Here is a 72,089-nt window from a genome sequence, read left to right as displayed (position 1 = left end):
AGAAAAAAATCCCTTGGAGATATAAAAAAATTTTCAATATAAAATTTGTGGTCCAGAAACAACTGTAATTGGGCAATTGCATGCTTCAGTTGCCGTCATAAAACTGACCTCATGTTTCCATGCAGGAGTCGCTCACCAGGATGGGATTATCAACCACTATGAAATGATACAGCTTTCAAGTATTTTGTGATGGAAATAATCTTATACTAGATGGTATTTGGGATTCTTGGGAAATTTCTTCTTTTTTATTTTTTTACTTATTTTATTTATATTTTATTTAGTAAATATAAATTTCCAAAGTACAGTTAATGGATTACAATGGCTTCCCCCCAAGTAATTTCCCTCCCACTCACAACCCTCCCATCTCCCGCTCCCTCTCCCATTCCATTCACATCAAGATTCATTTTCAATTATCTTTATATACAGAAGATCGATTTAGTATATATTAAGTAAAGATTTCAGCAGTTTGCACCCACACAGAAACACAAAGTGTAAAATACTGTTTCAGTACTAGTTATAGCATTACTTCACATTGGACAACACACTAAGGACAGATCCCACATGAGAAGTAAGTACTCAGTGACTCCTGTTGTTGACTTAACAATTTGACACTCTTGTTTATGGCATCAGTAATCTCCCTAGGCTCTAGGCATGAGTTCCCAAGGCTATGGAAGCCTTTCGAGTTCATCAACTTCGATCTTATTCTGACAGGATCATAGTCAAAGTGGAAGTTCTCTCCTCCCTTCAGAGAAAGGTACCTCCTTCTTTGATGGCTCCATTCTTTCCACTGGGATCTCACTCACAGAGATCTTTCATTTAGGTCTTCTTTTTTTTTTTTGCCAGAGTGTCTTGGCTTTCCATGCCTAAAATACTCTCATGGGCTCTTCAGCCATATCCAAATGCCTTAAGGGCTGATTCTGAGGCCAAAGTGCTATTTAGGACATCTGCCATTCTATGAGTCTGCTGTGTATCCCGCTTCCCATGAGGGATCGTTCTCTCCCTTTTTGATTCTTTCAGTTAGTATTAGCAGACACTAGTCTTATTTGTATGATCCCTTTGACTCTTAGACCTATCAGTGTGATCAATTGTGAACTGAAATTGATCACTTGGACTAGTGAGATGGCATTCTTATGTGCCACCTTGATGGGATTGAATTGGGATCCCCTGGCACGATTCTAACTCTACCATTTGGGGCAAGTCTGATTGAGCATGTCCCAAATTGTACATCTCCTCCCTCTCTTATTCTCACTGTTATATTTAACAGGGATCACTTTTCAGTTAAAATTTAAGCACCTAAGAATAATTGTGTGTTAATTACAGAGTTCAACCAATAGTACTAGAACAAAACAAAGAAAAAATACGAAAATGGATAAAGTATTACATTGTACATCAACATTCAGGACAAGGGCCAATCAAGTCACTGTTTCTCATAGTGTCCATTTCACTTCAAGAGGTTTCCCCTTTGGTGCTCAGTTAGTTGTCACCAATCAGGGAAAACATATGATATTTGTTCCTTTGGGACTGGCTTAATTCACTCAGCATAATGTTTTCCAGATTCCTCCATCTTATTGTAAATGACCAGATTTCATTGTTTTTGACTGCTGTGTAGTATTCTATAGAGTACATGTCCCATAATTTCTTTATCTATTCTACTGTTGATGGGCATTTTGGTTGGTTCCAGGTCTTAGCTATGGTGAATTGAGCTGATATCAACATTAATGTGCAGACAGCTTTTTTGTTTGCCAATTTCATTTCCTTTGGGCAAATTCCAAGGAGTGGGATGACTGGGTTGTATGGTAGGGTTATCTTCAGGTTTCTGAGGAATCTCCAGACTGGCTTTCATAGTGGCTTCCATAGTGGTTAAGCCACTGTGGGAAATTTCTTTCTTCTTTACCATCATTGTTTCCTTTATTTTACAAGATATGCAGTAAAGTCCTGAGATTTGATTCTCATGAGTTATTACTCTATATTGACTAGAATGGTATAATCAAAGTTACAGATAGATTTGAGAGAGAATCTAGGGAAAATCAGTAGCTTCATATGATGACAATGAGGTAGTAAGATTATATATTTAATACATGAAACATTGGTGGTTTCTCAAAATGTTAGCATAGAGTTACCATAAGTTCTAACAATTCCACTCTTAAGTATATATGTATGACAGAAATGGAAACATCTACAAAAACAACAATATAAATGTTAAGCGAAGCATTATTTGCAGAAGCCAAAGTGGAAAAGGACCAAAGTGTCCATCAATACGTGAGTATACAAATGAAGCCATATTCATGTCAGCTATCAAAGGAGTATGTTAGAAAATGTATAAGTACTGAAAAATTATGCTTGATGAAAAAAGCCAGCTACAAAGATTTTATATCATATGATTCTCTTTATATGAAAGCTCAGAATAGATGAATCCATAGAGTAGGTAAACAGAATGTAGATGATATTACCAAGAGACAGGCATATTCAAATTGGGAAACAGACTGAGTATTGGGTGTGGAGTTTCTCTTCAGAGTGATAAAGCTGTTTTAGAATAATTTAGTGGTAATGGTTGCATGTTTTACAGCTGAAAAATGTTAATTATCATAAATTACCATTTAAGTTAAAGAACTAGAATCAGTACTTCTACTTGTGCTTTGTATTCACCTAGGGAGACAATGAAAGACACACTATTCTTCAATTATACGTGTGGTGTACCTGTCTGATACGGAGATTTCCTGGTCTGGTTAGTAAAATACACAGGCATAGTAATATGACCAAAAAAATAATTTCTTTTCAGCCACAAAGAAAGATGAATTTCTGTTTTTCTTTTTTTCTGACAATGTGGGTGGACTGGAGAACACTGAGTTAACTGACTCATGCCAAGAAAAGAAAGACAGAGGCTACATGGTCCCACTGATATGTGGAATCTTTTTTTTTTTTTTTGACAGGCAGAGTGGACAATGAGAGAGAGAGACAGAGAGAAAGGTCTTCCTTCTGCAGTTGGTTCACCCTCCAATGGCCACCACGGCCAGCGCACCACGTTGATCTGATGGCAGGAGCCAGGTACTTATCCTGGTCTCCCATGGGGTGCAGGGCCCAAGCACTTGGGCCATCCTCCACTGCACTCCCACGCCACAGCAGAGAGCTGGCCTGGAAGAGGGGCAACCAGGACAGAATCTGGAGCCCCGATCGGGACTAGAACCTGGTGTGCCGGTGCCACAAGGCGGAAGATTAGCTTAGTGAGCTGCAGCGCCGGCCGTGGAATCTTATATAGTTGATCTTAAAGAAGTGGAGAGTAAAATATTCTTCACCAGGAGCAGGGAAAGTTGGGCAGGTGGAAGTAGGAAGAGACTGGCCAAAGTGCAATGTCACCGTTAAATAGGAGGAATGACCATAGTTAACAATAATGAATCATTATATATTTCTAGGTAACTAAAAGAAAGAACTTTTAATGTTCACATCATCAAGGAATGACAAATATTTAAGATGGCATATAGTCCATCTTACCTAATTTGAGTTACCCTAATTTACCTAGCTACCCTAATTTGAGTACCCTAATTTTAGTACCACACAATCCATATCTCAAATAAAATATCACAATATGCTCTATAATTAAGTAAAATTATGTCAAAAATAAAAAGGAAATGCAAAAATAGAAAATACGTCTTTCAAAAATATAAAGATATGACATTTGTAGGCTGTAAGAATACATGTGAAAATGTTTATTTAGATCAATGAATGAATCATGAGATATTACAAACAGAACAAAAAGGAATCCAAAGAACACCTATAGAGATATTGATCAGGAATATTTAAGTACAAATGTAAATAGAGATAAAACTATTTTCACTGCAATATGAGAAAGGAGACAATTGACCCTATATTGGACAAGACATTGTGCATGCCTATCAGTGACCTAAAATATGTAAATGGTTGTAAAAGTCTTCAAAGAATTCCCAGGCCAAAATTAAATTACATAAAGTGATTTCCTCTTTGTGAGATAGGGCCTTCCATTGAGTCATATATTTTTACCTTAAAAATCAAGGAAAATGCAAAGTTTCTCAAAAGAGAGGGTTCATGAAGTTAACCATGCCCCTGTCATGAGCATGTCTAGGCCCAGGCCTGATCAGTAACAGTAACATCCTGAAGTCTTACAAAGCTTACTCAATGGCCAGTGAAAGTCTGACTGCAGGGATCCAGTGGGGAACTCAGAGAGTTTCTGAGGTTTTCAGGCCAGCTAGTGAATCACATAAAGCTCACCAAGTCCAACATCTTGAACAATAAGACATTGGAGTTCCTGTAGGAAGCAGATTTGCCCCCTCACTTCAAGAGCAGAATTTCTATTCCCTGAGAGCCATATGGTTCCTTCTGTGAGAAGTCCACTGTGTTCAGTACCTGAAATAATCCACCTCTGCTTTCCTTACTGACACTTTTTGTTACTCAACACCAATATCATGGAAGTGATAAGCTATAATGGTCACAAGGAAAGGATGATGCCATTCTAGAGCGTGTGGACAAGGCAGTGTACCACAGTCCTGAGATCCACAGCATCTAGAGGGATGTGTACCTCTCTTCAGACTATGAGATGTTGTGATCCAGGAAGAAATGCAGATTTCTTGTCCCAGGATCTCTTGTAAATCATCACAGTATTATCCAGCATCAAACGTCTCATGACAGTGGGAGTCCTAATCTGCTACCACCAGTAATGTCTTCAAAGAGCTTAATCCATGGATGTGGTTCAGACTCCTCTCAGTTCTCATCATTTTAGTTAGAGGTGTCTGTGACACACTGCATGGGAACTATTCCATAGGTGGCACCAGCATGGGGACTTCGAGTCTGTGATTCACACAAAAGCCAGTGCTCATAATGCAAGCACAGTCAACCCTGCGGTTGCCATTGACCAAGGTATAAAAGAAACATTTCTCATTGACACAGGGGAAGTCAAGGCATTTGTGAGGTTTGGGTCCCAAATAGCCTGTGGCTGTCCCTAAAATAGTAGTAGTACTTGCTGTGGACCTGAAGATCACAGCCAAACTGCCAAAATAGATCTAGGATAGGAAAAGTTTATAAGTCCAAAGGGAATGGCCATAGGGCTGCAGATGGAGAGGGTGGGATAGAGTCTGCCATTAAATTAAGGGGATTCAAGCATTCACAGGAAGATTCAGCAGGGATGAGAAAATAAGAAATCACACTCAAATTATATTAATGTTAATTTATTTCACTTGTGTCCAACCTCATTGCAAAATAATAATCGAGGCAAGGAATGTTATCCACTGCATTAGTTCATATGTAATGTACTTTGTTCTCTCTTTTGATTACTGGTAAGTTATATATATTTATAAAATTTGACCAAATAAAATCATTGAAAAATTACCCCACTAGTTGTCATCACATATTAATAAATTCACATATTTATAATAAATTGCATTGCAAATCATTTTCAATTTCACTTTTTTTAAAACTTTTATTCAGTAAATATAAATTTCCAAAGTACAGCTTATGGATTACAATGGTTTCCCCCCCATAACTTCCCTCCTTCCCGCAACCCTCCCATTTTCCACTCCCTGTCCTATTCCATTCACATCAAGATTCGTTTTCAATTCTCTTTATATACAAAAGATCAATTTAGTATGTATCAATTTAGTATATATTTCAACATTTTGCAACCACACAGAACATAAAGTGTATAATACTGTTTGAGTACCAGTTATAGCATTACTTCACATTGAACAACACATTAAGGACGGAGATCCTACATGGGGAGTAAGTGCACAGTGACTCCTGTTGTTGACTTAACAAATTGACACTCTTGTTTATGGCATCAGTAATCTCCCTAGGCTCTAGGCATGAGTTCCCAAGGCTATGGAAGCCTTTGAGTTCGTCAACTTTGATCTTATTCTGACAGGATCATAGTCAAAGTGGAAGTTCTCTCCTCCCTTCAGAAAAAGGTACCTCCTTCTTTGATGGCCCATTTTTTTTTACTGGGATCTCATTTTTTTTTTTTTTTTTTTTTTTGCCAGAGTGTCTTGGCTTTCCATGCCTAAAATACTCTCATGGGCTCTTCAGCCATATCCGAATGCCTTAAAGGCTGATTCTGAGGACAGAGTACTGTTTAGGACATCTGCCATTCTATGAATCTGCTGTGTATCCCGCTTCCCATGTTGGATCATTCTCTCCCTTTTCAATTCTATCAGTTAGTATTAGCAGACACTAGTCTTGTTTATGGAATCCCTTTGACTCTTAGACCTATCATTATGATCAATTATGAATGAAAACTGATCACGTGGGCTAGTGAGATGGCATTCTTATGTGCCACCTTGATGGGATTGTATTGGGATCCCCTGGCACGATTCTAACTCTACCATTTGGGGCAAGTCTGATTGAGCATGTCCCAAATTGTACATTTCCTCCCTCTCTTATTCTCACTCTTATATTTAACAGAGATCACTTTTCAGTAAAAATTTAAACACCTAAAAATAATTGTGTGTTAATTAGAGTTCAACCAATTGTATTAAGTAGAACAAAAAATACTAAATGGGATTAACTATTAAGTTGTATATATCAACAGTCAGGACAAGGGCCGATCAAGTCACTGTTTCTCATAGTGTCCATTTCACTTCAACAGGTTTCCTTTTTGGTGCTCAGTTATTTGTCACCGATCAGGGAGAACATATGATATTTGTCCCTCTGGGACTGGCTTAATTCACTCAGCATGATTATATTTGATCAAGGATCCAAAACTAATCTCTGGAGTAAGGACAGTCTATTCAATAAATGGTGCTGGGAAAACTGGATTTCCACTTACAAAAGCATGAAGCAAGACCCCTACCTTTCACCATATACAAAAATCCACTCAACATGGATTAAAGACCTAAATCTATGACCCAATACCGTCAAATTATTAGAGAACATTGGAGAAACCCTGCAAGATATAGGTACTGGAAAAAGCCCGGTGGCAAAGGCAGTCAAACCCAAAATTAACTATTGGGATTGCATCAAATTGAGAAGTTTCTGTACTGCAAAAGAAACAGTCAGGAGAGTGAAGAGACAACCGACAGAATGGGAAAACATATTTGCAAACGATGCAACAGATAAAGGGTTGATAACCAGAATCTACAAAGAAATCAAGGAACTCCACAACATCAAAACAAACAACCCACTCAAGAGATGGGCCAAGGACCTCAATAGACATTTTTCAAAAGAGGAAATCCAAATGGCCAACAGACACATGAAAAAATGTTCAGGATCACTAGCAATCAGGGAAATGCAAATCAAACCACAATGAGGTTTCACCTCACCGCAGTTAGAATGGCTCACCTACAGAAATCTACCAACAATAGATGCCGGAGAGGATGTGGGGAAAATGGGACACTAACCCACTGTTGGTGGGAATGCAAACTGGTTAAGCCACTATGGAAGTCAGTCTGGAGATTCCTCAGAAACCTGAATATAACCCTACCATACAACCCAGCCATCCCACTCCTTGGAATTTACCCAAAGGAAATGAAATTGGCAAACAAAAAAGCTGTCTGCACATTAATGTTGATTTCAGCTCAATTCACCATAGCTAAGACCTGGAACCAACTGAAATGCCCATCAACAGTAGAATAGATAAAGAAATTATGGGACATGTACTCTATAGAATACTATACAACAGTCAAAAATAATGAAATCTGGTCATTTGCAACAAAATGGAGGAATCTGGAACACATCACTTTTATTTTTTCAAAGATATGTGTTATCATTTACTGCAGAGTTTGAGTTACAGATAGACAGCAGGGAAGACAGATAGAAAGGTTTTCCACCTGCTGGTTCACTCCCCAAATGGCTGCAATGGATGGAGCTGGGACAATGCAAAGCCAGGAACTATGAGCTTCTTCTGGGTCTCCCACATGGGTGCAGGGAACCAAGAACTTAGGCCATCTTCTACTGCTTTCCCAGGCCATAGCAGAGAGCTAGATCAGAGGTGGAGCAGAGACTTAATCAACTATGTCACAGCGTCAACCCTTCAATTTCCATTTTAACTTGAATACATACGATATCTAGCAATCTTAGCTATATATGGTTATAAAAGATAGAATACAGATTTTTAGATGAAAGTATATTCTACATAAATCCTTCTATTAGTCATAAATTTGAAAAGTACGTACTTTCCTTGTGTACACATACATATACTGCATTCAATTACAAATCTGTGCTATCACATTTCTGAAAATATCAGTCTTCCCTTAGGAGAAGTATTTGAAGCTTTTGCATGTTCATCACGTGCTCATCACCATTCTCTGCTCTCCTTGATTTTCCATAGACAAGTTATAATAGTCTGGCTAGCTCAACTGAGTGACAAAACCATATGGTTCAACCTTGAGATCTCAGCTCATTACTCACCAAGCATGTGATTTTGAATATTCACTCATTTTCTTAAAGCAGAATTTTTTTCATTTTCAAGTTGCAGATAATAAATCTTGCTCCATCTTAAGATTTCTCAATAATTAGTTTCCTTGTGCCTATAAGCTGGTACTTAGTACAGTGTTTGGCTCAGTGGATGCTCTTTGTCAATAGTAACATGAATTTTCTTCTGGATACACTAGAGAATAGGGTAGGTTTTTCCAAAGTAAAATGAGGAGAGATCTTTGCACCATTCCTGGATTCTTGGATCATTGATTGACAATAAAATCACTCCTGCGGCCGGTGCCATGGCTCACTAGGCTAATCCTCTGCCTGCATCACTGGCACCCCGGGTTCTAGTCCCGGTTGGGGCACCGGATTCTGTTCCGGTTGCTCCTCTTCCAGTCCAGTTCTCTGCTGTGGCCCAGGAAGGCAGTGGAGGATGGCCCAATTGGTTGGGCCCTGCACCGGCATGGAAGATGAGGAGAAGCACCTGGCTTCTGGCTTCAGATCGGCGCAGTATGCCGTCCATAATGGCCATCTGGGGGATGAACCAATGGAAGGAAGACCTTTTTCTCTGTCTCTCTCTCTCGCTGTCTAACTCTGCCTGTCAAAAAAAAATCACTCCTGTGGAGTTTTGTGGACAGAAGACAATGAAATGGAGGAAGATAGAGCCAGCTCAGTGAACTACAAACCACACTGATTTCCTGCTTGCTCACCATCACCTGGTGACACACATACCCTCTGCTTCTTTCCACAGGCAGTCAAAGCAGAAAGATTTGTCCTGTCTTTGGTCTTCTTTCGTCAATTAAAAACAAATCTTAATGAAAAATGGAGTGAGAGAGGGAGTGGGAGATGGGATGTGAGATGGAGGAGGAGGGTGGAAATGGGGGGAGAAAACCCTATATCCCTAAAAGTTGTACATGTGAAATTTGTAATCTCTAAATAAAAACCTCCAAAAAATTTTTTAAAAAAGTTTGTGGAAAATTCACTTTATCTTTTAATTCCATTTTTCACAAACTTCTTGGAGTCCCCTTGTACATACAAATTATGAAATGATCAGGACAATCAAAGTAACTTACCTATCACCTTACATTTTTTTTTGGACAGGCAGAGTTAGGCAGTGAGAGAGACGGAGAGAAATGTCTTCCTTTTCTGTTGGTTCACCCCCCAAAAAGACCACTATGGCCGGCATGCTGCGCTGATCCAAAGCCAGGAGCCACGTGCTTCTCCTGGTCTCCCATGTGGGTGCAGGGCCCAAGAACTTGGGCCATCCTCCACCGCCTTCCTGGGCCACAGCAGAGAGCTGGCCTGGAAGTGGAGCAACCAGGACAGAATCCAGTGCCCCAACTGGGACTAGAACCCAGGGTGCCGGCGCCGCAGTCGGAGGAGTACTCCAGTGAGCTGCGGTGCCGGCCTCCTTACATAGTTTTTAAAAGAACGTAGGATACAAAAAAGCTGTGAGTATCTAATAGTTTATTTATATCATTACTGGCCTGTATATTAGGTATCAAGAAGTTGATTTATCTCCTAACTGCAAATATGTGTGGTTCAACTAACATCTTCCCATTTCTTTCACTCTCAGCCCCTGGCAACATCTATTCTATTCCATGATTAAGTTTGACTTTCTTAGATTCCACAAATAAGGGAAGACTGTGTGGTATTCGTCTTTCTGTGTCATATTTCAAGCAACCTAATGTCCACATTCATACTTTTGGATCCATGTTATGACAAAATCCCTGAATTTCTCTTAATGTTGAATGTGATTCCATGCATATATCTGTTTTTTCTCTATTCATTTGTTGACAACGTTATTTCCATATCTTGTTCTTCTGAATAATGCTCATATGAATGTGGATGGGCAAGTGTACCTTTGAGACAGTCATTTTATTTACTCTGGATACACATCCAGTAGTGGGATTCCTTTGTCATTTGTTCCATTCTTAATTTTGTTTGATATACCTCGACAGTGTTTCTCATAGTGAATGTAACAATTTCTATTCCCTCAAACAATTTATGTGTTCCCTTTTCTCCACATCTGGTCCAATATTCGTTATCTTTTTACTTTTTTAATGTTTTTAATTTTTAATGAAATAATTTAAAGTATTTTAAGTAGTATGAATTATTTCTTAATAAATATATTAAAATATAGTTAATTTTAAATATTCTAAAATATATACAATAAATATATTTCTTCTGTGAATAAGAAATTCTCAAATTAATGAAAATAATTTCTGAGAATTACCCTACTTTTCCTATCTACCTCTCTCTGTCATTATATTTTTTAAAGATTTATTTTGAAACAGAGTTATTTATTTGAAACAGAGTTACAGAAAGGCAGAGGAATAGATAGAGAGAGAGGTCTTCCATCTGCTGGCCTACTCCCAAAATGGCTGCAACAGCCAGAGCTGGGCTAATCCGAAGCAAGGAGCCCGGATCCTCCCTCAGGTCTCCCACAAGGGTGCAGGGACCCAAGACCTGGGCTATCCTCCTCTGCACTCCCAGGCAAAGCAGAGAGGTGGACTAGAAGTGGAGCAGCCAAGTACTGAACCAGCACCCACATGGAATGCCAGCACCTCAGGTGGCAGCTTCACCCACTGCACCACAGAACGGCCCCCCCATCATTATTTTAAATGATATTCCTTCTCTTTATAAACTACCTTAATAGTGATAAAGTGGAGTTTTAGTATAACATAATGAAAATAACAGTGGATATTCAATAATCTTTTGATACCTTGAGTTTCAGATCATTGCAAAATTTCACACAAGTATCACATATCTTCATGCCTGAGTAGTGAATCTTGATTGATATTGAGTTTTTGCTCACATTTCGAATTCTTCTAACCTCGCTTAGTTAGTTGCACTTGGAATTGCACAGGGCAAACACCTAATTGCATGTCAAAATTCTCAATGCATTGTCAGAGAATTCTAGAACAAAGAACTTTAATGAATCTCCTCACTCCATTGCCCAGGCTTGAAATGGAAAAAGTACATATACCATCTGATGAATGAGTATACTCTTTTATCTTTCACACTTCCTTATCTTTGCATGCACTGTCCATTATGCCTGGAATTCTTTTAACAAGGTTAATTGCTTCATTTTTTATCTTAAAATGATACACCAGGGGCCAGCACTGTAGCACAGCAGTCAAAGACCTGGCCTGAGCACCGGCAGCCCACATGGGTGCTGGCTCCAGTCCCAGCTGCTCCCTTAAAATCCAGCTCTCCAACATGCCCTGGGAAAGCAGCAGAAGATTGCCCAAGCCCCTGAACCCACATGGGAGACCCAGAAGAAGCTCCTGGTTCTTGGCCTCGGATGGGCCCAGCCCTGGCCACTGAAGCCATCAGGGGAGTGAATCAGTGGATGGAAGACCTCCTTCTCTGTCTCTACCTCTCTCTGTAACTCTGTCTTTCAATAAATAAAACAAATCCCCCCCCAAAAAAATGATGCACCAAATTATATAAAATACTGACCATTCACAAGTGTGTTTTTTCATTACTGGCAAAAATTGCTCCTTGAATTTCACATCCCATGCCTTGTCATACATAGAAATAGATTTTAAGATAATCTTTCAGATTTTCTAAAAAACAATCTGTTTGAATGAGTGTCAGAGAGAGGGAGAGACACAGAAAGAAATACCTTCCATCTGCCGGTTCACTCCCCAAATGCCTGCAACAGCCAGGTTTAAGCCAAGTCAAAGCCAAGAGCCAGGAACTCCATTAAGGTCTCCCAGTGGGTGGTAGGGGCCCAAGTACCTGGGCCATCATCCACTGTCTCCCAGGAACATTAGCAGGAAGCTGAATCCGAATTGTGAAGTAGCAAGAACCCAGGCACTCTGATGTGGGATACAGACATTCCAACTAATGACTTAACCCACTGTGCCGTAATACCTGCCATTTTTAGAATTTTAAAGTAATACTTTGATTATATATAGGAAAGAGTGTAGAAGGGAAAAAGATTCATAGTGCTACTCAGAGACCAGAGAAAAATCAAGGTTTATGTTTTAGTATATATATTCTTTCTGTCTCTTTGGTCTGAAGGTTTTATTTTTAAAACATAGTTAATACACAGTATAATTGGTATATACAGTTTTACATCTGCTTTCATTACTTAACCCTGTGGTATAAGCATTTTTCCCTGCCATTCAAAAGAATTTGAATATATTTCTAATGACTGGGCAATCCAGCTTGGAGATCACCAGTTTCTTACTTGAGGCTTTTAAATTTTTTTCCCCAAAAGTGAAAAATTCTTTGAGTGCTCTGTGAAATTACTGAGTCAAAAGCTTTTGTTCTTTGGGAAGATTTTAATGGTTTCTAGAACTATCACTGGTAGATAAGAGTACTCATCTCACAGCAACTCCAGGAACACTAAATATCATTGGTTCCTTAAATATTTGCCACTTATATGTTTTAAGTATTCTTTCAAACTAATAAAGGCTTTATTTTTAAAGCAAAACATATAACACTGATACATCTCCAAGACCAGTATAAGAGTTCAGTGGGTTTTATGAAAAAGAAAATTGTAATTGATCAAACTAAAAATTGGAACCATCGAAGGAATGACCATTGATGATGGTGACCAATGTATGTAGTGTGTGCTTGTCTAAGAGGTTGTTTTATGTTTTCATCTATGTGAAAACATATGATAGGAGAGGAGAAATGCAAAGAAGGTAGCAGATGGTCAAAATTTTAAGAGTCTTTATACACTACAATGTACTCTCCTGCTTTGGATAATTAATCACTAGATCATTTTATAAAGATTTTAATACCAAGGAACACATCCAAAAGTCTAAAATAGATTAGGTTACCCCTAAAGTTCTATAGGTGAGCAGTGGAGCAAAAAATAGTTTGTTTTTTCAAAAGCCAGATTCACAGTAGTGGCACTAAATCTAACATTATATGCTTGCAATAGAAAAGAAGATGGTAATCTTAATAAAGGCTGATCATTTTCATGTTGACTGGAACTCTTGTCCATGAATTCTCTGCCTCTATCAAGTTCCTCAGTCATTTTCTGAAGCTTCTCATTATTCAAGTTCTCACCCACCTCTTTGTGTAAGTGATTCAGATTTCTGATCCTTACCTTTTCTTTTTTTTAAAAAAATATTTATTTATTTGAAAGTCAGAGTTATACAGAGAAGAAGAGGCAGAGACAGAGAGAGAGAGGTCCTCCACCCACTGGTCCACTCCCCAAATGGCCGCAGCAGCCAGAGCCAGGCTGATCCAAAACCAAGAGCCAGGAGCTCCCCCACCCCCAGGTCACCCATGAGGGTGCAGGGGCCCAAGGATCTGGGCCATCCTCTGCTGCTCTCCCAGGCCATAGCAAAGAGCTGGATTAGAAGTGCAACAGCTGGGACTCGAACTGGAGCCTACATGGAATGCCAGCACTACAGGTGGTATCTTTTTTTTTTTTTAACTTTTATTTAATGAATATAAATTTCCAAAGTACAGCTTAGGGATTACAATGGCTTCCCCCGCATAACTTCCCTCCCACCTGCAACTCTCCCATTTCCACTCCCTCTCCCCTTCCATTCACATCAAGACTCATTTTCAATTCTCTTTATATACAGAAGATCAGTTTAGCATATATTAAGTAAATATTTCAACAGTTGGCACCCACATAGAAACACAAAGTGAAAAATACTGTTTGAGTACTAGTTATAGCATTAATTAATATTGGAAACACATTAAGGACAGAGATCCTACATGAGGAGTAAGTGCACTGTGACTCCTGTTGTTGACTTAACAAATTGCCACTCTTGTTTATGGCATCAGTAATCACCCTAGGCTCTTGTCATGAGTTGCCAAAGCTATGGAAGCCTTTTGAGTTCACTGACTCTGATCATATTTAGACAAGGCCACAGTCAAAGTGGAAGTTCTCTCCTCCCTTCAGAGAAAGGTACCTTCTTCTTCAATGACCTGTTCTTTCCACTGGGATCTCACTCGTGATCTTTCATTTAGGTTTTTTTTTTTTTTTTTGTACAGGCGGTATCTTAAAAAACTACATCACAACACGAGTCCCTCCATATCTTCAATTTCATCATCACTGAAGAGCTTGAAAGCTTTCAGGATTTCTTTTTCTTTTTCTTTTTCTTTTTTTTTGACAGGCAGAGTGGACAGGGAGAGAGAGAGAGACAGAGAGAAAGGTCTTCCTTTGCCGTTGGTTCACCCTCCAATGGCCACCATGGCCGGCGCACCACGCTGATCCGATGGCAGGAGCCAGGTACTTATCCTGGTCTCCCATGGGGTGCAGGGTCCAAGAACTTGGGCCATCCTCCACTGCACTCTCTGGCCACAGCAGAGAGCTGGCCTGGAAGAGGGGCAACCGGGACAGAATCCAGTGCCCCGACCGGGACTAGAACCCAGTGTGCCGGCGCCGCAAGGCGGAGGATTAGCCTAGTGAGCCGCAGCGCCGGCCCATGGATTTCTTTTTCAACATGTTTCTTAGACAATTTCTGTGTCATCACAGTGAAAAAGTCATGTTTCCTGCCCCTTAATTTTGTTTATTTCCTTTTTTATATTAAATTTGTACATATTTGTCAGGTAAAATGTGTCAGTTTGATACTTGCATAAGTTCAAAGCCCAGAGCCCTCATTGCCACCTTAAATTATTTTTCTTTTCCTTTTTTGATAATAGCCATTTTTACAAATGTGAGGTAATAAAATTTTGGTCTTGGTTAGCAGTGCAGAGCCCATTTTCAAATATCAGTTTGCTGCTTTCACATCTTGATTGGAAAAACTTAGCAGATCCTTTGTCCACTTTTTATTATATTTGTTTTGAGTTGTGTATGGTCTTTGTATTACTCCCTTAATCATACTAGGTTTGCCAATATTTTGTATATTCTTTGCATTCTTTTTTAATTTTTCCTTTAGTATGCCGAAATATTTTTGTTTTAGTTTTTTCAGTCCTACTTCCTTTTGCCAGCTGTGCATTTGGTGTCGTATCTAAATCATTGTTGAGGTCTAGTACAGCCACAGCTGTGGTAGACATTTGTGAAGTGAAATAGTGGATGGTTAAATTCTCTTTCCCTCTTTTTCTCTCTCTATGTGTCTCTTTTTTCTTTCAAACTAATTAAGAACTTGTAAAAACTACTTGGAATACTTGGTAATAAATCAGAGATAGATTATATGAATGAGGTCCTAGTGTAACATAGACTGGTGGTGTGACTACAGTTCATTGTAATGTATTCTTTATTTTATGAGCAAATAAAAGAAAGATATTCCAATGCTCTGATCATGAGTTGTAATGTCAGAGAAGGGAAAAAGTTGCTTATCTTGATTTGATCATTACACATTGTATATATGGATTAAAATTTCACAAAGTTGCCTGTAGATATGTATAATTACTGTCAACAAAACATAAACTCAGAACAGCATCTTACTAGGTGTAAAAATATTTAAATTAATATCACAACTACTATTATGATCTTTGGAGATATTGTATTAAGACAAATGTATTCTGAAAATAACTGAATTGGTATTTTCCCAGGCTAAGTGGAGAAATTAGAAGGCAGTACTTTACCTTAAATTGGTAATCAATATATCTCTTAAATTTTTTCATGTAAGTAAAATGAAGTAGTTCTTTAACTGTCTAATTATCTATGGAATTAATTTGAATTAGGTAAATATCAAACAAGAAATAAGGAAATAAATGGTAGGTTAAATTTAGTGCAAAAATTTATTGAAACATGCATATTCTTTATGATTTTAAATAATTTTGAACAAAAATGAGTGTATTTTAATTTCATGTTTCACAAAATATGTGAAAGCCCTCATATTTGTTGGACTTCAGTTTCTTCTAACTCAGGAGCCTGTCTTCCCAGTCCTAACAGTCTCATGTTTTAAGTGAGTATTCCATGTTTGTAATATTTTGAGAGTTACATAAGCATTACCACAGTCAAAAATTAATGAATTTTAATTAATCCCCAACTACTTCATATTATTTAAAGCCCCATTCACCATTAGTCTCAGACAGGCATTAATCTAAACTTTGTCTCCAGATATTGGCCTTTTCTGGACATATTGTATAGTTGGAATCATACAGTGTTGGAGTATGTACAGTCTTGATTTTGATTTCTTTTTTTGAGTTTTTTTAAAGATTTTATTTATTTATTTGACAGGTAGAGGAAAAGAAAGTGAGAGGGGGAGACAGAGAGAAAGGTCTTCCATCTGCTGGTTCACTCCCCAAATGGCTGCAATGGCTGGAGCTGGGCCAACCTGAAGCCAGGAGCCTGGAGCTTCTTCCAGGTCTCCCAAATGGGTGCAGGGGCCCAAGGACTTGGGCCATCTTCTACTGGTTTCCCAGGCCATAGCAGAGAGCTGGATCAAAAGAGGAGCAGCAGGAACTAGAACTGGCACCATATGGTATGCCAGTGCCTGCCACAGATGGAGGGCTAACCTATTGTGCCACAGTACCAGCCCCTTGTTAATTAACAATTAATTACCAGCTCATGTTGTTAATTTAACAATTAGCACTCTTATGTATGATGTCAGTGGTCACCTGAGTCTCTTGACATGAGCTACCTAGGCTATGGAAGCCTTTTGAGAACATTAACTCCATCAGTATTCGGTAAGGCCATAAGCAAAGTGGAAGTTCTCTCCTCCCTTTAGAGAAAAGTACATCCTTCTTTGATGGCCACTTCCTTCCACTGCAGTCTCACTTACAGAGATCCTTCATGTAGGTCATTTTTTGCCACAGTGTCTTGGCTTTCTATGCCTGAAATGCTCTCACAGGCATTTCAGCCAGACCAGGAAAGCTTAAGGGCTGATTCTGAGGTCAAAGTGCTATTTAAAGTGAATGACATATGGCTCTGCTGTGTGGACTGCCTCTCATGTTGGAATAGTCTCTCCTTTTTAATTCTATCTATTATTACCAGACACTCCATCATATTTATATGATTACTTTAACATAATCCTATCAATATGTTCACTTTAACACTTAATATGATCACTTTAAAAATTAAGATGGCATTTTTACCACCAAGCTTAATGTGATTTGGAGTCCCACGACAGGTTTTTAAACTGTACTCTTAGAAGTAAGTCTGTAGGAATATATGCAGAACAGCTTCACAGCTACAAAATTCCCCTCCCTCTCTTATTCCCACTCTTATTTTTTACTGGGTTCTGTTTTCAATTGACTTGATACAGATATGATTAATTCTATGTTAAGTAAAGAATTCAACAAATAATAAAAAGGAAAAAATTAAAAACAAAACAAAACAAAAAAAAGGGAACTGTTCCTTGGCAGTCAAGACAAAGGTGGCTCAAGTCATTCTTTCTCAAAGTGTCAATTTCACTTCTATAGGTTTCTTTTTAGGTGCTCTGTTAATGCTCACAGATCAGGAAGAACATAGGGTGAAGAAGCCAAAAATGAGGAAGAGGAGTAGAAGGAAAAGGGGGAGGAGGAGGTCGAGTAACTGCCAAGCCATCACAGGCCTCCCCCCGACCAGATATTCCATTGGAAGCTGCTGTGGCCACCACCACCATGGGACCTGTGGAACCCCTAAGCCGCCTCCCCTGGTCCTGTCCTGGGCCTAGAGCCACCCCTCCCCCACCAACATGCTTTTGAGGCACCATCACAGTTCCTGCCTGAGCCCCACCAGGTACCTTGCTTGGTGGCCCTGGAGAGTAAGCACCTGCAATACCAGTCACTAGCCCCAGCAGGCTCCACTGGACTGAGGGTGGAAGAACAGAGAGAAGGGGAGGGGAAACAAAGGAAGGAAGAGAGGATGGAAGGAGGGAGGAAACATAAAAGTGTCTCCTCAGAGCCCTGCTCTGCTTCAGAAGCTGCTCACTCTACCCTGGACTTGTTACAATATCTTTTTGATATTTTTAAATGATTTATTTATTTATTAGAAAGTCAGAGTTACACAGAGAGAAGAGGCAGAGAGAGAGAGAGAGAGAGAGAGGTCTTCCATCTGATGGTTCACTCCCCAATTGTCCACATGGCCAGAGCTGCACTGAATTCTGACTGGGAAGAAGCTCCTGGTTTCTGGCTTCAGGTTGGCCAATTGGGGAGTGAACCATCAGATGGAAGACCTCTCTCTCTCCCTCTCTCTCTCTCTCTGCCTCTTCTCTCTGTGTAACTCTGAATTTTAAATAAATAAATAAATCTGTAAAAAATATATTTTCAGAATGTCCATTGCTACTATACAGAAATGTAATTGATACTTGTTCTTACTTTTAAATAAATAAATAAATCTGTAAAAAATATATTTTCAGATTGTCTGTTGCTACTATATAGAAATGTAATTGATACTTGTATCATTATTTTATATTCTTAACTTTTACTTTGGGTTTTTAGTGAACTCCTCAGGAGATCTTCTATTTAAAAGATTATGTTTTTTTTTTCAAATAAAAGCTATTTAATTTGTTTTTCAAAATATAAAAACATTTTGAAAGATTTTGTAGATTATATTTGAAAGGCAGAGTTACAGAGAGAGAGGTAAATACAGAGAGAAAGAGATTCCATGTACTGGTTCATTCCCCAAATGGACTCAATGCCCGACACTGGGCTAGGAGCTTGGAGCTTCTCAGGTCTCCCAAGTGTATCTGTTTTTATGCCAATACCACACGTTTTGATTATCTTTGAATTAAGGGAATGTGAGACCTCCAATTTTGATCTTATTTTTAATATTTCTGTTTTGGATTCTTTGAAATTAAAAATGAATTTCTCTATATTTTATTTTATTTTATTTTCTGCTAAAAATAACTGTTGGAGTACTATAAAGAATCACTTGAATCTATGTCACTTAGGATCATATTAATTTATTATACATTATTATAATCCATAAACACAGGATATGTTTCCATTTATTTCTATGATCATTAATTCCCTTCAATAATCCTTTATAGTTTTCAGTGCTTAGATATTTTATTTACTCTGTTAAGTTTTTTCCTGTGTGATTTATTCCTTTTGATGCTATTCAAAATCCAATTGTTATCTTTTTTATTTTTTATTCATGTAAGTTGAACAAATTTCATGTGTTTCATATACACAGATTTAGGAACATAGTGATACTTCCCACCCTACCCTCTCAACTACCCATAGTCCCAACCACCCTCCCTCCTTCCTTTCTTATTTTTCTTTTAATTTTTACAATGACATACTTACAATTTATGTTATAATCCCAAATTTAAGCCTCAATTAGGTAAAAATTCAACAAATAGTACGTAGAAAAAATAAGCTCTGTTCCTCAGAATATAGATAAGGGCTGTAAACAATAATCAAAACTCAAAATGTCAAATTTTGCTCATTTATGTTTCTATTTTTGTATTCTGTATATTAGTTACCACAAATCAGGGAAAATGTAGGATATGTGTTTTTTAGGGAGGAGACTAGCCTGTTTCACTAAGTATAATGGTTTCCAATTCCTTAAGTTGAATAGTGTTCTGTAGTGTAGATAAGCTATGTTTTCTACATCGAGTCATCAGTTGATTGACGTCTGTTTTGATTCCACAACTTAGCTATTTAAATAGAACTGCAATAAATATGTTGACACAGATAACACTTTCATATGGTGATTTCATTTCCTTTGAGTAAATTTCCATGAGTGGGATATCTAGGTCATACAGTAGATATATTGTCAGATTTCCGAGGAATCTCCATATTGTCTCCAGTATTGGTTGTGCTAATTTACATACCCATCATAACAGTGTATCAGGGTACATTTTCCCCCACATACTCACCAGCATTTATTGTTTATTGATTTTTGGATAATAGCCATTCTAACTGGAAGGAGACTGTGGGGAGCAATTCGGACTATACTGTTACTGGAATTAAGACTTATTCTATGCATCTGCTCTCCCACAATATGGCGCTGGGAGAGAAGAAAGAGGCTTCCAAACAGCTGCCTCCAGTTCAGCCAATAAACTGTAGGACTTGCTCCTGATTGGAGGAGAGCAGCGTACTCGGCGTGTGGGCAGCCGAGTTAGGATTGGCGGAGGAGGACTATAAAGGAGGAGAGAGACGGCATGCACCAGGAACATCTAAGGGGAACATCTAGCTGAAGGAACACCTGTGCAGCCCCCGAGAAAGCTGGCCGGCGGTGTGCCGCTCCCCTGCGGAAGTGGGGAATGTGGCCAGGGGGAACTGCCCTTCCACGGAGGTGGAAGGGATAGTAGCCAACCCGGGAAGAACCAGCAGCAAACCCGGGGAGGGCCGAGCAGACGAGAGAACAGCGCAGGGTCCTGTGTTGCTCCTCCACAAAGAGGGGGAGCGACATAATGGTGCCGTGACTCGGATAGGAAACCTAGGACGGATAGGAAACCTAAGAGGGAAGAAACGGGAAGAAGTGGAAAATGCCGGAGAGAGAGACTAGCAAACAGCCTAGGGAAAAGCCGGACGAAAAAGGTGCCAGAAGAAGCTATTGAAAGCCTAGGCATAGACTCGGATACGGACTGTGGGAAAGAAGTTAGGATTTAAAGTGAAAGCAAGAAGAAACTTAGACTCAGATACGGACTGCAGGTTGAAAGTGAAAGTGAAACCTATAAGAAACTTAGACTTGGATACGGACTGTGGGGAGAGGCCAGGAGAAATGAGGGAGGAATATTGTTGGAAGAAAACTTAGGGAAACATACCGGGTAGAGAAAAATGTTAGGGAGGATGAAGCCGCGAGTGCAGGCCAAGCCATCTTGGAATTCTTCAAGTCAGCCCGGGGAGCAAAAGGCGAAGATCTGGAACCAGAGGCAGAGACGTGGGCCGCCAGGATTCGCCAGGTTAGTCCGGGGAACTTGGACTGAATGCCGGTGGTGGCGGAAACATTCGCGGAAGCCACCGCGTGCAGAGAGAGCACGGGGCGTGAATAGATAGGGAACGCGGGGCTGGCGCGAGGCCGTGGTGCGGGCGCGAAGTGCGTGGAGACCACGGAGTGTGTGCGCAGAGCCGGGAACCCGCCGGCGGGGCGAGGCGCCGGGAAGCCGCGCAGAGCCGTGAAGCTGCTGCGGGGCGAGGTGCTGAGAAGCAGCCTCGGGGCGAGCGCCGCCGGGAAGCCGCAGGGATAAGAGAAACAGAAGTTTAGAAGTAAAATGAGAGAAATAGGAATGTTGGCAGACAGAAGTAAAATGGGAGAAATAGGAATGCCCGGAGATAGAGAAATAGAAAAATAGAAAGGCCTCCCCACAATACTGCAATGAGAAGGCTTGGATTCGGTCTGCCTGATTAGTGAGGCGATGAGCACCTGCGGGCAGCTAGCAGCTTATGCGCCGCAGGTCACCGAAGACAGGCACGTTATCAACACCAATAAGTCACCCCACAACATGGCAATGAGAGAGCTTGGATTCGGTCTGCCTGATTAGGGCGGTAAGCACCAACAGGCGGCTCGACCAGAGTATGAGCTGCAGGTCACCGAAGATAGGCACGAATCAACACCAATAAGCCTCCCCACAATATGGCGCTGAGAAGGCTTGGATTCGGTTTGCCTGATAGGTTTTGTAAGCACCTGCAGGCAGTTCTAGCAGAGTAGAGCATGCGCTGCAGGGCACCGAACACAGGCATGCATCAGTGCCTAGAAACCTCCTCACAACATGGTGAAGAGAGGACCCGGATTCGGTTTGCCTGATTGATAGGACTTGTAAGAACCTGTGGCAACTCTAGCAAGTAGAGCAGAGTGTGTGCCGCGGGACACCGAAGACAGGCGCGTATCAACGCCAAAAAATAGAAAGAAAGGGGGATCTGTGGGGAGCAATTCGGACTATACTGTTACTGGAATTAAGACTTATTCTATGCATCTGCTCTCCCACAATATGGCGCTGGGAGAGAAGAAAGAGGCTTCCAAACAGCTGCCTCCAGTTCAGCCAATAAACTGTAGGACTTGCTCCTGATTGGAGGAGAGCAGCGTACTCGGCGTGTGGGCAGCCGAGTTAGGATTGGCGGAGGAGGACTATAAAGGAGGAGAGAGACGGCATGCACCAGGAACATCTAAGGGGAACATCTAGCTGAAGGAACACCTGTGCAGCCCCCGAGAAAGCCGGCCGGCGGTGTGCCGCTCCCCTGCGGAAGTGGGGAATGTGGCCAGGGGGAACTGCCCTTCCACGGAGGTGGAAGGGATAGTAGCCAACCCGGGAAGAACCAGCAGCAAACCCAGGGAGGGCCGAGCAGACGAGAGAACAGCGCAGGGTCCTGTGTTGCTCCTCCACGAAGAGGGGGAGCGACAGAGACAAATCCTCACTGGGTGTTTTTTTTTAAGATTTATGTATTTATTTAAATGTCAGAATTATATGGGAAGGGGGGGAAGAGGCAGAGAGAGAATCTTCTGTATACTGGTTGACTCCTCAAATAGTTGCAATGGTCAGGGCTGGGTCAAAAGGCAGGAGCCAGGAGCTTCATCTGAGCCTCTCACATATTCCAGGGGCCCAAGGACTTAGGCTATGTTCCACTGGTTTTCTAGGTGCACTAGCAGGGAGCCAGATCAGAGGTCAACAATGGGGACTCAAATTGGCACCCATGGCAATCCTGACTTTGCAGGCAGTGGCTTTACATACTATGCCACAGGGCCAGCCTCTCATTGTGGTTTTTATTTTCATTTCTTTGATGGCTAGTAATCCAGATCATTTTTAAGTTGTTGATCATTTGAATATCATCCTTTGAAAAATGCCTGTTCATGTCCTTTTCCCATTTCTTAACTGGATTGCTTGTCTTGTTGTTGTTGACTTTCTTGAGTTCTTAATAAATTCCTGATATTAATTCTTTATTGCATAATTTGCAAAAAAATTTCTCCCATTCTGTCAGTTGCCTCTTCACCTTGTTGAGCATTTCTTTTGCAATGTAGAAGCTTTTTAGATTAATGCAATTCCATTTGCCTATTTTGTTGTTGTTGTTTTTATTGCCTGTGCTTCTGGGGTCTTTTCCAAGAATTCTTTGCCTATGCCAATGTCTCAAAGAGTTTAACCAATGCTTTTCTGTAGCAGTGTGTTGATATCAGATCCTAGATTTAGGTCTATGATCCATTTTCAGTTTCTTTTTGTTTAAGTTGTAAGGTAGGGCTCTTGTTTCACACTTCTATATGCATAGATCTAATTTTCCCAGCACCCTTTGTCAAAGAGAATATTCTTTCTCCTTAGATTGACTTTAGCTCATTTGTAAAAGATTCATTGGTTGTAGATGTGTAGGTTGATTTCTATTCTGTTCCATTGGTCTACCTGTCTATTTTTGTTCTAGTATCAGTCTGTTTTGATCATAACTGTCCTGTGACATGCTGCTTTGATTACAATAGCCCTCTAATGTGTCTTGAAATACAGTATTGTGATGCTTCTATCTTTGTTTTTATTACTTAATACAATTTTAGCCAATGTCTTTTGTATTTTCATCTAAATTTTAGTATTTTTTTTTCTGTGAGAAATTTCCTTGAAGTTTTGATGGGGATTTCAATGAATCTGTAAATTTTGGTGATAGTATGGATGTTCAGGATATCATTAATTCCTCTAATAGTTGAACCATAATTTTTTTCATTTTTTGTAACTTCTATTTATTTCATTAATATTTTGTAATTTTCATTGTGGAGATCTTTCACATCCTTTGTTAAGTTTATCTTTATTTTAGTAGTTTTGTGAGTGGGATGGTTCTTATAAGTCCTTTCTCAGGTAGTTGTTGGTATATATGAATGATATTTTCTGTGTGTTGATTTTGCATCCTGAAACTGCTGAATTATTTTATGATATCTAATAGTCTCTCAAGGGGTCTTTTTGTTTCACAATGCAAAGTATCACATTCAGAGAGTACCTGACAAAATAATCTGTCATGATAATCTTATTTCCAGCTTCCCAATTTGGTTTCTTTTTCTTGCCTAATGGCTCTAAATAAAACTTTCAGAACTATATTGAACAAAAGTGATAGCAGTGGAGATCCTTGTTTGGTTCCAGATCTTAGTCAATATACTTCCTGCTTTTCCTCAATCTATGTGATGTTGGCTATTTACTTGTGATATCTTTCTTTTATTGTGCTGAGATATGTGGCTTCTATACCCAATTTTTAGGCTTTTATCATAAAATTCTATCATATTTTGAGAAAGTCATATGGATTTAATCTTCATTTCATTGATGCTATGTACCACATTTACTGATCTTGTATGCTCAAACATCCCTGAATTACTGGTATAAATTCCATTTGGTCAGGGGTGGATGGTGTTTTCACTTTATTGTTGAATTCAGTTTGCTTGTATTGTGTCAAATATTTTTGCATCTACATTTATCAAGAATAATTATCTGGCCAGTGCCGTGGCTCAATAGGCTAATCCTCCGCCTTGCGGCACCAGCACACCGGGTTCTAGTCCTGGTCGGGGCACCGGATTCTGTCCCAGTTGCCCCTCTTCCAGGCCAGCTCTCTGCTATGGCCCAGGAGTGCAGTGGAGGATGGCCCAAGTGCTTGGGCCCTGCACCCCATGGGAGACCAGGAGAAGCACCTGGCTCCTGCCTTCGGATCAGCGTGGTGCGCCGGCCACGGCAGCCATTGGAGGGTGAACCAACAGCAAAAGAAGACCTTTCTCTCTGTCTCTCTCTCTCTCACTGTCCACTCTGCCTGTCAAAAAAAAAATCATCTGTAGTTTTCTTTATTGTTGTTTCTTTGGTTTTTGTCTTTAATGTAAGTCCAACCTCATAGAGTAAGTTTAGAGTGGTTCACTCCCTATCTTCAGTAGTTTAAGATGAATTGGTGCAAGTTTGTCCTTAAAATTTGGTAGAATTCAACAGCAAAGCCACGAATTTCTGAGCTTCTCTTTGTAAGAAGACTCTATTGCTGACTCAATCCCAACCTTGCTTATTGGTCTACTCAGATTTACAATGTCTTCATACATCAATCTTGGTGTATATTTCATAGAGAACTGATAGAGTAGAGCTAATCTAAGTAAAAATGGTGGGGAGTTAGAGAAATTGATTGCTTGCTTTGATCAATTCACATTGTTTTTATGCATTGAAATATTTGGTTGTGTCCCATAAAGGTGTATAATTCAATACAAATTTTGATTAAAAAGATTTTTTTTGTGATTTTTATGAGAAGCAATGAACATGCCAGGGTGAGTAGGGTATGGAGGCTTAGGATAGGCTTCTTTGAATAAGTTCCATGTAAGTCTAGAGTGTAGAGGCTAGATATCCCTGGTTTTCTTTCACCTAGATTTGTAGTGATTTAGCAGAGGAATGGTGGACTAAAACATGAAAGCCCCATACAGAAGGTAGTTTGTGCTGTGGGCTCTGAATTGTTGAGTTTGCCTAGAAAGCTGCACTCACAGGCTAGTCCTTTGCCATCTCAATGAATCAACTAATCCTGAAAACAGATCTTTCCTGGGCAGCAAGGTCTCAGATATTAACTTATGGCTTCAGTTCATCCATTTCATGTAAGGTGTCATCATTGCAGAAATGCATTCATCATATTACTTTATATTATTCATTTCCCCATCTGTAGGAATGTTATCTCTTTCACTTTCCAATATTGTTAAATTATGTCAATTATGTCTTTTCCTCATCAGTTTCACTGTGCTGTGATCTATTTATTGATCTTCTTAAGAGCAGATTTTCATATCATTAGTTTTCTACACCATTTTTCTGTTTTATATTTCATTAGTTTGCACAATGATACATAAGATTTCCTTTCTCCTTATTATATTGTGCTTGTTTTCCTCATTATAGTTTAAGATCGAAGAACATATTTTCAATTTTAAAACATTGATATTTTTCAAGGTAATTGAATTAAAAATTTGATCTTGAATGAAAAAAATCTTTCAGTGAAAGTTAATCATCATCGCTTCTCAGCCTTTTGGCTAAAATCAAGTGTAGTATCTGTTATTATCAGAAAGTTAATCAACAACATGCCCAGAGTTTAATTTTACATCACAGAAATTTACATCACAAAATTAAGTCTTGATGTTTTTGGTAGCTTTCATGTTGGGAATGGTTAACAGCCAATTATACCATTCTTATAATCCAATTCTGGCAATAATTTTTGTTCTGTTTCTAATTTTGGGTGATTATTTTTATTATTCTTGATGTATGAGAGATATAATTTGGCACAGCCACCTAATGTACAAGTTTCACTTAGAGAACTAAGTATACATTTTTAAAAATACCATTCTCCTGTTTGACTATGAAAAGTATCAATATGTTATATATTATGGAATATACTTGTGCTTCAGGAAAAATAATGTGTCTTATAGTAAAATTGAGTAAATTTGTTCTTGGCTCAAAGATTACATGTCACTCTGGATGAGTGTGTAGATATTCCCAATTTCTGTTTGTATTTTGACTTCATTCCCTTCATCCCCAGTACTCTACATCTTGGTCTTCCAGAATGGCACCTGACTTCAATCAAAGGAATCAACTTGCTATATTTTAAGTACAACTATGAAGAGAAACAATTTGAGAAGGATGTACATTTGTATTTACAAAATTTGATTGGTATCTTTCATAATTCTATTCAGTGGTATGTTTTATCTTTGACCTATGCCTCTACAGTTTAGTGGAGTGTCTGTCCCTTTGGTGAATACCCAAAGGTGTGTGCTGGGTATGGCCAGGCAGCTCTGGTGAATGTTCAAGGGTGGGGCAAGAATCCAGGGTAAACCCAAATTGGGCCTGGTAAATCTCTATCGTCAGTAGGTAGAAGGGTATGATCATGCCTGTTGTCATAATTGCAACCTCACTGCCTCTCTTCCAAGTTTATCAATGCCCAGGATTAGCCCACAGTGGACACAAACCTCACATATGCTGGTGCATGAACTGCAAAAATGATCTGTGAAATCCTCAGAGTGAGCATGGAACCCTCTGTAGTGACCTATCCCAGGAAGTCAGGGAGTTTTGAACCTCTGTTTGCAGATACAATGATTTCCCAAAGCCCCAACTAGGCCCTATGATCTATTTGCAGTCACTGGTTTCCCAAAGTCATGGGGTGCACAGGACCCCCCCTCTGCCCCACAAGCCTTCTCTGTCCATGGAAAGAACAGAGTCATTTTGAGAGTCAGCTGCTTGTGAGTGCTCTGCCCTGGCAGTTTGCATTTGGTCCAGGTTAACTGTTGCCCATGCTGTTACTTTGTTTTACTTTGCTAAGTACATAACAAATATAAAGGGCAAACCAGTCCTACTTAAGATGTTAAAGAGGTTGTTGGTGTATGATAAAACTAAATGAATACATTGAATATGCTTTGTGTTAAAATTCATAGGAGGCTGGCACCGCAGCTCAATAGGCTAATACTATAATGCCTGCAGCACCAGCACCCCGGGTTCTAGTCCCAGCCAGGGCGCCGGATTCTGTCCCGGTTGCCCCTCTTCCAGGCCAGCTCTCTGCTGTGGCCAGGGAGTGCAGTGGAGGATGGCCCAAGTGCTTGGGCCCTGCACCCACATGGGAGACAAGAAGAAGCATCTGGCTCCTGGCTTTGGATCAGTGAGGTGTGCCAGTTGCACCACGCAGGCTGCAGCGGCCATTGTGGGGTGAACCAATGGAAAAGGAAGACATTTCTCTGTCTCTCTCTCTCACTGCCCACTCTGCCTGTCAAAAAAAATTCATAGGAAACCAGTGCCTGAGCTTAGGTAAAGCTAAAAACTTGCCATGGGATTCCAAATCCCATTAAGTTGGCAGGTACTAATGCCACCTACTAGTTAAAGTGATCAATTTAAGTTCATAACTGATCATAAAGATAGGACTAACTGTCAAAAGAATCACATAAATAAGACCAGTGTCTGCTAATAATAATTGATAGAGTTAAAAAGGAGGGAATGATCCAACATGGGAAGCAAGATACACAGCAGAATCATAGAAAAGCAGATGCCCTAAACAGAATTCTGGCCTCAGAATCAGTCCTTAAGACATTCGGATCCAGCTAAACAGCCCATGAGAGTATTTCAGGCATGGAAAGCCAAGACACTGTGGCAAAAAATGACCTAAATGAAAGATCTGAAGGAGGTACCTTTCTCTGAAGGGAGGATAAAAATCCCATTTTGATTATGGCCTTGTCTAAATAAGGTTGGAGTTTGTGAACTCAAGAGGCTTCCATAGCCTTGGCAGCTCATGACAAGAGCCTTGGGTGATTACTGATGTCATAAATGAGAGTGTCAATTGTTAAATCAAAAACAGGAGTCACTGTGCACTTGCCTCCCCATGTAATATCTGTCCTCAATGTGTTGTAATATGAGGATTAATGGTAAAACTAGTCTGTAAACAGTACTTTATACTCTGTGTGTCTGTATGGGTGCAAACTGTTGAAATCTTTACTTAGTATATACTAAGTTGATCTTTTGTATATAAAGAGAATTAAAATGAAAATTAATGACGAATGGGATGGGAGAGGGAATAGGAGATGGGATGGTTTGCAGGTGGGAGAGTGGTTATGGGGGGAAGAACTACTATAATCTAAAAGTTGTACTTTTGAAATTTATATTTATTACATAAAAGTTTTCTATTAAAAAAAGAAGAAAAATTCCTAGAAAAGACTGTTTTTACAATGACCTATGGAAGTGAAAGTTTTATAATTCCCTCTAAGCATTACAGGTGCACATACTTGTCCACTGGATTGGAAGAGGTGGGAAGGGAAAGGGCTCTAGATCAGAATGTTCTTATTGATAAGACACTATCAAATTAGAACCTGTTACATGTATGAGTTTTTTGGGGGGCTACCATGTGGATAGTTGGAAACTGAAGTCCTAACAGGAAGCACCTGGTCTCCCAGTGTTGAAAAGTATCACCTGTTTAAGTAGTTTTGTTATTTCATAGGAGTGGCTATATTTTGGGAATGACATTAAACTTGATGTCTTGGAGAGCATGCTGACATCACTTGTGGTGGACAGCAGCATCAGTGGTGGCCATGAGGAAGTGTACATAGAAGGGTTACCTTCCTGTTAGATTATTCAGAATGTTTACCCATTTTTATATAGATATATTTAAGTTAATATTGCTATGTATTAAAGATAAATAAGTCCCATGCCAGATGCTCCATTTCCAATCCAGCTCTCTGCTATGGCCTAGAAAAGCAGTAGAAGGTGGCCCAAATCCTTGGGCCCCTGCACCCACGTGGGATACATGGAGAAAGCTCCTGGCTCCTAGCTTCAGACCAGCCCAGCTCTGGCTGTTACAGCCATTGTGGAGTGAACCAGCAGATGGAAGACCTCTGTCTCTCCCTCTCTCTGCCTCTCTGTAACTCTGCCTTTCAAATAATATTTAAAGATAAATAATTCCTAATGCCAAAAATATGTTAAAAGTAGAGGTAGTAAGATAATCCCTATATAAATATCTTGTTTGATAGTTTTTGGGAGTGACCCTAGCTAGCTAGCCCTCTTGGAGGGAGATGTCACAGTCCTGGGCTTAGACCCTGGAATGATGGAAGGGGAGGGTGAAAGGAGGGGCTCATTATTTGTATCTCTTTATCTAGAAGATGGTTTTAGATTAGACCAATAAGTATATGTGTGTGTGTGTGTGTGTGTGTGTGTGTGTGTTTTGGTAAATACCATGTTCATTGTGGATAAAGTTCATTCTTTGGAACTTCTACACTTTATGGATGTCCTGGGGTGGCAGCATATAATAAAAAGTAGAGCTGGCGAGTAAGCCAATTTGCCCATATCTTTTTGTTATAATTGATAGAAAACATGCATCTTGGACCTGGAATCATTAAACCACCTCTGAGTAGTGTAGTGTGTATCAGGACTTCCTTACTGGACCAGCAGCAGAGGGGCAAAGGAAGTACAAAGGAGAGGTGTTCTATTTACCTTCTAAGATAGCCATTGGTGGATATGCACTTCTTTTGGCTGTGTTATAGGAGTACATTAAGAAAGTGAATGCAAACTTGCTTTCTTGCTAATATTTCAATAATACCAATCTGATCATGAATTCTCTTAAAAACAGAATACTTAGTATGTACCATTGCTATGTGTGTCACTGTAAACTGGGCAGTAAGGGAATGTAGTGTCTTAATTGTAACTCACCAAAACTTGTATTTAGAGGCCTGTTGCTATTTTGTATTAGAAATTTTTGTTTCTAAGAAAATCAGATCAATTTTTTTTCCTGACAGATTGAGCTGATGTGTATTCTTGGATATTAAAATACTCACACAGCTTTGTGATTTTTAATTGGTAAATATTCAGAGTGTGGAAAAGCATGATCCATACATTCCATATGATCTCAATTATATAAAAGTGGATGTGTGTGCACACACAGGACCCAGAAGGACATGATGAATTCAACTGCTTATTATTGTGCATGACTTTGTCCTTTGTTTCTTGTGTTTTTAAGCACTTATTAGTGTGGGGAGCAACTGAGACTAGACTAAGTTACTGGAATTAAGACTTATTCTATGCATCTGCTCCCCCACAATATGGCACTGAGAGGGAGCAAACAACCTCTACGCAGCTGCCTCATCAGTTTGATAAGCTGCAGGAGCTGATCCTGCTCCTGATTGGAGGAGAGTGTCATGCTCATCGTGTGGGCAGCAGAGTTGGGATTGGTGGAAGAGGACTATAAAGGAGGAGAGAAACAACATGCACCAGGAACATCTGAGGAACATCTGAGCAGCCGCTGAGAGCCGGCCGGCGGTGTGCCACTCCTCCGCGGGAGCGGGGAAAGCGGCGGGGGGTGCTGCCCCTCCGCGGAGGCGGGGTGCCGGCAGCTAACCCGGGATGGCGTCGTTCCTCCGTGAGTGAGGGAACGAGCGGCAGCAAACCTGGGAAGAGCAGGACAAAGAGAACAGCGCAGCGTCCGGTGTCCTTCCTCTGCGAATGGGGGAGCGACAATTAGCTTTGAGAAAATAAAGGCTATTTTAATCCCCCAAAGGAGGAACCAAAATTTCAAGGATAACGATTTTTATAAATGTCTTTTTATTTATTTTTCCTAGAGAACTTTCTATACTTATATGTCTTTGGTTTAAAATATAGTGTCCTTTTACATGCACTGAGAAAAGCCCATCTGGGTTACCCACAAATAGAAGGGAGCCAAAATCTGTAGTATTCGAGCCATCATACGATGCTTTCCAAGTCAAATTAGCAAAAAAGTTTATCAAAATCAGAGTACCAAGACTTGAACCAGGCACTTCCATGTAGGATATGGGCATTTCTATGTAGGATATGTTGGCTTTAATCCTTGGTGCCACAATGTCTACCCCTTCATATTGTAAAATTGAAAAATAGAGAGTACTCAAGGTTTTTTTTTTTATTTTCAAGATGTTTTTGATTATTCAGATTCTAATGAAATTCTATATGGATTATAGTTTTGCTTTTTCTTACTTTCAAAATTTAGTTGGAATTTTGACAGCCACTTACATTGTACATTAAGTTAGGCAATATTGCTATTTTAACAACTATAATATTTCCCAATACATAGATGTGGAGTATCTTTCCATTTATGGATTATTGTTTAATTTCTTTCAACCTAGTTTTATAGTTTTGAGTGAACAAATCCTTCATCTCATTGGTTAAAATAATTTCCAGGTATCTTATAATTTTGGTATCACTTGAAATGGAATTATTTTATTCATTTTATTTTAAGGTTACACATTATTGTATAGAATTTGTCATGTTTATTTTTCATACTGAAGTTTTTTTAATGAATTTCTGAGATCTAACAGTCTTGTTATCAATGAACTGGGCTTTTCCACATATAAAACCATGCCATCTGTAAAGACACTGATTTTTTTTTCTATATCAACATTTTTGTTTTACTTGCCCTGGCCATAATAGTGCAGTGTCAAAGACAAACAGGAAAAACAAATATCCTTTTATTGATTTTAATCTTGTGGGTAGCACTTCAGTATTTGCCATCAAGTATGATGTTAACTCCCTTAAGGCATTTGGATCTGGCTAAAAAGCCCAGGAGAGTTTCTCAGGCATGGAAAGCCAAGAGACTGTGGCAAAAAATGACCTAAATGAATGATCTCTGTGAGTGAAGTCCCAGTGGAAAGAACTGGCCATCTAAGAAGGAGGTACATTTCTCTGAAGGGAGGAGAGAACTTCCACTTTGATTATGGACTTTTCTAAATAAGGTCGGAGTTTGTGAATTCAAGAGGCTTCCATAGCCTTGGCAGCTCATGAGAAGAGCCTCGGGTGATTACTGACATCATAAATAAGAGTGTCAATTGTTAAATCAACAACAGGAGTCACTGTGCACTTACTCCTCATGTAGGATCTCTGTCCTTAATGTGTTGTACTGTGAGAATTAATGGTAAAACTAGTATTCAAACAGTACTTTATACTCTATGTGTCTGTGTGGGTGCAAACTGTTGAAATCTTAGTATATACTAAGTTTATCTTCTGTATATAAAGAAAATTAAAAATGAATTTTAATGAAGAATGGGATGGGAGAGGGAGTAGGAGATGGGATGTTTTGCAGGTGGGAGGGTGGTTATGGGGGGAAGAACCACTATAATCCAAAAGTTGTACTTTGGAAATTTTTGCTTAAAAGTTTTTTAAAAAATAAAAATAAATAAAAAGCAAAAGAAAATAAAATAGCTCAACACCACTTGAAATTAACTAAGGCTGAAATTTGATGTTTACCTTATTTTAAAATGTTGTCTTAATTTGGAGACTTCTAAAGGGTTATTTCAAAATGTAAATCAAGGAAGGTTAAAAAGGAAAGAGTGTTCTTGGTAAGGAAGTTTAAGAAGGAAAGATTTTTTTTTTAATAAAAAAAGGAGGTGGTTTGTAAGAATTATTTATCCTGATGGCTAGTTTACTCTAGACTGTAATGGAAATGATAGGATATTTGGGTGTGTGGAAGTCACAGAAGGTTATGAAAGAAATTTTTGAACATACAAGCTATTAATCTATTTTTCTTTGACCTAGAATTAGAAATTGATTGTCTGTTAAAACAATGAGTTATTTGCAGTGCATGTATGTTAGTAAATATTCTGATAGTGTTAAAAATTTGTTTAAAATAATATCTCTTTTTAATAGTTTTATTTAATTGGTGACTCAGTTGTTTTTTAAACTGACTCCAGTAAGATATATTTTCTTCCCTCATTCTGACTCTGCTAAAATTGTTCCAGGTTATGGGATAATTCCGTGTGCTAACTAATTTAAGTTTTATTTAATTAATTCTTGGGATGACCAAAGACAGATTTTGTGTTCTGTTGAAGTTATCTATTGTATTCTCTTAATTTCTCTGAGTTTTTATTAAGAGCTGTGGGTTGTTTAAATATGTGCTTATTTAAAAGCATTTGAGTAATCATTTTGTATCAATGATCAAATTTGTTCCATATTATGTCATGATGTAAAGGGATCCTATTTCAACCAGGTATTTTGAGTCTTAGCTAATATGGCTGTTTGGATCATATTAAAGGTACTGTCAAGATGTGAAGCAATGCTAAATTTTGTTATGATAATGTAGAATGATACTGATGCAAATGTCCAAAATTCTAATGAGCTTGTGTTGTTATCAGACATGATGATTATCTTAATGAAAAAGGCCCAGAGACCTAACAGTGTTAAATGCTTGATAAAATCCTACAGGAGCTTTCTAAAATACTGTGTGGAATAAGCAAGTGCCTATTCTTGTTGGTTAATGAGTTTATAATTTTAAACATGGCTATTTAAATCTTTGTCATCCAGAGTTTTATATTCTTCAAACCTTAAAAATCAAATTTACTGCTCATGAAGTTAAATCATTCTTGGTTCTGTATTTAAATGTGCCCTTTTAGGTTCCAAAGGACCTCTTTTTCCCTGACATCTATTGTGTTCAATACTCCAGGACAGTTCTGTAAGCAGATAGAGCCAATAATATTCTACAGGTTCCAACTTATATTATGGTTAACTCAGATCACTAAGAGCAGAAAGTAATTCTAATTGGTAGATGGTAATAAGAAAACAGCTAAAAATCTTAGGAAACTGTTACTGAAGCCACTTTATTGTTCTATCATGTATGTTATATTACATGTATACACATGCTGTTTGCATGGGAAATTTATTAAGAGTTCTGTTTAATTGGCTTGTAGATAAAATATCACTCATAAATTCAAACTGCTAAGTTAATCAAAGATATCTTTTTGGTTCATGTGACCTAAACTTCTGTACCAGATATTATAAATTTGTTAATATGTTTGCACATGGGTTTGCTGGTCAAACAAGTTACACTTGTGTTAGATATTTAAGCAATGTTTCCAAATACGTCCACTATTGTCTTGAAATTTATAGAAGGCATTTGATCTTCAGGTAAATGTTTTCATAAGTTGTTACTAAACAGTTAAAATTGTTTGCTAGTTTTCATTTGATATTCTTATTGTCAGTAAGCAATATGGAAAGCCTAACTTGTTCCCTCATTTCTCTATTCTCTTAAATATAGGAAGCTAATTCTATTCTGAAGAACTCTTTATAACGTACAATTTGATCTTTAGACATTATAAAAGGGATGGCTAACATTTTTCTGTAATAAAAGCATAGCCAAAATGAGAGCTTAAATTATGATTCTACAGTTAGATTTACTCTGCCATGGGCACAGTATGCAGGCAAAACCTCCCTTTTATAAAACCAAACAAAAAGAGAGAGCTTTACTAATGACTTAAAATTTAATAAATAAGGTGGTCATCATTTTTTTACATAGCTTTCCTCTTGGGAAAGCTCAAAGACGAACCACTATCAGAACATGCCTGTGACTACAAATTTCTAATTTAGGCCACCAAAGATTAGGGTCAGAACAACCCCTTGACTTGCATTCTCTTAAAGATTTATTCTGGTCTGTATTAACAAAAACCATGAGGAAGAGGAATCTGGGTTGCAGTAAGCAATACAAAGATAGGCGGCAAACCAATTAATGGCTGCTTTACACAGTGATCTGCCATCAAAGAGACCCAACTGGAAAGTCCACTGCATTGTTTTTCAATGTGGAAAGCCAGGGCTTCAGTAGAAGTCAGCTTATGACGAGCCCTGGCAACTATGCCAGCCAAGAGTTGGGTCACTAGAATCGACCTGCCCTGGAGTCGAAGGGTTCCAGGTCAGAGCCACAGGCCTTGTTCACTTTAAGCTGAAAAGCCAAGCCCTTCACTCGCCCCAGCTTCCAAAGTAACCACTACTGTTGAGGGGGTGGCCAACTAGGGTCAAAAACATTGCAGGCAGAACTGCATATTAACTAATAAAGGTTTTCCTTTTAAAAATGCCACCTACCTTCTCTTCAAGCCAGCTCTCCTCCTAGGCCACCTAGGTAATGGAAGTCAACAGGGTGCCTCCCTTATGATGTACCACATGTAAAGAGATATAGATAGGTCTCAGACTAATAATTGACAAGGCCTTAAGCCCACCTGATTATTTTCAAGCCCTTTCTGTCAGTTTGTATTTGCCTCTCCATGAAAAAAATTTGCTCATGGCTTAGACACTTTTCTTAGGGCCTCTAATAATGATTCTGTCCTTGGTTTTAGATCTTGTGATTTTAGATCCTGTGAGTTTAAATTGCTTGTTAGGTTTGTTTTCTATGGACTTAAAAAAGTAAAATTCTAGGTGGCCATGCACATGAAACCTCTTATGGAAGCAGTTTTTGCAAGCTGCCACCTCCTGCTACAACCCTGTCTTGACTGCCCTTCCCAAAGATGCCCTTTTTCAGCATGAAGCAGCCAGAGTGATCATTGCCCAGTTCCCCCTAACAGATGTTAGGGCTTCAATCTCCAGGAGGAAGAATGTGAGGCATCAGATGGGTTACTAGAAGCCAGGGGATCACAATGGAATTTGGGGTGTAAAATATTTGTTTTCTTCCCCAAAACTTTATCTTTAGCAAGAACAGGCTACCCTCCTTCCTTTGGAATCTCTAAATTTACCATGGAATAGCAAGGGAGCTCCTCCTGAGCTCCCACCCTTAGCAGGTCAGACAGGATGGAGAATTGTAAATGAGACCTTTTGATGTTTTTTTTTGTCCACATCTGGTAACTGAATGACACTATAATCATCAAGGTTTTTTTTTCCTTCAAACTTGTACTTAAAAGTCCCCTTTGGGTTTTCCTCTCTGGGAAGCCCACTCCACTCTGGCTGGAAGTCCTTAATTCTAATAAATATTTTTAAATCTCAAAAAAATCTTTTCCACAATAATGCAAACATCAACACAATGAGGAAACAACCAACAGAAGGGAGAAAATATTTTGAAAGTGATGGAAAGGGAATATTTGCACATCACTGATAGGAATGTAAATTAGTACAGATGTAACAAAAATTATATGATTAAAATAAAAATTACAGATGTATAAAATTGTATGATTAAAATTAAATTGATTAAAATAGGACTATAATATTATTCAGCAGTTCCGATGAACACATAATCATGTATCTAAAGGATATGAAATGTGTGTGTGAAAGAAACATGTGCTTTCCTCATTTTCATTTCAGCCTTATACAAAAGTTGTAAGTGTGGAATTGATCTATCAGCAGATAAGTGGATAAAGCAACCTGACATATATAAATACACACACACACAAAATGGAATATTGTTTAGTCTTAGCATTGAAGGAAATCCTATTAATTCTGACATGGATGAACTTGGAGCACATTCTGTTACAAGAAATACACCAAGTACAAGAAGAGAAATACCTTTGTTCTCACTCATGTGTACATTGTCCAATGTCAATCCTGCAGAAATAGATTTTGGTGGTTACCAACACTGGGAGATGGGGAAGTCAGGAGATATTGATCACAAGGATTAAGATTGGGCAAGGCCAATGAGTTCAAGTGAACTATAAGACATCAGGAGAAACACAGTTTTGAGAACAGTAACATGTTGTTGAAAAGTGCTGAGACAGTAGGCTTTAAGTGTTGTCAGTATAGGAAATGATAAAGATGTGATGTAAATCACATGGCAAATAATTGGACTGAACCAGTCTACAAGTGTACAAATATCAAATCATTCTTCTGTAACCATAAATCCATATAAAGTTAGCCATTTTGAAATGAAAATATACATTAAGAAAAGTTTATTGACAGGGCTGGCATTGTGGCAGAGAAGGTTTATGTTCTGGCCTGAAGTGCAGCATCCCATATGGGTGCTCATTTAAGACCCGGCTGCTCCACTTCTGATCCAGCTCTCTGCTATGGCCTGAGAAAGCAGTACAAGATGGCCCAAATCCATGCACCCCTGCACCCACATGGGAGACCTGGAAGAAACTCCTGGCTTCAGATTGGCACAGCTCCAGTCATTGCAGCCATCTGGGGAGTGAACCAGCAGATGGAAGACTTCTCTCTTTCTCTCTCTCTGACTCTCCTCTGTCTATGTAACTTTTTCAAATAAATAAATCAAAAAATGTTTATTGAGACTGTTTTATCATAAAGAAGAAGGAGAAAATAGATATGACAATAAGAAATAAGTTATTGGAAAATAATATATTTCCTTTCAGTTGCTATATAATATCCATTAATGATGAGAGCTTGGTGGTTCCAGAATTCTGTATGGGGAAAGCTTCTGGCTGATGGATTGGTAGATATGGGGAATGAGCTTCTACCCCTCTGTGCAATGTAGCCCACTTGCTTATAAATCATGAAGCCCATTTTTCTAGCAGGATGTTGCTACCCTATTAGACACAGCAATGACGACATTTTCTGCGCTACACCTAGGGTCATCTGTAACTGATGTGGCCATTCATCTTCTTGCTGAACCATCACGTGGAATGATGCATTACTGGGTGTTTTGCTTATTCCAATATCAATTCTTTCTAACTCTGCCAAATCCTTCAAACCCATCTATTGGCAAAACAGTATTTGGCCCTTTGTTCACATAGTGTAACATAGATGCTCTCCTAGGATACAGTGAATCCCAAGGGCTTGTTAGACCATGATGAAATCATAAAAGCCAGAGGGTTTGAGCAGTCAAAAACATGTTTTTCCTAAGGGTTTTCCCCATAATGAAGAGTTACAGGTGCAGAGCCTCAGACAGGTGATCTTCAATTAATGGGGGAGTTGAAAGGAAACAATAAATACATCAAGGCAGAGCAGTTCTGATCAGAGGGACATTAAGAGCAAGGTCACAGCCATGTATCTTTCTTATAAATATCTCCATTCTGCTTCTAGCTGCTGTTCCCTTGTCTACATCATGAGACTGATACACATTTTGTATATGTTGAGGGCATATAGCAATGCTGAGAATTAGCTATGCCCTACAAAGAGATTAATTCTCTCTGCTCCATGATGAATTTTTGTAACTGGTCCATCCCTATGTTCTCCTCATCTCAGCTGAAACTCCAGGCTTTGGGTATGGCTTGGGAAGACATTGACATGTCATTGTCTCTGATTTTCCTCTTTCTACTCCTATACCCTTTACACACTTCACAGGCCATCACTGATAGAAGCTGCCGCACATACCTGAAGCCAAGTGTCTACAGAAATGGAGACCTTGTGCTGGGTGTGTTTTTCCCCCTTTACTACATGGAAGTGGAAAGAGACATGACCCGGTTATCTTTTTATTGAAGCCTGACTATAAAGTGGCTGCATCTTGGTAAATTCAAGGGTGTGTGTAAGTGTAAAGTGTGGTTATGCCTTCATGTGCATCTATGATTGTGCCTGTGTATTTTCAATCCCTCTTGAGAATTCTGAAAAGTGTGGAAAGAGTAGAGAAATGTAGATGATGCAGGTGAATGAAGGTCATCCACCTTCTTTCTCCATACATGACTTTTTTATTTTCTATTTGTCCTCCAATCCTTTAGAGGCAGATGAGAGTAATCAGTATTTTTGTGCTTGTGCATTGACAAGATATCTCTGATCAAACATTGTGTTCTTATAATGAGTGAGAGTGTTGGAACCACAGGATCCCTACTGCTAGCACTCATGGAAGGGGTACATAGGAATCCTGAAACACAGAGAACCTTAGTTGAGCTCGATGTTAAGAACAAGGGGCTCACTCTGTTGTCTCTGCTGACACAGCCATTGTTCTAATGTGCCTGATACAGAAGCCATGGATGTCTGAGATTTCCCACCCTAAAACACCCTGTCCCACCACTGATCAATAATTGGGTCTTACTGAAGCCATTTGAGTCCTTGATCCTGAAAATAAGAAGAAAGGGAATCATCTTCCAAAAGTAGTTGCTGGCTGTCTCTGGGTTCCTACTGATTTATTTCTCCAAGAACAACAGAGAAACTGCATTCATTCTGAGCTTCACACCTGTGTAGAATGTGCTGTTGGTAACTGGGTTACTGCAATTATGCTTGATGAATGGGTTAGCAGCAGACAATCTGTCTCTGCATATCTTATTTGTTACAACAGTAGAGTGTGATTCTCAAATGTTCAATAAAACTACCTGCTCATGTGTCTGGGAGACTGGGTTTCAATATACCATCTGTTTAAATATGTTGGTATTTTCTTGTCAGTTTCTTTTGGAATTTGACACTTGTCACCACCAGGTTGCCTTACACTGGAAGGAACTGATAGTGTGGATTTTAATTTTTGAGGAATAATTGCAGTCTTGTAGTCATTCCTAACCTGTGCCTTCACATTACCTGGCACGTCTTGCTATATCATTTTAAGTTTTCTCAGCCCTTTTTATTTTCTCTATTAACCAAAATATAAAATAGAACATTTTATGTAAAACATGCATTTTAATTCTCTAGATATGTGGTAGCTACTGATTGTTTGTATTCAGTCAGAGATATGGAGACAGGATATGATGATCTGAAGGTGAAGGGATATCTAATGTCAGGTACTCTGGGGAAAGTAAGGACCAGCCTCATTCAGGAGCACAGGGTGAAAGCCTTAATATATACCACAAATTTAGAGGACAAATTTTTTACCCTGCCTCTCGTCCTCCAGCCCAAGATATATCTGGCCATCCTCATTCTATACAGAAGTGGGACAGTCACCATGTGTTTTTCACATCCTAGAATATTCTAAGCCTATACCTAGGAAAATCCTGATGTGTACTCAGACTCAATTCTTCCTCAAAAGGCTTCCATACCTGACAGTATATCACAAAAATATTTTCCTACAACTTATGGATGTTATTGTTATTGTTTCCATGCCTACTAAGTCTCATTTTCTGTACATAAGCCATGTTTGTTTACCCAGTTTTGGGTATTTGGGATGCTGCTAATGTTTCTGTGATGTCAAGTAATATACAAATGCTAATTTTTATTTAATAGTTTGCATATTTCTCATATAATTAGGGAAAATTCTAGGATCATGGGGTATGCTTCTTCATTGAGTTTTTGGTACTACTTATCAAATACTTGCTGATAAATCAGATTTCCATTTTTACATAAAAAGATGTGTGAGACAAGAAACATGTGACTGGGTTTTTGAAAAAAGATTAATTTATTGATTTATTTACTTATTTAGTTGAAAAACAGAATGAGAGATGGAGAGATAGAGAGAGAGAGAGAGGTTGTATCCACTGGCTTACTGCCCAAGTGGCCATAGTGATAAGGGCAGGGCCAGGTTGAAGCCAGGAGACTAGAACTCCAACCTGGTCTCCCACATAGGAGCCCAAGTACTGGGCCATCCTGAACTGTTTGTCCAGGTTCATTAGCAGGGAGTGGGAATGGAAGTGCAGCAGCCAAGACTTGAACCAGTACTTCAACATGGGATAGTGGTGTTGCAGGAAAAGTAAAGTTCATTTGTAATTTGTTCAATTGTCTGCTTTTTGCACATCTACATCAGCGTTAGAAAGAAGGGACTTGAGGTTTTTCTGTAGCATGTGATCATTTTCTGGCTCTATCCTCTTATGATAATTCTGCTTTGCCTTAGTAACCTCAAAGCCAAATTTCCTGTCAAGTGAATTGACTCATTGTTGATCTGGACATACAGTTCAATGCTGTAAAACACTATCTTTTTTACAGATGTTTAAGCCATGATTTAACATTTTTCCCTATTACTAGCCTTTGGTGAGGTGTCAGACATCCAAATGTCATGATGTAAAGCCTCTTCTGATTCTGGGAACGACCCACCCTCTAGCATACCACATCTACAGCAATATCATTGAAATGGGCAAATTTTGATAGCTCTCCAACCTCCATAAAATCCTTGTAGATCTTGTCATTGTAGCTGGCTGAAAATATGACTTCATTCAATCTCTCCAACTGTTTAATATTGTGTGGTGTAGGGGCCCACACTGTGGTGCAGTGGGTTAAGCTGCTACCTGCAATGCCAGCATCCCAATATGAGTGCTGGTTCAAGACATGGCTGCTCCACTTCTGATCCAGTTCTCTGTTATTGTGCCTGGGAAGACAGCGGAAGATGGTCCAAGTGCTTGGGCTCCTGCACCCATGAGGAGATCCAGAAGAATTGCTCCTGGATCCTGCTATCTGCCTGGCCTATCCCTTACCGGTCTGGCCTTTTGAGGAATGAACCAGCAGATGAAACATATCGCACTCTCTCCATCTCTCTCCCTCTCTCTATCTCTCTCTCATTCTCAATCCCTTTGTAACTCTGTAGGTCAAATTAATAAATCCTTAAAATGATGATGATGATGATGATGATATGTGGTATCATATCTCCAAACTCGATTTGGCCTCTCGTCTTCCTTGCCTGCTGTGACTGTTGTTACCGCCTCTATCAATGCCATCGTAACTGCTTTCCAGAGCTCTCAGCACCCTAGGATAAGGCCACTCAACCCCACAACCTGACTTAGTCACTTACAGAAGGGAGATGAGTCAGTGATAGAGACCAGGAGAACTGAGGAGGGCTGTTAGCCTCTAAAAGGGGTAGGAGGTGCTTCTTGCAACCATGAGAGTGCCTGCACGCCTCCACACATGCAGTCAGGGCCCAGACTTTCTTACTTTGTTACTTTACAGATGTTTTTTCCATTGTGTTCAGAGAAGATACATGGTATGATTTCAATTTTTTTAATTTGTTGATCTTTGTTTTATGGCCAAGCATATGGTTTACCCTAGAGAATGTTCTATGCATTGATGAAAAGAATGTGTATTTTGAAGCTGTGAGATAAAATGTTCTGTAGAAATCAATTAGATTCATTTGTTCAATAGTGTAGACTAGCTCTGTTGTTTCTTTGTTGATTTTTGTCCAGGTAATCTGTCCATTGTTGAAAGTGGGGAGTTGAAGTCTTCCAACATTACTGTATTAATTATATCTCACTTTAGACCCATTAATATTTGTTTTGAATAGCTGGGTGCTTTAGAATTTGGTGCATAGCCATTTACTATATTCACATCTTCCTGTTGAAATGATCCCTTAATCATTATATAATGACTTTTGTCTCTTTTAACAGTTACTTTCTTAAAATTTACTTTGATATTATGGCAGCCATTGCTGCTTTTTTTAATTGCCATTTTCATGGAATATCTTGTTTCTGTCTTTGCATTTTCAGTTTGTGTGTATGTGTGTTTTGTGATGTGGATTTCTTGTAGGCAGCATAGATGGGTCATATTTTTTAATCCATTTTGCCAGTCTGTTTTATTTAATTGGAAAATTTAGTCCTTTTGTGTTCAAGGTTATTACTCACAAGTAATTATTTCATATGACTATTTTTGTAAATACCCCGATTATTTGTATGGAACTTCTTTGTACTTCTGCTAGGAGGTTTTCTGCCTTCACATGCTTTCATGCTGCTGACTATGCATCTCTGTTTATGTGTGTAGAACAGCCTTAAGTACAATTTGTAAGACTGATGAGGTGGTGATAAATTCTTCCAATTTTGGTTGTCTTAGAAGGTTTTATATCACCTTCATTTATAAATAAGAACTTTGCTGGCTACAGTATTCTGGTTTGACAGTTATTTCTTTTAGGACTCAGCCAATAGCATTCTTCATGAGAACTCTTCTGTCAATCTAATTGGAGATCCTATAAAGTTCATCTGAAATTTTTCTCATGCACATTTTATGATAGTTTCTTTTTATTTTACTCTTGAACATTTGACCATAATGTGTTATGGTGAAGATTTTTTCTGATTATGTATATTTGGGATTCTATGTGCTCCTTGTACTTGGATGTCCACATCTTTCTCCAAATTAAAGAAATTTTTTGGCTCTCATTCCATTCAATAATTTTTAAACTATTATTTTTTCCATTCTTTCAGGAACTTGCAATGCACTTATCATTTGATGGTGTACCAGAGATGCAAAAAACTGTTTTTAGGCTTTCTAATTTTTTTCCTTTTGTCTGAGATATTTTGAAAGTTTTTTCTTCTAGTTCAGATATTCTTTTTCCTCCTCATTGTGTCTATTTTTAAAGTTTTACACTGTATTTTTAATTGACATACTATATTCTACATTTCTAATATTTTGATTTAATTTTTCCTTAATATTTCTATCTCCCTGAAGAACTTCTCCTTCATTTCATACACAAAACTCTGTAATTCACATAATTCTCCATATTTTTGAGTAATTTTATAATCATTCTCTTGAAATCCTTTCAATGATTTCATCAATCTCCTGGTCTTCACAGTCTAACATAAAGTATCATTGTGCTCCTTTGGGGGAGTCATATTTTCTTCTTTGTTTAACTTTCTTGTACTTCTACATTTATTTTTGATGTGTCTGGGGAAATCTTCATTGGTAACTCCTCTGAGGGCTTTGTTCTTGTAAATGTACCTCTGTGGCTCAAAGGAATTCCTGCTCCTTCAGTGGATATACATAGGTGTGAGCTGGGTGGGGTCTAGGTACTCTGGCTAGAATTTTTGGGTGGGACAAGAGTCCAGAGTGACACTCAAGTTAGGTATTAAATTTCCTCTGTCACAGGCAGGGAAAGGGGGTGATCATGCTGCTGGTGTGTTCACAATCCTTTTCTACATCCTCTCAATCCTTATCTACATCAAAGTGAAGCAACTGCTGAGGGTGAGCTAACTATGCTTGTGACATGACCCATGCATGTACCCAAATTGCACAAAGGATCTATGTTTTCTTTAGTGTGATTTCTGTGCCTTCCAGGAGTTCCCACCCAAGGACTCAGGGAGTTCTGGGCTTCTGGAATCAGATAGGGTGACTACCCATGGACTCAGCCACATTCCACACACTTTTTTTTAACTTTTATTTAATGAATATAAATTTCCAAAGTACGACTTATGGATTACAATGGCTTCCCCCCCATACCGTCCCTCCCACCCACAACCCTCCCCTTTCCCACTCCCTCTCCCCTTCCATTCACATCAAGATTCATTTTCAATTATCTTAATATACAGAAGATCAGCTTAGTATACATTAAGTATGGATTTCAACAGTTTGCTCCCACACAGAAACATAAAGTGAAAAATAATAGATGATTTTTTTTAAATGATGATGAAATCAGATCAGACCTATTGTCGTGTTTAATCCCAGTGAGAGTCAAGTTGGGAATTGATAATTTCTTTTTTTTTTTTTTACAGATCAGTTTAGTATGCATTAAGTAAAGATTTCAACAGTTTGCACCCCCATAGAAACACAAAGTGAAATATATTGTTTGAGTACTCGTTATAGCATTAAATCTCAATGCACAGCACATTAAGGACAGAGATCCTACATGAGGAGTAAGTGCACAGTGACTCCTGTTGTTGACTTTACCAATTGACACTCCTGTCTATGGCATCAGTAATCTCCCTATGCTCCAGTCATGAGTTTCCAAGGCTATGGAAGCCCTCTGAGTTCTCCGATTCTTATCTTGTTTAGACAAGGTCATAGTCAAAGTGGAGGTTCTCTCCTCCCTTCAGAGAAAGGTACCTCCTTCTTTGATGACCTGTTCTTTCCACTGGGATCTCACTCACAGAGATCTTTTGCCAGAGTGTCTTGGCTTTCCATGCCTGAAATACTCTCATGGGCTTTTCAGCCAGATCCGAATGCCTTTAGGGCTGATTCTGAGGCCAGAGTGCTATTTAGGACATCTGCCATTCTATGAGTCTGCTGAGTATCTCACTTCCCCTGTTGGATCACTCTCCCCTTTATTCTATCGGTTAGTGTTAGCAGGTACTAGACTTGTTTATGTGCTCCCTTTGACTCTTAGTCCTTTCATTATGATCAATTGTGAACTGAAATTGATCACTTGGAATAGTGAGATGGCATTGGTACATGCCACCTTGATGAGATTGAATTGAAATCCCCTGGTATGTTTCTAACTCTACCATTTGGGGCAAGTCAGCTTGAGCATGTCCCAAATTATTCCCACTCTTATGTTTAACAGGGATCACATTTCAGTTAATTTTCAACACTTAAGAATAACTGTGTATTAATTACAAAATTAAACCAGTCATATTAAATAGAACAGATAAAAAAACTACTAAGAGGGATAATGTATTAAGTTGTTCATTAACAGTCAGGGCTATGCTGCTCACGTCACCGTTTCCCATAGTGTCCATTTCACTTCAACAGGTTTCCTTTTTGGTGTTCAGTCAGTTGTCACCGATCAGAGAGAACATATGGTATTTGTCCCTTTGGGATTGGCTTATTTCACTCAGCATGATGTGTTCCAGATTCCTCCATTTTGTTGCAAATGACTGGATTTCGTTGTTTGTTGCTGCGGTATAGTATTCTAAAGAGTACATATCCCATAATTTCTTTATCCAGTCTACCGTTGATGGGCATTTAGGTTGGTTCCAGGTCTTAGCTATTGTGAATTGAGCTGCAATAAACATTAGGGTGCAGACAGCTTTTTTGTTTGCCAAGTTAAATTCCTTTGGGTGAATTCCAAGGAGTGGGATGGCTGGGTCGAATGGTAGGGTTATCTTCAGGTTTCTGAGGAATCTCCAGACTGACTTCCATAGTGGCTTGACCATTTTGCATTCCCACCAACAGTGGGTTACTGTCCCTTTTTCCCCACATCCTTGCCAGCATCTGTTGTTGGTAGATTTCTGCATGTGAGCCATTCTAAATGGGGTGAGGTGAAACCTCATTGTGGTTTTGATTTGCATTTCCCTGATTGCTAATGACCTTGAACTTTTTTTCATGTGCCTGTTGGCCATTTGGATTTCCTCTTTTGAAAAATGTCTATTGAGGTCCTTGGCCCATCTCTTAAGTGGGTTGTTGGTTTTGTTTTTGTGGAGTTTCTTGATCTCTTTGTAGATTCTGGTTATTAACCCTTTATCTGTTGCATAGTTTGCAAATATTTTTTCCCATTCTGTCGGTTGTCTCTTCACTGTCCTGACTGTTTCTTTGGCAGTACAGAAACTTCTCAATTTGATGCAATCCCAATAGTTGATTTTGGCTTTGACTGCCTGTGCCTCCCGGGTATTTTCCAGAAATTCTTTGCCTGTGCCAATATCTTGAAGGGTTTTTCCAATGTTCTCTAGTAACTTGATGGTGTCAGGTCGTAGATTTAGGTCTTTAATCCATGTTGAGTGGATTTTTGTGTAAGGTGTAAGGTAGGGGTCTTGCTTCATGCTTCTGCACGTGGAAATCCAGTTTTCCCAGCACCATTTATTGAATAGACTGTCCTTGCTCCAGGAATTGGTTTTAGATCCTTGATCAAATATAAGTTGGCTGTAGATGTTTTGGTTGATTTCTGGTGTTTCAATTCTGTTCCATTGGTCTATCCATCTGTTTCTGTACCAGTACCATGCTGTTTTGATTACAACTGCCCTGTAGTATGTCCTGAAATCTGGTATTGTGATGCCTCCAGCTTTGTTTTTGTTGTACAAGATTGCTTTAGCTATTTGAGGTCTCTTGTGCCTCCATATAAATTTCAGCATCAATTTTTCCAGATCTGAGAAGAAGGTCTTCGGTATCTTGATTGGTATTGCATTGCTTTTGGGAGAATGGACATTTTGATGATATTGATTCTTCCAATCCATGAGCATGGAAGATTTTTCCATTTCTTGGTATCCTCTTCTATTTCTTTCTTTAAGGTTTTGTAATTTTCATCGTAGAGATCTTTAACGTCCTTGGTTAAGTTTATTCCAAGGTATTTGATTGTTTTTGTAGCTATTGTGAATGGGATTGATCTTAGAAGTTCTTCCTCAGCCATGGCATTGTCTGTGTATACAAAGGCTGTTGATTTTTGTGCATTGATTTTATACCCTGCTACTTTGCCAAACTCTTCTATGAGTTCCAGTAGTCTCTTAGTAGAGTTCTTTGGGTCCCCTAAATAAAGAATCATGTCATCTGCAAAGAGGGATAGTTTGAGTTCTTCCTTCCCAATTTGTATCCCTTTAATTTCTTTTTCTTGCCTAATAGCTCTGGCTAGAACCTCCAGAACTATATTGAATAGCAGTGGTGAGAGTGGGCATCCCTGTCTGGTACCAGATCTCACTGGAAATGCTTCCAACTTTTCCCTATTCAATAGGATGTTGGCTGTGGGTTTTTCATAGATTGCTTTGATTGTATTGAGGAATGTGCCTTCCAAACCCAGTTTTCTTAGAGTTTTCATCATGAACGGGTGTTGTATTTTATCAAATGCTTTCTCGGCATCTATTGAGATAATCATATGGTTTTTCTTCTGCAGTCTGTTAATGTGGTGTAACACATTGATTGTTTTGCGCACATTAAACCATCCCTGCATACCAGGGATAAATCCCACTTGGTCTGGGTGGATGATCTTTCTGATGTGTGGTTGCATTCTATTGGCGAGAATTTTATTGAGGATTTTTGCATCTATGTTCATCAGGGATATTGGTCTGTAATTCTCTTTCAGTGCTGCATCTTTTTTCCGGCTTAGGAATTAAGGTGATGCTGGCTTCATAGAAAGAATTTGGGAGGACTCCCTCTTTTTCGATTGTTCTGAATAGTTTGAGAAGAATTGGAGTCAGTTCTTCTTTAAATGTCTGGTAGAATTCAGCAGTGAATCCATCTGGTCCTGGGCTTTTCTTTGTTGGGAGGGCCTTTATTACTGTTTCAATTTCTGTCTCAGTTATGGGTCTGTTTAGGTTTTCGATGTCTTCTTGGTTCAATTTAGGTATGTTGCATGTGTCCAGGAATGTATCCATTTCTGATAGGTTTCCCTGTTTGCTGGCATACAAGTCCTTGTAGTAATTTCTGATGATTCTTTTTATTTCTGTGGTGTCTGTTGTTACATTTCCTTTTTCATCTCTGATTTTATTGATTTGGGTCTTTTCTCTTCTTTTTTTAGTTAGTTGGGCCAATGGGGTGTCAATTTTGTTTATTTTTTCAAAAAACCAGCTCCTCGTTTGGCTGATTTTTTCTAACGTTTTTCTTGATTCAATCCTGTTGATTTCTTCTCTGATTTTAATTATTTCTCTTCTCCTACTAGATTTGGGTCTGGTTTGCTGTAGGTTTTCTAGATCCTTGAGGTGAATTGAAAGCTCATCTATTTGGTGCCTTTCCAATTTCTTGATGTAGGCACCTATTGATATAAACTTTCCTCTTAACACTGCTTTTGCTGCGTCCCATAAGATTTGGTATGTTGTGCTGTTACCCTCATTTACTTCCAGAAAGTTTTTGATTTCTCTTTTAACGTCTTCTATGACCCATTGTTCATTCAGGAGCATGTTGTTCAATCTCCATGTGTTTGCGTATGCTCTAGGGATTCCTGAGTTGCTAATTTCCAACTTCATTCCTTTATGGTCTGAGAAGCTGCATGGTATGATTCTAATTCTTTTGAATTTGCTGAGACTTGCTTTATGGCCTAGTATGTGGTCAATCCTAGAGAAGGTTCCATGTACTGCTGAGAAGAATGTAAAATCTTTAGCTGTAGGATTGAAAGTTCTGTATATATCTGTTAGATCCATTTGGGCTATAGTGTCATTTAAATCTACTGTATCCTTGTTGATCTTCTGTCCTATTGATCTGTCTATTTCTGAGAGTGGAGTATTGAAGTCCCCCAGTACTATTGTATTGGGGTCTAAGTCTCCCTTTAAGTCCGTTAATAAATTTTTTAGATAAACTGGTGCCCTGTAGTTAGGTGCATATACATTGATAATTGTTATATCTTCCTGTTGAATTGATCCCTTATTCATTATGTAGTGTCCCTCTTTGTCTCTCTTAACAGTTTTTGTGGTAAAGTTTATGTTGTCCGTTATTAAGATGGCTACGCCCACTCTTTTTTCATTTCTGTTGGCATGGTATATCTTTTTCCAGCCTTTCACTTTCAGTCTGTATGGATCTTTGTTGGAAAGATGTGTTTCTTGTAAGCAGCAAATAGATGGGTTTTGTTCCTTAACCCAATCAGCCAATCAGTGTCTTTTAACTGGACAGTTCAGGCCATTCACGTTCAATGTGACTAATGATAAGTGGTAACTTTGCCCTGCCATTTGCCAAAGATAAGTTCTAATATCTGCTTGGAATTCCCTGTGATCTTTTGCTGTGAGCTTTCCTTCCTTGGTTTCCTTCCTTTACCTTCTTTCATATTGATGACCGTGTTTCTTTGTTTCTGTGTGTAACACATCTTTAAGCATCTTTTGCAGGGCTGGACGAGTGGCAACAAATTCTTTCAATTTCTGTTTGCAATGAAAAGTCTTTATTTCACCTTCATTCCCAAATGATAGCTTTGCAGGATATAATATTCTGGGCTGGCAGTTGTTCTCTCTTAGTACCTGGGCTATATCTCGCCATTCCCTCCTAGCTTGTAGAGTTTCTGATGAGAAGTCAGCTGTGAGTCTGATTGGAGATCCTCTGAGAGTAATCTGACGTTTCTCTCTTGCACATTTTAGGATCTTTTCTTTATGTTTCACTGTGGAGAGTTTAATTACAACGTGTCGTGGTGAGGATCTCTTTTGGTCGTGTTTATTAGGGGTTCTGTGAGCTTCCTGTACTAGAATTTCTCTGTCCTTCTCCAAACCTGGGAAATTTTCTGCTAATATCTCACTAAAAAGGCCTTCTAATCCTTTCTCCCTCTCCATGCCTTCAGGAACTCCTAGAACCCGAATGTTGGGTTTTTTAATAGTATCCTGAAGATTCCCGACAATATGTTTTAGATTTCTAATTTCCTCTTCTTTTCTTTGGTCTGACTGTATCCTTTCCTGTTCTCTGTCTTCTAAGTCCGATATTCTCTCTTCTGCTTCTCCCATTCTGTTTGTAAGGCTCTCTAGTGTGTTTGTCATTTGATCTATTGAATTCTTCACTTCAGTCACTATCCCAGTTTCCTGTTGTACTAGTTGTTTCGTTTCATTTTGATTCCTCCTTAATATTTCATTTTCACGAGAGAGATTTTCTATCTTGTCCATTAAGGATTTCTGTAGTTCAAGAATTTGTTTTTGAGAACTTCTTAATGTTCTTATCAATTTTTTGAGATCTGCTTCTTGCATTTCTTCTATCTCATCATCTTCATAATCTTGAATTGGGCTGTCTTTTTCATTTGGGGGCGTCATGGTGACTTCCTTGTTTTTATTACCTCGATTTTTGCGTTTGTTATTTGGCATATTGGAGATATTTGGTTTCTTCACTGTGGTGCTTTTTCTAGTTATACTATGACTCTAGATTAAGTGGACTATCTGTTTTTGATGGAGCCTTAGGGCTTGAGATGGGTGTAGCCTGAGAGCTCTGTTTGGTGTGCCAAAGGTGACACTTCCACGTTAGGCGTGGTAAATCTCTCTCTCTCTCTCTCTCTTTTTTTTTTGATTCAAAAGGGAAGTAATTCCGCACAGCTGAATGAAGTTGAAGGTAGTTAGCAGGCAAATGATATACCCACAGGAGCCAGAGATTGGAAGCTCTTTCCCAAGGACCACACAGGGAATCTCTTCGACCCTCAGAGTGGGCTCAAATTCTCCTTTAGTCTCCCACTGGGTTGCCAAAGTTATGGAATTGTAGCGTCTCTGGAGAGTGCTCACGTGAATTCCGTGAGTTCTCTCCCCCACCGTCTCTTTTTTCACAGTCTCAGTTCAGTAGCACCACAAATTTACTAGGTCCTAATCTCCTGTTAATTCGCCCCGCCCAGAGTCAGGTTTTTCTGCTATGTTCAGGGCCGGTGCAGACCTGAGGTCACTCTGCTTATGACGTATGTCCAAGATGGTGCCTGCTCTTTGTCTTGCTCGCCCTTGAGAGGTGAGCGGAGAGAGAGAAACCCGTGTCCGTACCAGTCACCTTTTTTTTTTTTTCTCTCTCTCTTCCAGTTAGCCTGGTGAACTTCCCCCCCACACCGGGGACGTTCCCTCTAGTCTCCTCTCTCCGCTTGCCTGCCGGTGTCTCGGGCTATTGAGGTTCGGCTCACCTCGCGTTCCAGCGCTGGTGTGTTGAGTCTGCCGCTGGTGTCCCGATCTGTGGGCTCCCACGCTCTCCACGCAGGTCCGCTGTGAATCATGTGTTCCGGAAGAGTTTCTTCTGCTGTTTCCTCCCCTACTCTTCCTTGAACCTGCAGTATCTCCACTTTTATTAAACTATCTCTCCCCGGACTATCAGTGTGCCTCCTTCCTATTCCGCCATCTTGCCTCCTCCCCCCATTCCACACACTTTTGAGTTTCCTAGCCTATGCAGAACTCACACAATAAAAGGATTCCCACAGTCACAGGGTGCAGGACTCCCATAGTCACAGCATTCAGGAGATCTTCTCTCTTCTCTGCAGTCCTCCCCATTTATGAAGCAAGCCACCCAATTCCCAGAGCCAGCTGCCTGCCCAACAGAGGTCAGTTGTTTCTCAACCTTGGCTAGATGAGTCCAGTGCTTTGGTGGGGGTCAGAGAGGGAAGCAATACACCCTCCGTTCATGCAGTTAATTGTGCACCCTGTCCCCCATCAGCTCTCCATCCCAGACTCAAAGTTCGGGAAGACTACAAAGTTCTTCCTCAGACAAAATTCATCAGTGGTACACAGGGCAACTGCAGCATCCAGTCACCTTATTCTGGGAAGCAATCCTTCTAATGTAGGACTGCCTTCAGGATTTCCTCTAGGTCTGGTCTGGAGGTTATGAATTCTCTTTACTTTTGCTTGTCTTGTAAAAGTCTTATTTCTGCTTCACTTTTAAAAGATAGTTTTGCCAGATGTAATATTGTAAGTTCTTTTCTTCCATGATCTTGAATATATCATTCCATTCTTTTCACACCTGTAGAGTTGCTGAGAATTCTGCTGTTAGACTATTAGATTTTCCCTGATAGATAACTGACAATTTTGTCTCATGCCTTTAGGGATCTTTCACTAACCTTGACTTTTGCCAGTGTGTCTATGCCTTGTAGAAAGTTTCTATTTGTTGATTCTGGATAGGGTCTTTTGAGCTTCCTATATTTGGTTGTTGATATTTCCTTCAAAACTTAGGAAGTTTTCAACAATTATTTCATTCGGTAGTGTCTCAACATCATTTTCCTTCTATTCTCCTTTAGGTATCACTTTAATAGGAATATTTGTTCACTTAGTGAAATTATGCATATTCCACAGGTTTTCTTTGTCTAAGATACTTTCTTTTTATTTTTGCCCACTTTATTTCAAATTTCAAGTTCTCAGGATCAGAAATTCTTTCATTGACTTGGCCTATTTTGTTGGTAAATTTCTCAATTGTGTGTTTTTTTTTTTAATTTGGATGACAGAACCTTTTATCTCCAAAATTTCTGATTGACTCTTTAATAATTTTTTTCTCTATTTCATATTTCTAATTTGTATCATGCACAGTTTTCCTTGTTTCTCTGAGTTGACTATCTGTATTTACTTTTATCTCATGTGATTCATTAGGATCATTATTTTGAATCATTTTTTAGGTAATCATAGATTTCTTTCACATCAGAATCTACTTTTGGATAGCTATTGTGTTCTTTTGGAGGTTCCATGCTTCTTTGCCTCTTCACTTGCATTATGTTCCTACACAGGCATCTGTACATGTAATGGAATGGTTTCTAATTTATGGAATACCTTTTGTGGGACAACAGGGTTCCACTTGTGTAGTTTCTTTGACTTTATCTGTAGGTAACCCCAGAACTCTAACCTCCAAAGGATTTTTACAGGTCTAATCGATATCAGTAATTCTATGTGTCCCACAATGGTCCTGTCTCTTACAGTTCATTGAGGTAGTGGTTGTATTTTCTAATGGATGAGGGCTTCCAAAGATGTGTGTCTCCAGACCCCAGAGACTTGTATGTCATTTTCACTAGGGTTTGTGGTGATAGTAGCCACATTTCTAGTCTGTTATGCACAAGAAGGGCTGTCCTACTATGTCATCAGACAAGCCTGAGTGATGCACGTGCTTCTGGAACCGATAGTTGTAGACCTGCAATTAGTGATGTGGATGGGAAGTAATACTGAGTAGTAGTAACACTGGGACTTACAGCACCAAAATCCTCAGCCCCATCTCTTGTAAATATAAAAGGAGACATTGCTCAGTTCCTACAGAGTGAACACAGGTCATTGTGGGGATTGACAGGTGTGGGTCTGGAACTCTGAAGTGTAGACAAGATTTCCCCTGACTCTGAAGATTACATAGAAATGACTTTGAGGATTGTAATGCTAACAGTCACAACTCTGGATCTGCAAGACAGGATAGGTATCTTATCCATGAAGCAAAATAAAAACATAGATTATGCTGGGACTGTGTACTGGCAGCCGGGGTCTTGTAGCAGTGGAATGGAGACAGAGCCTTCATCAGACCCTGCATGAAAGGCATAGGTGTTTCCAAGACTTATAGAGCCAATAGTAGCAGTGAAAGAGCAGCAGGATACTGTAGAGACCTTACCCATATAAAGCTATGTATCAAGGAAAATCCAATAGTCTAACAGCAGAATTCTCAATAGAAACTCTACAGGTGATAAAAGAATAAAATGCTATATTCTAGATCTTGGAAGAAAATTTCTTATATTCTGAATTTCTGTTAAGATGAAATGAGGATCCTGGTAATTGGAGAAGTCCTCACTTTGTTAGATTACAGTTATATATAGTGGAAATAGTAGTAATGAATACTGGTAATGCAGCCTATATCAGGGCTTTAGTAGAATATGGAAAATAATTCTACACATCTCATTTTGAAGCTGATGATTCTTACAGATTTTCTATCGCATTTGTGCAGGATCTAAAGTTTAATACCTTGCATGCCTTTACTAGGGAAATAGAATTATGCTAATCTTCTTCCAGCTGAACGCAAGAGCTACAAATAGCGTAGAAGAGAATAAAATTTTTTCGTACAAAAAGAAAAATCATCACAATAAGAGAAAATGATGAAAAATAATGTTCTTTATTTCTCCTTCAATTAAATTAAATTAAATATTGGGTAGCTCTCACTAGTCTAATTTTTGCTCTGGATATACTTAGGGTATAACAAGATTGCAATAGGAACTAAAAATCTTTCTGGTTCAAGTATTTATATAAAGGCAACATTTCTTTAGGCAAAAGTATAAAAATTGGAATTCCATAAGTAAAAATTATATACACAAGATTTTTTTACAATAGAAACACTAATTTTTCCTAAATATAAAATTCTGCCATTTGGGAACTGTATAAAAATGTTTCATAAAAATTTAATATAAATTTCATCACATACTATTATTAATCCCAACATCAAAATATAAGAATCAATGCAGATGAAGTAAAGTATGATTGGATAAATATGTATAGCATGACAAAATTTATTAAGAAGAGTTTTTATAAGATTCAAATTATAGATGGAATATAAAAAATAGAAAATACTCAGACCAATTATAAGGAAAATACAAAAGAATCATTCTGAGAATGATAGGACATCCATAATCTTGGACACATAGAGTGTGATTACTCTTATTAAATTCCAAAACGAGCTCATGATTTTGGTGAAGATACCTAGAAAAATTCAGAGAACTTTCAAGCATAAAATGTGAGTTGATGAGGATAATTCAGTGCAGAGAAAAAACTGTAAACTAAATAAATGTCATGAATTCTCTAACAATGAATTAGAAGTCCTGAATCAAATGTTCATTTTCAAGGTAAATGTAATTTAGCAAATCTGCAGTCCTCAGTTGATATATTACAATATAAAATTATAGGTTGTAACCCTGAAAAATGATTCAGTATGGTTACAGAGGATATCACTTCCCAGTGTTTGAACAAGTAGCAATGTAGGTATCATATAAACTATTCAAGAACTAAAAGAGAATAAAAATGCTTTCATATTAGTTTCTGACTTCAAGGAGAGATGGGTTCCCATATTTTGATAAATAAAGATTTTTCTAAAGAGTTAATGAAGATGAGTGTATGCATGACACACTTTGTTTCTCAGGAATCAAAATCCCATTTCAAGATCTTCCAGAGAACTTGGAACCTAAGTCCTGCCATCTCAATGTGCAGTGCTGGAGGATCACTGAATGGAAGCCTGAGTATGCCATTGCAACTTCAGGGCTTGGTTGGGGGTCTTCCCTGAAGTCCATGATCTGATCCTTCTCTGTAATGCTGCCCCTCTACCTAGGTGGTTGTGGAAGAACTACCAGTATGTGCTGACCTTTCACTTTGCCATCCAGGAAATTAATAAAGACAGACACCTACTCCCCAATTTGTCTTTAGGCTTCCAGTTCTACAATGCTTTTTCCAGTGATCAGTTCACCTGTGGAGCACTCTGAGTTGGCTTTCTGGAGACCATATACTTCTCCCTAATTACACTTGCCAGACACAAGAAAAATCAGTTGCAATTATTGCTGGAAGTACAGCAGCATTTTCTGCTGAAATTGGAATGCTGTTGGAGCTCTACAAAATCCCACAGGTAAATGTGCTGTGAACTCTGTAGAGAGATATTTGAATCTCTCTCATTACCATTTTCTCACCTCTGATGAATGAGAAATGTGGAAGCCAACTATACATATCACACCATGGTTTAAAAGAGATACCCAGGAATCTCCAGCATTGTGAAATTATTAACAGGTGAAAGGAGAGTAAGAAAGGGAGTGAGGAGTGGTTATGGAGATCTTTCACTCAGATTACCAGAAATATTGACTGTAGAACACTCAGAGCTCTGTGCCTCAAAAGAGCTACCCATATCATAGAGGAATATTCTATCCTAGGATAGGGCTATCTACAGAGGTATGTACAACCATTTCTGGTTTCCCTTGAAGGCAACATTGAAAATCGGATCTCCTCAAAGATACTAACGAGTGACTGAGGTTAAGTAGTTATTTAGAGTAGTGTTCATTGACTGTCTATCCAAATCTGACTTACATCTACCCAAGCAGATTTCTTCACAAGTGTAACAGCAAATGTTTCATTTGCAACTCTTCATATCACAAATTGTTTTTATTTGAGAAGTAGAAAACAAAGACAGCCAGAGACACTGAAATAGTTGGTTTACTCACTAAATATTCACCATAATGCTTATTTAGCTATATATTGCAGACTGAAATCTAGGAAGTCAATCTAGGTCTCCTATTTTAGTATAAGGATCTTTTTATTTTATTTTTACTTTATTGACAGGCAGAGTTAGACAGTGAGAGAGAGAGAGACAGAGAGAAAGGTCTTCCTTCCGTTGGTTCACACCCCCCCCCATGACTGCTACGGCTGGTGCGCTGTGCTGATCCGAAGCCAGGAGCCAAGTGCTTCCTCCTGGTCTCCCATGCAGGTGCAGGGCCCAAAGACCTGGGCCATCCTCCACTGACTTCCTGGGCCACAGCAGAGAACTTGACTGGAAGAGGAGCAACCGGGACAGAATCCGGCGCCCCAACTGGGACTAGAACCTGGGGTACCGGCGCCACAGGTGGAGGATTAGCCTAGTGAGCCACAAGCGTTGGTATAAGGATCTTAATTTAATCAAGCCACCACTACTGCCTTCCAGGTTCTGTATTCCTGCCAAACACAGATCACAGTAGCATAGGAGAATGTGGGGCTTTAAAACTATTTTACCAAAAATCAAATATGGCAATTTATTGTGTTCTTCATGATAAATTATATTACATTTTAAAACTAAGTTAACTCCAATTTTTTTTTTTTGACAGGCAGAGTGGACAGTGAGAGAGAGACAGAGAGAAAGGGCTTCCTTTGCCATTGGTTCACCCTCCAATGGCCGCCACAGCCGGCGCGCTGCGGCTGGCGCACCGCGCTGATCCGATGGCAAGAACCAGGAGCCAGGTGCTTTTCCTGGTCTCCCATGGGGTGCAGGGCCCAAGCACCTGGGCCATCCTCCACTGCACTCCCTGGCCACAGCAGAAGGCTGGCCTGGAAGAGGGGCAACCTTGACAGAATCCGGCGCCCCGACCGGGACTAGAACCCGGTGTGCCGGCGCCGCTAGGCAGAGGATTAGCCTAGTGAGCCGCGGCGCCGGCCCAGTTAACTCCAAATTATTAAGAGAATAATGTACTAAAGATTTATTTCTCTGTTGGAGTTTATGTCCCATACTAGTTGCTGGGGGAGTAGGCTCTGGTCCACAAGTCTTACAGGGTGAGGATAAGGAAAAAACAGCTACCTTAGTGATACTGCATCCAAAGTTCAGGCATTCCCAGTGCAAGACACTAAGAACACATAGGAATCTCATCCATTTTAAATGCTATGAATAAAGAATCCATTTCTTCTAAAAGTGGTTGACTTTGGGAATGTTTTTTTCTGTGTGTAGAATGAGAGAACTGAATTATCTCCACAGCAGTCACCCTGTACTCAATAATTTTCTGCTCACATACTTCTCTTTAATGAATATCTTTCACCCTCCCCAACAGAGATAATTCCATATGCCACTGAAATGATAGTCATGATAATTATTTTTTTTATTTCAGCTAACATATGGCCCATTTGATCCCATGCTAAATGACAAAGACCAGTTTCCATCTCTCTACCAGATGGCTATCAATGATAGTTCTCTAGTTTATGGAATGATCTCCTTATTGCTGAATTTTGGCTGGATGTGGTTGGCACTCTGTATCTGATGATATGAAAGGAGAGTGGTTTCTTCAAGATCTCAAAGCAGAGATGGTAAAAAAAGGTCTCTGTGTGGCTTTTGAAGTGAAACTTCCTGCTACTAAGAGAATGTTTGCATAAACTGATATCAGTTTCTTGACTAGGCTCAGAAGTTCATCTGCAAATGTCCATATACTATATGGAGAAGTAAGGAGCCTCATCAATGTGGACATTGCAGGACCGTACTTTTTAACCACAGGGAAGGTGTGGGTCATGGCAGCAAAGTGGGATATTGTCATACATGAGACATACCACATGCTACATTCTTTGCATGGGGGCTTCTCATTTTCTCCCCACATGGGAAAAATTCCTGGCTTCAAACATTTCCTAAAGACAGTGAGCCCTTCCCAATACCCAGAAGACTTCTACCTGAGTAAACTGTGGCTCCACATTTTTGACTGTTTACCTGCGGGGTCACTTTGTGGAAAAATTGGAGTGTGCCCACCAAATGCTTCCATTGAGTTTTTCCCTGGAGACATTGACATGATGACCATATCTGACTCCAGTTATTTGGTCTACAATGCTGTGTATGCAGTTGCCCATGTCCTCCATATTATGCTTTTGGAGAAAGCAGAAACAGGATCCCCGGGAGATACAGCCCAGCCTATGCTTCTTCCCTGCTGGGTAAATATACCTCAGAACAGGACATGTATTGAGCACCTGATGGCATCAGATTGGTTTTATGTCAAGATCATTAAGATCCAGAATAATAGAAAATATTGTTTCACATCACCCTAGTTATTGATATCACTGTAATTATTATTTGTATTTGAAGAATTCTGACAATGGGCTAGGAATTCAAATTCTGTAATGACATTATCACAAGGATTTTAAAGATTTATGTTTTACTTATTTGAAAGACAGAGTTACAGAGAGAAGAAGAGAGACAGATCAAGGGGGTGGGCAGAGAATCTTCCATCTGCTGATTCACTCCCCAAATGGCCCCAGTGGCTGGGGCTATGCCAGGCAAAAGCCAGGAGCTGGAGCTTCTTCTGGGTCTTCAATATGGATTCAGGGACCCAAGCACTAGTGCCATCTTCTGTTGTTTTCCCAGGCACATTAACAGGGCATTGGATCAGAACTGGAAAAGCCAGGTTTCAAACTGATGCCCATAGGGGATGCCAGCATCAAAGGTGGAAGCTTAATCTGCTATGCCCCTATAACAATATTTTCTATTGTAGGATGATATGCTGTAAAATATTCTAATACAACTAGTGACAAAGCATAAGAAGAAAAACTTGATTAAAACTATTCATTGGAATGCAGGCAAAACCAGACAATATGGCCTGTGTACCATATCTTACAGCAACAACTTCATTTATATGTATATGTATGTGTGTATATACATACATATATACATACACACTGTGAACTATTCCCTCTATGAGAAATTTGGGGGGAAAATATAGCTGGATTCTAGATAATACCTATATTGATTTTGAGAAATCCAATGATGTTAGGCATGACTACATTTAGAAAATCTGCAACCATCAGGGATAAAAGACTGACACCCCATTGTTAAATGTAAGAATTCTGAGGATATACCTAAGCACAAGGTATGCCCCTTGGGTTAAAAATTAACTAGTCTGGATTTTAGTCCTGTATATTTTAATCCATTACCTACTTATAAAATATATTTAGAATTTCCTGCCTGAACATAGAAGGGAAAAATAAATTTATCAAATTTGTTGAACCAAATGAATTTAAAGCCTGTATAAAAGAAAATAGGCATATGTAAAAATTCACATCATGAGCAGTACTTCTCCATATAATTTCTATGCTTACATATAATAATAATCTTTCATATACCATTTGTACTTTGCTTGTATATTACTTAGAAAAGTAAGTGATTTTGTCAAGTGGTCTTTCAAAGATAAAGTATAGATTATTTGGGATTCATCTACTCCAATTCAATGAAGATATAATAATAGATATTTAAAGAAGAAGACATTAATTTTATCCCATAGCATATGTCATGAGACCCAGAAGGTAAAAGAAAACACACATTAATAACATCCTATCATCAACAGATTTGAAATTTTGTTTTTGATCATACAATGTACTCTGTAACAACAAAAGATATGCCTATTTTCTACAAAAAGCAATTCAAGGGTAGAGAGAGAGAAAAAAAACTCTGTTCATTATATTCAAGCTAAATAGATGTATAAAAATTATAACATACGGACATATATATCATAGAATTTTATAAGTCTGGACCTACTTAAACTATCAGCAATATCCAGTTTTTAGAAAATATTTATTATGAAAATCTTTTTATGGATTTTCAACTCATCTATCTGAAAGACACTAATATTTAATTCAATTATATTACATTTCAAATAGTATACACATATGCATATACCTGTTATACCACCACCATAATGAAGGTATTTAATATATAAATCCATGTTGTGTCCAAATGGAAGAATTAGGGTTAGTTTCCACAAAGTCTCAACTAAAGTTCCATGAGGGAGTTTTCAAAGATCCCAAAAGTCACTCTCTAGGCCACACTCTACAATTTTTCTGATTGGAATAAATACTCTCTATTGTGTTTGTGAAGTAAAAACCATCTACGAATTGAACCCATGTGATGGTGACAAACCAAACAAAATGTAAGCCTCTATAAAAATCTAAAAACTGTTAGGGAGGAGGAAAATGATTCCTTAGTACATATGCACTCCCTGCTACTCCTTTGAATTATCTCCCTCTTTCCAATTATGTTTGTCCTTCACCTTCATCCATTTTTAAAGAAAATAAAATTTACTAACAGTGCTGGGTATGACATATCCTTCCATGAATCAAGAGACCATATGGCACAGTATGATGTCCAGAACATTGGAAATTTTCCTGGTGGTCTTCAATTGTTGGTTAAAATTGGAGTTTTCCTCCAAAAGTCCACATGAGCAAGTCTTGGTCATCAGTGAAGAGATGATAGAATGGCCTCTTGCGTTCAAAGAGGTAAGATTCTGTATCAATGTTGAGCATATATTGGATGATCTGAATAGATTACTGAGACAAGATTAAATGTGACACTTTTAAACTAGGATATACTTCCCATTTCACATCTCAGCTTCAAAATATATGGTATTATACATATTCTGAGCTAACATGTATAGAAAGTGTAATTATATATATGCTACTGGTTTTTTTTTTTTTTTGGTTGGGTCGTACATATTCATACAACAACTGAGCAAAAGGAATACACAAAATTAATGAGTAGAGATCAAAATATAGACCTAAAGATATTAAGTATGTTCTCCTTATATTCTGAAATCCTTAATCATATATGATGTAGGTACTCATTATTTTAATATACTATGAACACAATTGAATTGAGTTGATGTTATTACCTTTGTATATATTATTCCAATTTTGATTTTTAATTGTGCATGCCATTCACTCTTCAATATATGTTGTACATAAATCTCAAAGCTTTGAGCATTTCTGTCATCTTTTCACAACTGGACTATTCCAGACAATATTTTGTGTGATTTATATAATATCATTTTTTGCATCTCAAATGAGTTAGTAGTTTCCAGAATCTATGCTCTATCTAAACTAAGAAGCCCAGAAGTAAAACAAAATCAGTCACAATTTTGCATATGTTGAAGACCTTCCAATGTAAAAGTCAAGCAACACACTGATAGGTTTAGTCATAGGCTGGCCTTCTATTAGGTTTCTGATCATATACACAGGTGATAAGAATAAATTCAAAGAGGGAGGCCAGCGCTGTGGCACAGCGGGTTAAAGCCCTGGCTTGAAGTGCCAGAATACCATATGGGTGCAGCTTATGGTCCTGGCTGCTCCTCTTTTGATCCAGATCTCTGCTGTGGCCTGGGAAAGCAGTAAAAGATGGTCCAAGATGGGAGACCCGGAAGAAGCTGCTGGCTCTTAACTTTGGATCAGTGCAGCTCTGGCTGCTGCAGCCATCTGGGAGTGAAAATAAAGGAAAAATGATGGATGGAAGATCTCTCTTCTTTGTCTCTACCACTCTCCGTAACTCTGTCTTTCAAATAAATAAAAATAAATCTTTAAAAAAAATTCAAAGAGGGGATGGCATTTTGCCATAGTGAATTGAGCCACTTCCTGTAACACCAGCATTCCATTTGGTGTTGGTTCATGACCCAGCTGCTCCAGTTCTAATTCAGCTCCTTATTAATAGCCTGGGAAAGCAGTTGAATATGTCACAAGTACTTGTGCCTTTACCACCCATATCCAAGACCCTAAAAATCACCTGGCTCCTGGCTTTGGCCTGCTCCAACTTGAGCTCCAGCTATTGTGGCCATTGGAGGAGTGAACCAAAAGTTAGAAAAAAAATTTTTTTTAAATATTTATTTATTTAATTTGTAAGTCAGAGTCACACAGTGAGGGAAGGAGAAGCAGACAGAGAGGTGCTCCATTTGTTGGTTCATTCCACAATTGGTCACAATGGCCAGGACTGTGCTGATCCAAAGCCAGGAGCCAGGAGCTTCCTCTAGGTCTCCCATGCAGGTGCAGGGGCCAAGGACTTGGGGCATCTCCCACTGCTTTCCCAGGCCATAGCAGAGAGCTGGATCAGAAGTGGAGCAGCCGGGATTTGAACCTCTGCCCATATGGGATGCCAGAACTGCACGAGGCGTCTTTGTCCACTTTGCCACAGCACCAGCCCCAGAAAATCTTAATCTTGTCCCTCTCTCTCTGTAACACTCAAATAAAAAAGAAAAGAAAAAAGAATAAACTGAAAAAAAAATTTTCAAAAGAGGTATACCAGTTATAATAAAAATTATACTTTCCTTACTGTGAATATAATTCAGCTACTTGATAATGACAATAATAATGTGACAAGCACATATAAGAGATTCTTGTGAATTTTTAGTCCATTACTTTTACGTTAAAAAGAAAATAAGAGCAAATTAAGGAATAGAAATAGACTGAAGATCATTCAACCAACCAGAAGAATTTTAAAGCAGATGGTTGTATCTAGAGCTACACCTTCAAAATTTATATATACATAAACATATACTAATATATATTACCTATATACTTATATATTACTTATCATCAGGAAAATATAGTTTAGAGTTTCCTAATAATCCAGTTCCTGATTATGAGTTTGTGGAGTGAAGCACTAGATTGTGACTCACATTGTCTGTCCCTCTGGGTTTCCATACCTATTTTTTAAAATTAAATTAAAAAAATAATTCTAGGATCAAAAATAATTTCAAGATCCTGCCACTTACTCACATAATTACTAGAACATGTACAGTATCTAGACACACAGTGGAAAACTTGAATAATCAACAAAATTGAAGAAACAATGATTCAGAGTTTTATAAAAATCCAGTAATGCATATATATAACTTTACATATATTATATTTACATATGTATGCATATATTACCTTGAGGAGAGAGAATGATTAACCTTGGCTAGCATAGCGCTAAGACACTATGTACATAGGTTTCCAGGACACCTATAGAATGTTGTGGGTGATGATCTCACAATGAAAATTTAAATCATCATGGCCATCAGTTCATAGAGCTGGGAATGGTCTAGAATAGATGATTAGTGAAAAAAGTGAGCTCCATTAACTCAAAGATGAAACAAAAAAATTAAATTTCCCAAGGGAAACAATATCAAGTTCCCTAAAAGTTCTTAAAATCTAAAACAAAACAAAACTAAAAGTCACTGCTAATGAGAGAGATGGACCTGACCCAAGATTATACTCAGATACTGTGAACTAAAATTTGCTTGGACAAGTTCCAGATTTTAGAAAATTTATTTCCAAACACTGATAAAGCAAATGGAGTCTTCTTGAAGTTTTTGGTGCTAGAACTGGCATAAATTAGGTTATTGATTTTTTTGATGGTTATAATACATTCAAATGCAACATGAAAAATATAAAGAATGTGTACCTTCCCATATACATTGTATTTTGACTATTGGCTGTACCAATGGGAAATCTGGTAGATGAAGAAATAGCAGCACAAGGAGGTATAATAGAGATTAAAATAGTAATAAAATTATGTTTTAAAATATGGAAAAATATAAGGAAATCTTATGCAGTTTAATAATCTTAAAGCTTAGACAGCACTGTCAATAAAATGAATGGAAATTTTAAGGTGAATGATCAATTTTGAGTCTCTAAAAAGAATGAAACTGTAAATCAAATGTGTCCTCAGTAATGTGTGAACTGTCTAAAATTTTTAATAGACCACAAAAAGGGAGGTTGTTAGGACAATGTGTAAAATTTTGAGTGAATTCATGACATTATAATGTAAATATCCAAAAGAATGACCATAAGTTTACAATGCTAAGATTGGCTTCCACATGGATATTGATGATACACACAGTTGGAAGTAATAAAATGAAAGACAAAACAAAAAATAGAAATCTGGCACACATAGCAGGTAAAATCATGCTTGAGGGGCTGGCACTGTGGTGCAGTGGGTTAAAGCCCTAGCCTGAGGGTCTGCACTGTGGTGTAGTGGGTAAAGCTGCTGCCTGCAATGCCAGCATACCATATGGTTGCCAATTCAAGTCCCGGCTGCTCCACTTCTGATCCAGGTCTCTGCTATGGCCTGGGAAAGCAATAGAAGATGGCCCAAGTCCTTGGTCACCTGCAACTGAACTGCATGGGAGACCCAGAAGAAGCTTCCTGGCTTTGGATCTGCCCAGCTCCGGTCATTGCGGCCAACTGGGGAATGAATCAGTGGATGGAAGACTTTCTCTCTCTCTCTCTTTCTCTCTCTCTCTCTCTCTCTGCCTCTGCATCTCACTCTGTGTAACTCTGACCTTCAAATAAATAAATAAATCTTTAAAAAAGAATTTAAAAAGCCCTGGCCGGAAGCACTGGCATCTCATTTGGGTGCTGGTTCTAGTTTCCGCTGCTCCTCTTCTGATCCAGCTCTCTGCTATGGCCTGGGATAGGACTAGAAGATGTCTTAAGTACTTGGGCCTCTGCACTCATGCAGGTGACCTGACGAAGTGCCTAGCTCCTGGCTTCAGATCGGCACAGCTCTGGCTGTTGTGCCCATCTTGGGAGTGAACCAGCAGATGGAAGACCTCTCTCTCTGTCTCTACCTCTCTCTGTAACTGTCTTTCAAATAAATAAAATAAATCTTTTTAAAAAAATCCTGCTTAAATTGCTGTTAGAAAGAATGAGTATTTTAATGTGATCTGTAAGTAAAAGACAAATACATAGATTGTTATTTGGTGCAAAAGAGTCCATAATAAACTTGAAAAATTGCAGCATGACAGAGAAATGGGCTTTAGAAAATTTCCAAGATCAGAAGTTAATTAACAGTTCCAGGAACATCAGAAAAATGAACCATATATCCCCTGCTGATGAGAATGAAGGTACTGTCCCTAAAATGTGCTGAAATCCATTAAACGTGACAGCATTAGGACAACTTTTACCATTTAGAGCAGATTGATGACCACTCAATGATAAATCAAACCATGGTACCCATAGTTTTTCTGTGTTATGATTGTAAAAATCTAGGTTATTAATTACATATTTAGGTGATAGTAATAAATTATAAGACATTTAATTTTGATTATAGGGTGTGGAGATTAGTGATTTGGTAGAATCAATAATAGAGTCACAATCATGCAGAAAGGGTATATATGAATAAAATCTTAAAGTTACAGTTAAATCTAACAACAAAATTTCAGTAGCTTAAAGCAAGAAAAGATCATGCTGCCTAATATTTACTCTCTTGGCTAACATACAAAACCTTGACCCAGGAAATTTTTATAGATAATATTTAATTTTGAGTACTACAAAAAAGCAAGAAAATACAAAGATATTACACTAACATGAACCTGAAAGTGTCCACTTTAGTGACATAATTTCACAAAACAATGTACATGGAAGGAGTAACACAACTTGGAGAAATGTAAACAACTTTATGATTTCAAAATGAAAATGCTGGCTAGGATGAGCAAATGTTTTCAGGACTATCATGGCATGCATTTTGCTACTGGGAGAAGTGAAGCGATGTTAGTGACAAAACAGTATACAGGAATTATGTGGAAAATAGACCTTCACATATAAAGTTACACAAGATAATAAAGTCAACACAAGTTAAATCAAGAATATTTCAAGTACCTTGGCTGAATATATTTGAGAAATAACACTGATTTAAATAACTGACTTTTGAAAATTTCCAAAATCAAAGGTAAATATGGAGTTTCAAAAGAGTTCACAAAACAATAAAACATATGACCTGCCAAGGAGAATGATGACACTGATGCTAGATGATTCAATGTAATTTTTGGCATGAACATTATGAGAAGACTGTTATAATTTACATATATTTGATTACCTTAGAAAGAGAATGTAAACCAAGTGGAGCACAGGCAATGTGTGCTGAGACTGGCACAAGCCACACTGCCAATTGGAAAAAACCTAAGGTGACAGGAATAAAGTCAAAATTAGAATAAATATCATAGTAATGTGTACAGTTTATGATATGCATGACATTTTGATTGCTGGATATAGAAATGATCAATTTGTTAGTAAAAGAAAAAACTAAAATCACAAGTGTATTTATGTTCATAAAAATAGCCCCTATTTATCATTTAAAAGAATACAGAAAAATTGGAGGAACTTACCAGGAAACATATAGTGTTTGATACAATACTCTTGACTCTAACATCCAAAATGTCTCAATTTACTGTGCGGAAAATTCCAAAACCCAGTGGTTACATTAAAGTCTTATAAAAACCAAGAAATTAGAAAAATATGTGACATTGAAATCACAAAACTGTCCAGTGTCCCAGCACAGTTCTGAGAAACCATGGTTCTGAAGACCATGTACATGGATGTTACTAGGGTATATTACTGAAGTTTGAGCAATTTCATGATGTCATAATGAAAATGCTGGCCAGAATGGTGGTATGCTTGTAGGGCTGGAATTAACTCACACTTTGATACTGAGGATATAAACAACTGAGAGGAATAAAATGAAAGAAAATAAATGGTCAAATGGGATGCATACAGCAATGAAAAATCCCTTGAATAAGAGAGTTATATTATAGGACCAGTATTTGAGTGAGAAAATACTAGCATAGAGATATGGTATAGAGTATTATAATTGGATAATTTTAAAATACTAACAAAATATTTCAATTCTGTGCAAATCAGGAAAACATATACATTATATACAATACATAATATGTATATAATGTTTAATATGATATTTAATATTATATATATATCATCTGGAAATGAGCATTATGATAGTAGGGCCTAGTAGCTTCTGAAAAGTTGTGAATGGGAAAGTTGCAGGGACAACTTCCAGAATAAACAAGTAGTTGATGACTTCAAAATGAAAGCACAAGCTAGAATGGGCCCAAGCTCCCTGTGCTAGAGATGGCATAAGACAAGTTATTGATGCTATACACAGAATATAACTCAAACAAAACTAAAATATAAAGAATAATTCAAATACAATGTTATACATTATATTTGGATTGCTGAGAGAAACATTGGGAAAAGTGCATGGAAAAGTCATAGAACTTCAAGCAGATAATGGAATTATTTTGGAAAAACATCACAAAAATTTCATTTATGAAATACTAAAAAAGTAGGCACATAAATCGAAAACAATTCTTATTACTTAATAAAACAATTAAAAGTAAATATACAAGTATTTCAATCTAGCTTATTGAAAACTTCAATGTCAATTTTCAATTTTGTGTCTCAAAAAAAAACCATAAAAAATATGTTCTTAAAAGTATGAATAAATCTGGTATCCAAAGTGAACCAATATCCATCCAGAGATGATTAGTAAAAGGAGGCAGGAGACTGGGTGAAAATAGAGGAATATCTGAATCCAAAAAAATGTTCAAAACCCTCACTCCCCTGTTAGGAGAAGTTTGGACTAATAACACAGCCTCTGAGAAGAGGGGAGAATGTTAAGTGGGATTAAAGATTATGTCCATCAGCTGACATTGGCAGTTATAGTTCATGTTAAATTTTACCATTCTATAAAATAATCAGCTCAGCCCAAAAATTTTACTCTATGATTTTGTAACTCTGGTCAGTCATCCACACTTAACTGACATTTATCTTTAATCAAAGTGAATTGTACTAAAATATTAGAGAATTTCAGAACTTACATTGTTTCTAGTAAAAGAGCAATATAAACTTTCCCATTCTCTAATTAGAAAGTTGTTTTAAATCAAAAATAATTTTTATGATTATAAAATAAACTGAAAATATGTTATTGTAAAAATTAAAGGAAAGAGGCCAGAGCTGAGGCTCACTAGGTTAATCCTCCACCTGCGGCGCTGGCACACCTGGGTTCTAGTCCCAGTTGGGTTGCCGGATTCTGTCCTGTTGCCCCTCTTCCAGGCCAGCTGTCTGCTTTGGCCCGGGAGTGCAGGGGAGGATGGCCCAAGTGCTTGGGCCCTGCACCCACATGGGAGACCAGGGGAAGCACCTGGCTCCTGGCTTTGGATCGGCACAGCATGCTGGCCAAAACACACCGGCCGTAGCGGCCACTTGGGGGTGAACCAATGGAAAAAGGAAGACCTTTCTCTCTCTCTCTCACTGTCTAACTCTGCCTGTCAAAATAAAAATTAAAAGAAAGATTAAGAAAGGTAGGAGGAGGGAGGGTGGGACTATAAGTGGTAGGGAGGATAGAGTAGGAATTATCACTATGATGTTGGGTCCGTATATATAAAATACATGAAATGTGTTCACCTTATGTAAATAAAAATTTATATAAAAAAAGCAGCAGTCACAAATAATGGAGCAAGGACATAAACATTAGAGTCTTAGCTCCATGCTAAATGACTGAAAGCACATCCAGACCCCGAGGGACTTCCAAGCCCCTTGTATTCCTGCTCAAACCAGCTCAACCCCTCCTCAGTCACTTAGCCTACAAAAAAATTAAAAGATCAATTGTCTCTCTCTCTCTCTCTCTTTTTTTTTTTTTTTGACAGGCAGAGTGGATAGTGAGAGAGAGAGAGACAGAGAGAAAGGTCTTCCTTTGCCGTTGGTTCACCCTCCAATGGCCGCCATGGCCAGCATGCTGAGGCTGGCACACCATGCTGATCCATAGCCAGGAGCCAGGTGCTTCTTCTGGTCTCCCATGGGGTGTACGGCCAAGCACTTGGCCATCCTCCACTGCACTCCCTGGCCACAGCAGAGAGCTGGCCTGGAAGAAGGGCAACCGGGACAGAATCCGGTGCACCAACTGGGACTAGAACCTGGTGTGCTGGTGCCACAGGTGGAGGATTAGTCTATTGAGCCACGGCACTGGCCATCAATTGTCTTTAAACATAAAAGGACATTATGTAAGTGCCATACATTTTATATGTTAAGGAAAATATAAATAGCGATATCATTGTTGTTGATGCCTCGTCCTTGTTGATTATTTGTAGTGTTTATTTGGTCATTTGGAATTTTTAGATGTTTTCAGATGTTTGTATTCTTTAGGAATCCCTGATTTTTAACATGTTAAACATATAGGAGTTTTAGTGGCACCCAAATAAGTTCTTCCCTTTCAGCCCACATTCCTGAACACAGCTGTCTGGAAATAAGTTCTATCAGCTATTCCAGTGTTACTCCAAACAAGTAAAATCTCTATGCATTTCAAGGAAATCAATTATGCTGCTTCCCACCCAGTTTATCTCTATTTTCTATCAAGAAATTCTAGAGCACAGCTGCTAAGCATTTTTTAACTTAAATTCCACAGATGCAGTCCTTTTTTTTTTGACAGGCAGAGTGGACAGTGAGAGAGAGACAGAGAAAAAGGTCTTCCTTTTGCCATTGGTTCACCCTCCAGTGGCCACTGCGGCTGGCGCACTGCGGCCGGCGTACCACGCTGATCTGGTGGCAGGAGCCAGGTGCTTCTCCTGGACTCCCGTGGGGTGCAGGGCCCAAGCACTTGGGCCATCCTCCACTGCACTCCCTGGCCACAGCAGAGAGCTGGCCTGGAAGAAGGGCAACCGGGACAGAATCCAGCGCCCTGACCGGGACTAGAACCCAGTGTGCTGGCACCGCAAGGCGGAGGATTAGCCTGGTGAGCCACGGCACCGGCTTGCGGTCCTTTTAAAGATTAAAAATATTTGTTCTCCTCACATTCTATATGCCATGGATATCCTTTTCCAGAAAGATTTAATTTCAGTTGAAAAATCTGTCAAGTCTTTTCACAATTACACTTCTTCACACAACTTCAGTTTTCAAAATCTTTAACTGTTAACTTCTTCACCAATATTCCAACTTCCTCTTAAGTTAATTTTCAGCTAATGAACATATAAACTGGGCTCTGTTTCATGAACTACGTACAATATATTTTTCATTTTATCAATTACATGTTCTCTTCATTTGCACTTCCTTGTCAATTGCAGGAGCACATTTCAGAGAATGTACCAGTCATCTTTTCTTGTCACTTCCTTTTTGTTGCTATATTCACCTGTGCTTCCACTGCAAGTATAACACTTTCATAAGTAGGACCTCGATTATGCATTCCTTGTTGCTTAACTGACAGTGGTTTTTAAAATTAGAACAGTATAAAAAAACATAAATACAGCAACCATTTTGTGAACTAACAAGCAACATAATGTACTGAGAATTTCATTGGTAATGTAAATATTTGATTACATACATAATTTTATACTGTTTAAATTTTATAAGGTTAATTTTGTACATATAGGTTTTTTTCATAGTCACAGTTTTACATAAGGGATATCTTCAGCTCTGTGGGAAAATCTTTACCCCTAAGAAGTTTATAATTGGGATTCATTTCCAATTACTCAAAATAAAACTAAAATAAAATATATTAATTTTATTTTAATAAACTCTGGAAGATTAGAAATACGTACTCTTTGTGAAATAGCACTGTTGCTCTCATTTCAGTTACTTTGTTAATCAAATCTTGAATTATTGGGTACAATGTGCTTGAACAGTGCTGCAAGTAAAGCAAGAGCCATCCATGCAAGTACTCCTTGACGTAGAAACTTTAATAACCTTTATATGTAAAGAATAATCAGTCATGTCATTACACATCTGATTCAGAGACCTATAGTTCCCTTACAGGTTTATAGTTCATTGTTTCATGATTTTAAAACAAATTAAAGCATCTGTAGCTCTTGAAAAAGTGTCACTTTTGTCCTGTTTGTGTGACAGTAGAAGTACAAATCAGATTTGGTGATGTCTTCTACAGTCTTTGACTCCAACATCTGTTATCTTAGTAATGGTGTCTTAGATATATGGTACAACCATATAGATTTACAGATGGATTGCTCTACTGTCTCATTCTGACTGTGGCATATATGTGGTCTTGTGATAGAACTTTTAACAACTTCAGTTTTCAAAATCTTTAACTGTTAACTTCTTCACCAATATACCAGATTTCTCTTAAGTAAATTTTCAGCTAATGAACATATAAACTTGGTTGTTTCATGAACTACATACAATATATTTTTCATTTTATCAATTACATGTTCTCATCATTTTCACTTCCTTGTCAATTGCATAAGGTAAAAATAGATAAGAATAAGATAATTGCATCTATAAGAATAGATAAGAATAGATAATTGTGATAAATAAGAATAGAAAACATTTTTATAAGAGTTTCCCGTCAATGGGCTCACTAAAGAACAGATGAGGATGGGATGACCTAGTGCTCCCAAGCAGACAGGTCCATGGATCAAAGTCAAACACTTTATCTAGGAATCTCTATGGGATTAAAGTTACAAAAGCTGCTTTTAACAGGAAGGTAACTAGCTTCTAGTAAAGAATATAGGTATGAATGGCTACCCTAAAAGGCATTTAATTTCTTCCTTTAATAATGAGGATCTTGGGGCTGGCATTGCGGTGTAGTGGGTAAACAGCTTCCTGAGATACAGGCATCACATATGGGCACTGGTTCATGTCCTAGCTGCCCCATTTCCAATCCAGCTCCCTTCTAATGGCCTCAGAAAAGCAGCACAAGATGGCTCAAGTACTTGGGCCCCTGCCACCCATGTGGGAAACCCAGAAAAAGTTCCTGGATTCCGGCTTTAGCCTAGCCCAGCCCTGGCCATTGCAGCTATCTGGTGAGTGAAACAGCAGGTACAAGATCTCTCTCTCTTTCTCTGTCTAACTCCAACTCCAACTCCAACTCCAACTCCAACTCCAACTCCAACTCCAACTTTAACTCTAACTTTCAAATGAATTGTTTTAAATGAGGCTCTCTTTCAGCCATATCTATGGATCAGAGAAGGAGCTAAGAGTAAAGTGACAGATCTGTGCATGATGCCTAGAAGATATGGGACTT

At 38.6% G+C, this 72,089-nt stretch overlaps 2 pseudogenes; one reads left to right on the top strand and one right to left on the bottom strand.

The window, feature by feature from the left end:
* The first annotated feature begins 26,090 nt into the window (after positions 1 to 26,090).
* On the top strand, positions 26,091 to 26,261 carry LOC138848857 (U2 spliceosomal RNA; annotated as a pseudogene).
* Positions 26,262 to 32,774: 6,513 nt separating this feature from the next.
* Positions 32,775 to 41,773, bottom strand: LOC127488237 (N-alpha-acetyltransferase 50 pseudogene; annotated as a pseudogene).
* Positions 41,774 to 72,089: the final 30,316 nt, after the last annotated feature.

This window comes from Oryctolagus cuniculus, chromosome 2 (genome assembly GCF_964237555.1).
Source record: "Oryctolagus cuniculus chromosome 2, mOryCun1.1, whole genome shotgun sequence".
Taxonomy (NCBI): Eukaryota; Metazoa; Chordata; class Mammalia; order Lagomorpha; family Leporidae; genus Oryctolagus; species Oryctolagus cuniculus.
The sequence above is the reverse complement of the archived record's forward strand: the minus strand, read 5'-3'. Positions and strand labels throughout refer to the sequence as shown.